At 35.4% G+C, this 67,599-nt stretch overlaps 4 protein-coding genes across 4 annotated transcripts; 2 read left to right on the forward strand and 2 right to left on the reverse strand.

Annotated features, from left to right (window-relative positions):
* Positions 1–4,857: 4,857 nt before the first annotated feature.
* LOC125491961 (uncharacterized) lies at positions 4,858–8,970 on the reverse strand. The gene has a single exon (XM_057390818.1). It carries the CDS (start codon positions 8,968–8,970, stop codon positions 4,858–4,860), a length of 4,113 nt encoding a protein of 1,370 aa, XP_057246801.1.
* Positions 8,971–42,787: 33,817 nt separating this feature from the next.
* Positions 42,788–46,497, reverse strand: LOC104899436 (hypothetical protein). Its single transcript, XM_010686630.4, has 3 exons — positions 46,096–46,497; positions 43,481–43,635; positions 42,788–43,193 (listed from the first exon to the last, which is right to left on the reverse strand). Exons 1-3 carry the CDS (start codon positions 46,304–46,306, stop codon positions 42,933–42,935), a joined length of 627 nt encoding a protein of 208 aa, XP_010684932.2. The 5' UTR covers positions 46,307–46,497; the 3' UTR covers positions 42,788–42,932.
* A 4,095-nt stretch (positions 46,498–50,592) lies between these two features.
* LOC125491962 (glutathione S-transferase T2-like) lies at positions 50,593–51,276 on the forward strand. Its single transcript, XM_048634043.1, has one exon. It carries the CDS (start codon positions 50,593–50,595, stop codon positions 51,274–51,276), a length of 684 nt encoding a protein of 227 aa, XP_048490000.1.
* Positions 51,277–57,555: 6,279 nt separating this feature from the next.
* Positions 57,556–60,114, forward strand: LOC104899468 (uncharacterized). The gene is made up of 2 exons (XM_010686666.2): positions 57,556–58,126; positions 59,969–60,114. The coding sequence occupies exons 1-2, from the start codon at positions 57,556–57,558 to the stop codon at positions 60,112–60,114; spliced, it is 717 nt and encodes a 238-aa protein (XP_010684968.2).
* Positions 60,115–67,599: the final 7,485 nt, after the last annotated feature.

Consider the following 67,599-nt stretch of genomic DNA (forward strand, 5'->3'; position numbering starts at 1 on the left):
ATGCAAAATAACAGAACTTAGGCTATTAGATGAGATGCCTAAGATAGTGAAGTAATCTGTAATCAAATTTGAACTTGGGATAGAATAAGGATCCAGATAGTAATCTGTAATTAAATTTGAACTCGGGATAAAATAAGGATCCTTAATATATAATTAAAAAAAATTACTTACTCATAAATCCCTAAAAAAAATTACTTACTCATAAATCCCTAAAAAAATTACTTATTCATAAATCCCTAAAAAAATTACTTACTCATAAACTCCTACAAAAAATTACTTACGCATAAACCCCTTAGAAAAATTTACTTATTCAATACACCTAAAATTATATATTACCTCTAACATTTTATTTTAAATATTTGTTCATTTGAGAGTAAATGTGACAATAAATGTATTTGACTGCACATAGTTTTAGGTGCTTCAAATAGCAACTAAATATTTGCATCATAGTATCGAGTGGAACAACCTAATTCAGTACACCTAAAATTATGTGTTACCTCTAACATTTTATTTTAAATATTTGTTCATTTGAGAAAAAATGTGACAATAAATGTATTTGACAGCACATAGTTTTAGGTGCTTCAATAGCAACTAAATATTTGCATCATAATATCGAGTGTAACAACCTGACCCTATATGTGCTATTAATAAAAACATCGGGTTTTTCACCAAATACCCCCGACAAATCAAGAAATTCACCATATACCCTCAATGTTTCAGAAATGCACCGTATACCCTTGAGTTTCGAAAATTGTGCACCAGATACCCTTTTCCTAACTGTCGTTAACCTACCATTAGATTTATTTACGATTTTACCACCATTAAACCCTAATCCTAATTAAACCTAATCCTAATCCTACCCCTAAACCCTCCCCCTTACACTAACCCTACCCCTTGGCAGCCCCACCCCTCCCTCCACCCCACCCGCCCTACCCTCCCCCTCCCCCCGCCTATGTGTGTGCCGGCCTCCCCCACCCCACCGCGGTTGCTTTTGCCGGCCTCCCCCACCCCCACCGACGTTGCACGTGCCGTTCATCGTCGACCATCCCCTGCGCGTCCGTTCATCGCCGACCACCCCTCACATTTCCCTTCGAACACCAAACCCCACCACTCCCCTTCGAACACCGGCTCCCCTGCGAGTGTGACGCAATAAGAACTCAACCACGAACAGAGGAGAGAGAAAGCGAGTGCGACGCACAGCTCCGGCGAGCAGAAGTGCATGGTGCGTGGTGATTTGCGAGCAGGAGAAAGGGGTTCCGCAACGAAAACAGAGGGGGGAGTTGCGTGACAAAAACAGAGAGGGGACAGGGTGGGGGTCGGCGAGTGAGGGGAGGGGGTGGAGTTGCGCGACGAAAACAGAGAGGGGAGGGGGTGGGAGTTGTGCGACGAAAACAGAGAGGGGATGGGGTGGGAGTTGCAGCAGAGGGAGGGGAGGGTGGGGTTGCAGCAGAGGGGGGGGGGGCGGGAGTTGCGACGGAAGGAGGGGAGGGTTGGGGGCTGCGGCGGGGGGTGGGGGTTGCAGCAGAGGGAGGCGTGGGGGGATGGTGAAGGGGGAGGGGGAAGGGGAGGGGTTGGGCTGGGTTGGGCTTAGGGTTAAGGATTAGGGTTTAGATTTTAGGGTTAGTATTTAGATTAGGTTTAGGGATTAGGTTTAGATTTTAGGGTTAGGAGTTAATTATGGCAAAATCGTAAATAAAGTTAACGGTGAGTTAACGGCAATTAAAAAAAGGGTATTTGGTGCACAAAAATGAAAAGTCAGGGGTATATGGTGAATTGTTGAAACATTGAGGGCATATTGTGAATTTGTTGATTTGTCGGGGGTATTTGGTGAAATAACTGTAAAAACATAATCAACATATATAAACCAAAACTAGTTATTAGTCCCGGGCTATTCCCCGGGTAAGAAAAAATTTCATTTATTTATATAATACTTTATGATAATAACACAAAATATAACTTAGCCTATTGGTTAAAACTTTAGTATATGTACTTGAGATATCGGGATCAAATCCTATACTATGCAATTTCTTAATTTTTTTATTGTACATGGATTACATGAACTAAAACTCCCTAGAAAGAGCGTCACGTCGCACTGTTTCTTACTCTCGTACGTCTTTTAATATATTTGTATAGATTAGCTAAAATTGTTATCTTGGGCCTATGGTTGAGGGCCTACAATATAATAATGATCTAGAACAGCCTTGTTATTGACAACTCAATTTCTAAATCACAATACAATAAATACAAAAAAAAAAAAAAAACACGAGGTCTATCATTGACTAAAATCATTATATACCCTCTAAATCCAAAATAACAATTTTAAAAGCTTAATCAATCTACTTTCGACTTCGAGCTCTCAAAAGAATCGCACGGATCACAAATGAGAAATACAAATTATTATTCGTATAGACTTATTCAATTAGTTGACGTGGGAGCTTATTTTAATTTTATTTTTGGTATATCTTACTATTTTGTAATTTCTAAGGTTTCTCGTTCCTAAAAATAAAAATAACATTGAAATATTAAAGAAAGTCAATAACTTTTTCAATCTTTTAAAAAAATTAATTTAGTTATTAAAAATATGAGATCGTATCCACATAAGGCCCATGTTCAATGCTTGACAGAGGCCCAAAAATTGTTCGAGACGGTTCTAATTCCTACAATAATCAATATTGGACAAATAAAATTGGCGGTTCAATTATATAGAGATCTTAAATTGTGCATGTCGTAGTCTTTTGTAAGGGGTATCGTATCCCGGGTCATGCACCATTTGCCGAGTATGGGTTAATAGTTTTCACAACTAGCGAGGGCTTGCTGCACTGTGGAGAGAGCAGCGCAATCAATTCTTTTTAACTACTCTATGTACTTTTTATTTTCATATGTCATAGCTTATTATAGTTTTATGTTTTGTATATCTTATTTACTATTTTGTAATTTATAAGGTGTCTCATTCCTAAAAATAAAAATAACTTTGAAGTATTAATAATTATTTTTTTCATCTTTTGAAAAAAAAATTAAGTTAGTTATTAAAAATATGAGATCGTATCCCCATAAGGCCCATGTTCAATGCTTGACACAGGGTACAAAAATTGTCCGAGGCGGCTCTCATATTAAAAATATGAGATTGTATCGCCATAAGGCCCATGTCTATGACCCAAAAGTTGTCTGAGACGGCTTTGATTCCGCCAATTATGAAAAATTGGAAAAATAAAAATGGGGTTCAATTAGATAGAGATCTTTGTACTTTTTTATTTTCATATGTTATAGCTTATTTTAAGTTTTATGTTTGGTATATCTTATTATTTTGTAATTTCTAAGGTGTCTCGTTTCTAAAATAACATAGAATTATTTAAGAAAGTTAATAATTTTTCAACTTTTTTAAAAAAATTAATTCAGTTATTAACATTATGATATTGTACCCAATAAGGCCCAATGAAGAGAGCACAACAGTCAATTCTTTGCCCCTATTCTATATACTTTTTATTTTCATATGTGATAAGTTATTTTAATTTTATTTTTGGTATATCTTACTATTTTGTAATTTTTAAGGTTTCTCGTTCCTAAAAAAAAAAAAAAAATTGAAGTATTAAAGAAAGTTAATAATTTTTTCAACCTTTCAAAAAAAAAAATTAATTTAGTTATTAAAAATATACGATCGTATCCACATAAGGCCCATGTTCAGTGCCTGACAGAGGCCCAAAAATTGTCCTAGACGGTTCTAATTCCTACAATTATGAATATTAGACAAATAAAATTGGCGGTTCAATTAGATAGAGATCTTGAAGTGTGCATGTCGTGGTCTTTTGTAGGGGTTGTCGTATCCCAGGTAATGCACACCATTTGCCGAGTATGGGTTGATAGTTTTCACAACCAACGAGGGCTTTCTGCTCTGTGAAGAGAGCAGAGCAGTCAATTCTTTTTAACTACTCTATTTACTTTTTATTTTCATATGTTATAGCTTATTTTTGTTTTTGTATATCTTACTATTTTGTAATTTATATAATGTCTTGTTCCTAAAAATAAAAATAACTTTGAAGTATTTAAGAAAGTTAATAATTTTTTCATCTTTTGAAAAAAAGTAAGTTAGTCATTAAAAATATGAGATCATATCCCCATAAGGCCCATGTTTAATGGTTGACACAGGGTCCAAAAATTGTCTGAGACGGTTCTGATATTAAAAATATGAGATTATATCGCCATAAGGCCCGTGTCTATGGCCCAAAAGTTGTCTGAGACAGTTTTGATTCCTTCAACTATAAATAATCGAACAAATAAAAATAGGTTCCAATTAGATAGAGATCTTTGTACTTTTTATTTTCATATGTTATAGCTTATTTTAATTTTATGTTTGATATATCTTACTAATTCCTCCATTTTTTAAAAATCTTCCCTTTTTTACTTTATTTCTTATTTGAAATTTTTTTCCCCTTTTTACCCTTTTATGTTCATATCATATGATCCGCTATTACATTATTAATTCAAATTTACTCCCTTTCTCTCTTTTATTTCAACCCCACATAAATGAATTCTTCTTAATATCTATAAAAACAGTAACAAAGAAGATATCTAAAAAAACGGATGAAGTATTTTGCAATTTTTAAGGTGTCTCGTTTCTAAAAATAACATAGAATTATTTAAGAAAGTTAATAATTTTTCAACTTTTTAAAATCAGTTATTAACATTATGGAAAATTATCCGAAATTCCTTCAATTGTGAATAATCAAACAACTAAGTAAAAAATGATGGTTCAATTAGATAGAGATTTTATTTTTTTTTTTTTATTTTTTTTTTTTTTTTTTTTTTGGACATCAAGAAAACGTACAAAAGTTAAACAAGAGAGCAAAACTAGTAAAGGAATTACAGAGGGACAATTGCAAGTTGTCCCTGTCTGGCCCGAATAGCCAGATCATGTGCCAGCTGGACCTGCGAGCGATTGACCTTCATGATCCGACACCATTGAAAGTTGTGGCCAATTAAACGAATGTCACTGAGTGTCCATGTAATAGCTATCGGCTGTGTCCGTGGATTACGTAAGCTTTGGACAACAACCTCAGAATCAGTATGAACTGCAACTCGTTGATAGCCCTTGCCATGTGCCCAAATTAAGGCCTCCAAACAAGCCATAGCTTCCGTAAGCAGTGCAGAATCAGCATGGATGCAAATGCCTTGCCCTTCCTGAGTCTGATTATGAACAGTCTGAGCCACCCAGGCTATACCTGCTAAAGGAGAATTATTAGTCCAAGAACCATCTACTTGGATATGTAGTTGAGGAACTCCGGAAAAAGAAGACCCAAAATGCGCCATGAGGAATCCCGGTGGCCCTGGACCTTCTGCCAGAGTCTTAGAACATGTGAAAGGTCTGGCAAGAAAGGTTATATGTTGGTGCAGAACTTGTTGCAGCATGGTGTGTAGGATATCACCATCAGGGATGATATTGTTGAAAACAAAATTATTCCGACATTGCCAGATAGTCCATAATGTGGCAATAAATTTAGGTAAACGTTCCCCAGAGTAGCCATCCAGACTGTAAAAGTATAATATCCATGTAATAAGCCAATCCTGGAAGGAACCATACGGAACTGAGTTGGAAATGATACCCAGCTGGCTTGTCTGCCAAGCCAAAGTAGCCAAAGGACACAATCTGAAGAGATGTTGGCAAGTTTCAGGTTCCAAAGCACAGCTTGGACAATCACCCGAAATGGATATACCGCGAGCCTCAAGATTAGCAGTCGTAGCTAAACTGTTGTGCCACAGCTTCCATAAGAAAATTTTCCATTTAGGCATGATGCGCAAACCCCATAGAATGCGAAAAACTTTCGAAACCAGAGGGGGTGTCATGCTACAGATGTCAGTTTGTCGAGATAAAAGATAGTAACCAGATTTTGTTGTATATCTGCCAGAGGTTGTAAGAGGCCAAAAAGGAATATCGGAAGGAGTATCGATTTGGGGCAACTCTAATCGTCTAATAGCACGAACCGTTGGAGTAGTAAAGAGAGAGGCTAATCGGGAAATATTCCAACCTTGTTTATGAGGTAACATGAGAGAACCGATAGTGACCGTAGCCGCAGTATGAAGGTTGATTTGATCGCGGAATTCCGGCACCGTACCATTAACCCAGCGGTTATTACCAGCACGAAGGGAAGAGTTACAACCAATCTTCCAAGCATAGTTAGTAAGAAGAACCTTTTCAGCCTGATATAGACTCCGCGCCCCCCAAGAGCTTTGACCTCGTAAAGGACGAAGGTTACAAAGAGTTGGCGAAGTGGAATGGGAACCGGATGCAAAAACCTTGCTGATAAGGAGATCAGAATTTCGATGGATCCGCCAGACCTTATTAATCAATAAGGCACGGTTATGAACCATAATACTACGTAAACCGAGTCCCCCAGTGCCTTTTGGCTTATGCAAAAATTCCTGCCGTCTCCAGGCAATCCCTTTACCGGAATTACTAGTCCAGAAGAACCTAGCTATCATGGCATCTACCTTGTGAGCAATGGTTACCGGTAGCAAGAAGATGGATAGAATGTGAGCAATTGACGCAATTAAGACAGAGTTGATAAGTATTATCTTCCCAGATTGGGAAATTGGAGAATGACTCCATGCAGTAATCCTGTGAGCTATGCTATCCAGTAGGTAATGAAAATGCTGAGACTTTTTCCCCTGAATGTCTACTGGTGCCCCAAGATATGATCCCAAAGAACATTTAGCATCCAAATGCAGAATGCTCTTATAGGTGTCGATCATGGTCTCAGACAGATTTGGGCTGAATTTAACATAGGACTTGCGCAAGCTTATCATTTGCCCCGAAATATTACAAAACCGAGCCAGGAGCTTGGATATTGCCGTACAAGAAGTAACAGAAGCTTTGAAGAACAGAACAGCATCATCAGCAAAAAAAAGATGAGAAATAGAAGGTGCGTACCTGTGTGCTTTAATTCCGTCAAAGCGCCGAATATCCGTAGCAAGTGTTAACATGCGAGACAGAATATCCATACAGAACAGAAACAAGTAAGGGGAAATAGGATCACCCTGCCGAAGTCCACATGTAGGAACGAACGGTTCAGATACATTCCCATTGATAAGGATACGATATGTGACAGTGGAAATACATTGATGAATCAACCTTATCCAAGGATCAGGGAACCCGTAAACCTTGAGAACTTTTAAAAGAAAAATCCAATTAACACGATCATATGCTTTAGTCATATCAATTTTTAGGGCAGCAAGATGAACATTGCCACGCCGATGTTTATTGATAACATGAGTCATTTCATGACTGATCAAGATATTGTCCTCCATATGCCGTCCCGGAATGAAGGCACTTTGATATTCGCTGATTAGATCGGGAAGCAATGGTCTTAGCCGATTCACTAAACATTTGGACGCACATTTGTAGATCGTGTTACATAGGCTAATTGGCCGAAAATGAGCAACCTCTTCAGGATTGGAATTTTTAGGTAACAAGACAATGAGCGTTTGGTTCCATTCACGTAGAATAAATCCCGTAGTGAGGAAGCGATTAACAGCTTGAAACACAGGCAACCCTAGTAGATCCCAGTGAGTTTTAAAAAATTCAGCTGTGGAACCATCTAACCCAGGGGACTTGGCATTCCCAATGCCAAACATTGCCTCCTGAATCTCTGCTTCTGAAAAAGGAAGAAGAAGTTGTCGTTGTTGGCTATTAGAAAGGTGCGGAAGATTCATTTCCCGGAATAGTAGATCAATATTTTGCTCATAATCCGGATCATTGGTCGTTGTGGTGGAAGTAGTAGCGTAGGCAGTTTTGAAGTGATTAAGGATAATATCGAAAATGACATTAACATCATCCGTCCATTCACCTTCCACATTTTTTAGGAGATAGATATAGGTAGCCCGTTGTTTCTGTTTCATTTTGTTAAAGAAAAATTTGGTAGGTAATGCACCATCCTGAATGAACTTATCTTTAGAGCGTTGAGACCAATAGGAGTGGGCCAGCGAAGCGTTGTTTAAGAGTTGCTGGCGTTGGCTTATGAACGCATTTCCTAAAGGAAGAGTATCAATATTAGCAGCAGAGGCAGATAACTGAACAGAAAGCTCCTTCCAATCAATACCCCAAATCACCTTATGATCCAAACACCAACGTTTAAGCTGCCGTCGGAGTAACGAGAGATGTTTGGTGAAACAATACATGGTAGAACCCACAATGGGCATTCGCCAGACAGACTGTATTAAGCTAGTTATGTCTGGATGCCCAAGGCACCAGTTTTCGAACTGATAGGGTCGCTTTCTCAGAAGTTGGGGTGGCTCTGTTTGATAAAATATTGCTGAGTGGTCCGAATGGAGAATCGGAAAGTGTTTGACATAGCTTAGTGGGTATTTGTCCAACCATTCTGGTGATGCATAAGCACGATCAAGACGTTCCATAATTAACTCTGAGTCATCCATGTTATTAGTCCAAGTAAACCGAGGCCCAACAAAAGGCACATCCTGTAAATGAAGGTCATGTTTCCAATTATTAAACTCCTCCCACCCTCGAATAATAGTAGCCCCTCCTAATTTGTCTTCATAATGGTCAAGTTGGTTGATGTCCCCAATAATGAGGAAATCTGGATAAGGGGATAATAATTGAAGGAGGTGATCCCATAGGTTTTGCCATAGCTGATGACTTGGTTCTCCATACAAGAACAAAACGTACCAGTTCATTCCATTATTAGCTGAGATTTTACAAAAAACATAATTACACATAGAACTAAGTACAACAACATCAAAAGGCGCCCAACAAAAAACAACCACGCCTCCGCTAGAACCTACAGCGTCCACCCCAACTACAGTAGTTGGCCTAGTACTACGAAGTAAACCCTGTACATGCTGAACAATAGATTTTGTTTCTTGCAAACACAAAAACATCGGACGCACTGTAGCTGTTAACCAGAGTATGTTTGGAATTATCGGAGCGTCTCTGGAGTTCAAGCCCCGACAATTTAGCGACATGATATTCATGGAACCTGCGGTGACTGATCTGGGTCAGTCACTACCCTAGTAGCCTCGTCCGACACTTTAACCGTCAAAGTGAAATGCAGATCCATGTTATCAGCCGCAGTGTGATGTTGTTTAGAATCATCGTCATTACTACGCATACGCTTGAAAATCCATTTCCCTGCTGGAATAGGAGGTGAAGTTGCTGCACGTCGCTTCCTTGAAATATGAGACATAATTTCTTCACCCGGTTCCACGCCCATAGCTCGAGCCATGGAAGGATCCGTTAGGGCCTTAGCCCTATGCTTCGCAACCGTAGCCGAATCAATACCAAAGGCACCTCTTGCCTCCCTTTGGTGAATGCATGGCTTTTTCCCGCATGTAGGCGCACCATTTGACTCACGAATATAGTCTTCGAAGGCATCGAGGGAATAGCTGCGATTTAAGGTTTGCGAACGTCGCTTCATCCCTGCAAAAATTATGTTAGAGTCTGAAGGCTTGTCCAAGAAACGAGGTGGCCGAAGACGTAGCCACTGCTGGGCCCTGATTCATGAGACTCCGGAGCCTACTTCGAGTCCAACCTTGTTGGACTAATGCTTCGAGAGTGCCAGCATGGTTATGTGGAATCCTAATAACAGAAGGCTCAGTGATAAGAGGAGAAGTAGCACCCATGGCTTCCTCACTAGGTGTATGCTCAGAGCTATTTTCCTCCATTCCCAATACTGCACGAAAGTTACTAGGGCCTCGTGTGGTAATTCCCAGGTGCCGAAAAATAGGTCGAGTCCCGGATCCCAGCGCAGCAGCATTCGACTGGACCGGCTGAGGATCCGCACCATCCTCCGACTGTAACCCATTTGCATGAAGTTGCCCATACGTTACGTCGTCCAAACCAAAACGTCGACCCGGCCTTGAAATCACTTCATTAGAAAAAGCATTTTGATTAACACTATCCACTGACCCCCTGGAATAAGTAAAGGGAGGATTGGTGTGAGCATCTGATTCATGGGGTGATGGGTTGTTGGGTTGAGAGGGAAGATTAGGTGGTTCATCCATTCCTTGAGAAACGGGAAAGTTAGCAGGCTCTTCGTCAGAACTTGATTCTACCACATGCACCTCGACATTCCTATCATCGAAATTATAGGGATCATGGGCTGGTATAAATCGAGTTAAGTTGACAAGAGCATTCCGGTAAATAAACCGATCCGGCAAACCGCGGAGATATTTGTATAAAGTGGAGTTTCGATAGGGCCAAACTTCAAACTAAGCCCCTCATGCTCAAATTCAGAAAACCGGCGATGGATTAAGTGATGAGCATCATATGCAGACATGGGACAACGAGCAGTACGGTGCCCTACACACCCACATTGCTTGCAAAATTTAAACACCCCTTCATACCTAAAATAAACCCACACCAGTTGGCCATCTTCTAACGGCAAAAAACATCCCGGGATAAGAGGCCGCGTTAGATCCATAACTAACTTGGCTCGAAGAAAAGTTTCAGCAGGTAAACCGGGCCCACTCTCGTCCACAAACTCAACCAATCCCACGTGTGATAAAATTCGAGCAGTCCAATCATGTTCAAGAAATTGCCATGGCAAGTTATGAACGCAAACCCAGATAGTAGCTAGACTAAAATTTATACTAGAGGGAACCTGGTTTGCAGAACTAGAACGAAAGGTAATAGGCTTACCGTCAATAACACAAGTGTGACGGTCAAGGAGAGCGTCACGGTCGCGCGGGTCTTGGCATTCAAAAATGAAATAGTCACCCGTACGAAGGACCCGAATAGAGCCTCTAGTAACCCAGTGGTTATTAATTATATTAGTAACAAAGTTAACGGTGGGAGGTGCAAAATCAAAAAACCGACCAACAACGGAGTGGCTCCATTCGATATTTGGCAGGCGTGGAGGTTGAGAAGAGGGTTTTGGGATGAAAACACCCATTCGATTGTGAATAGCACGAATAGGAAGGTTTTCAGTATTAGTGGTTTGGGTAGGAGATGAACTCATTTTGAAGTATTTATAGATTTGGGAGAAGAAATTAACGATAGTAATAAGTGTGTGGAGCAGTGAATTGAGAGATTGTAGTAAAACTAAGCCACAAATTACTGCTAGAATATAAATACCAAACAAAATAGTGAGAGGAACGAGTTTACCAAAGGATGCCGGCAGCCAAGCGGTGCTCATGCACACGGACAGGTGTCGAGTTCCGGCGCCAAAAGTTGGAAATTGAGGCGGCAAGTAAATGAAAGAGACCCGTTGTGAAAGATTACTTGACAGGTGGAAAGCTCACGTTGTAAGTGAGAAACACTCTCGGTTTCTAGTGAGAGAAAGATAAGGACGAAAATTTTTGTGTGTGGTTCATGCTATTCTAGATAGAGATTTTAGATGGTACATGTCGAGGTTTTTCTGTGGGGGTTAGGTCATGCGCGCATCATCTGCCAAGTGTGGCTAGCTAGAGGGCCTGCTGCTCTGGAGCAGAGAGCAGTCAATTCCCCCATGTGATGGCGGCTTTCCTAGTTGAAACCCCAAACCAGCGAGCAACATACATCTGTATACACTTATCAAGTTTATTGTTCCACCATTTTGATGCTCCTACTTAGGTCACAAGCTTGCGTGACCAAGCTCAGCGATATAAAAGTGATGTAACCTAAATATGAATGTGCATGAACTTGATTATTTATTCCATGTGGGACAGTGGGAGGTTTGGGAGAAAGCCTTGGTAACCAACTGTTTGAGTCCAAAAAAGACTCAAACACTCAAAAAGTTACACATTGGTACCATTATAACCTGGTATTGGTATCACATTGTTATCAGGATTGGTACCAAGCAACCTTACTTTGGTATCAAAATTTTCGGACAATGGTACCAATCTAACCTAGCATTGGTACTAAACAACACGCGTGTGAAATTTCCAAGGCTTAAAATGACCAAAATGCCCCTGTTTGAGTCTCCTAAGAGACTCAAACGGTTGGTTGCCTAGACAAACTCGGAGGTTTGGTATAAGTTTTGACTCGCTTAAACAGTGCTTTTGCTGGGCCAATCAGCATTTCTCCTGTATCTATACATATGAGTAATAGTGTCCTCTTTTGAAATGCCTATTTTGTCCCCCTTCCTTTTCTAAATTACAAAAGGAATGTCAAAATTAAAATTTAATTGGCAATCAAAATAAACTAACGAAAATTAATTTACAACACTCACTCATAAATCACTCACAAATCACTTAAAAGAAAAATCACGTTATAAAAATCACGCAAATCACGCAAATAATTAAGAAACTTTATTTAAACTTCAAATTAACATACAAATTAAAACTAATAACCTAGAACGTCAATACAGACAAAGAATTTACTTACAAATCACTATTCTCAAGAATCATTCAATATTAATGGTGGGTCATGATAAAAAATAGAGATGTATTTGTAGTGAAATTAGAATTTAGAAGTTAGACAAGGAAACAAATTATTTACTTTTTTATAGTGTTTCCTATATATAATGAAACTTTTACATATATTTGGACCTATCTTTTTCTATTATATAATAGCGATTAATTATCAAGGTAAAAAGGTTTATGTAAAATATCATTCAAGAATTAAAGTACAACATGTCTCTACTATATAAGGGAAGGGGGGAGCTATGGTGTCCCCAAATGAAGAGACTATGTTACCCCCTTCCCATTCTAAATTACAAATTCACTTACAAATCAAAGGGGGTTTCAAACAAAAATACCAAAAATATAATTATAACAATCACTCACAAGTCAACTAAAATCATAAAATTGCATAATTTATGTTATGCAAATCACTAAAATGAGAAAACATTACAAAAATTTAAAAATTCACTTACAAACTACAACCTATGAAAAAATTGACTTGTGTTGAACCCTAGTTTTGATAATGACAAAGAAACAAAGGAACAAACTAAGTAGTGAACTAATGAATTATTTAAGTGTATGGTGTCTAAGGTATCAATGCAAGGAACTGGGAGAATACAAAGTCAATGAAGAAGTCAAGAGAGGATTTCAAAGGCTAAGTAAAGAAGTTTCTATGTTGATACTGGAGCAAGCATTGGATCAAGAATAATAGAAGCTAGGCGTTTTATTTTCTAGTTCCAATGTAAAGGAACAAAGAAAGAATGGTAAGGAACTGTGGCAGAATATTTGAGAATGAAGCGTTTGTTCCTTTGTAAGGAACAAACTCAGTGGCACTTAGTAAATATGTTAAAGGAACTGAACTAATATAAGGAACTAGACTTAGGCGTGTAACGGTTAAAATGATAATGGAGTAAGTCATGCCTAGATTATAGGAAATTAGTTATTTCTAATTTCAAATGATAAAATCAGTTTTATAAAAAGAAAATCTGTTTTGGAAAAGATATTATTTTTCGGAAAATAAGAAAATAAATTATCCGGTTGTTAGAAAGATTTTATTTCAAAGATATTATTTTCTTAAAGTTAGAAATTCAGATTTAAAGATAAAAAGAGTTTATAAAAACTGATTTTCGGATAATGTTGAAGGAACTCCTATTATTTAGGAGTAATGGCTGCATTTTATCCACGTCATTTATAGTTCATGGGATCATGGGACATGATGTAAACGTGTTCCTTAGGGGAAGGAACATCATGGGTAAATGGATTAAAACGTGTACTCAACATTATCCCACGTTCTTCATGATTACACTATAAATATAGAAGTCTAGATAAGTTCCAAATTGTGTCTGACTAAGTAATTAAGTGAGTTTAACTTATTAAGTGTCAGTGCCTTCATTCTCTCATAATAGCCATTTGTTCTTTGCCTTCTTACTCTAATTCCACTAAGCTTATTTCGATCAATTGTATTTTGGTTTTTGGGGTAAGGGAACTTTGAGTGAAGTTCTGTAAGAGAAAGGCTTTGAGTGAAGCTTGTATGTGTGAGAAAACTTCGAGTGAAGTTGAGAGGTTAAGGGAACAGTGGTTCAGGAACTTGAGTTTAGGAACTCAAGGTAGGGCTCGAGTTAGAATTAGGTTGTAACAGAGTTGTTTGGCCTAATTAGTGAAAGTGTTGAGTTTAAAATCCCTAGTGGTCGAGGTTGTTTCTTCTTGTTGGGCCCAAGAAGTTTTTCCTCGTAAAAATCCCTTGTGTTCCTTTAGCTTGTTTATTCGTTTAAGTTTTAATTTCCGCAAAAAGTTACGTTTATTTCTACACCTACAATTCACCCCCCTCTTGTAGTGTTCCTAGGGAAATAACAATTGGTATCAGAGCAGAACTCACGTAAGATAGGAAACCCTATTGAGGAAAAGATCCAAGGAACAATGAATACCACCGAGAAACTTGAAGAAGGTTATTCCACTCAAAGGCCTCCTATGTTCAATGGGAAGTACTACAACTATTGGAAGAACCGCATGGAGATATTCATCAAGGCTGAAAACTATCAGGTATGGAGAGTCATTGAAGTTGGTAATCTATCAAGGCTGAAAACATAATCTATTAAGCATTTCTCAATTCTGTGACAAAGGAAATACAGTAAAATTTGATAAAGAAAAATGCTTAATCATCAACATTAAAACTAAGAAGGTTATGTTGGAAGGAACAAGGAAAGGGAACACATACATTGTGGATCTAGACCTTGTTCCTCAAATCAATTTAACTTGTCTTAGTGTTATTGAAGATGATTCACTTCTATGGCACAAGCGTCTAGGACATGCTAGCTTTTCATTACTTGAGAAACTTAGATCAAAAGATCTTGTTTTAGGATTACCATCCATAAAATTTCATATTGATCAAGTATGTGATGCATGTGCACGAGGTAAACAAGTAAGATCCTCTTTCAAATCTAAAACGATTGTAAGCACCACTAAACCATTAGAGTTAATTCATATGGACTTATGTGGACCTATGAGAATTCAAAGCAGAAGTGGAAAGAGATATGTACTTGTGATTGTAGATGACTATTCTAGGTACACTTGGGTTATTTTTCTCTCTAGTAAAGATGAAACTTATGATGAGTTCCTCGTCTTTGCTAAAAGAGTTCAAAACCTAAGTGGACATAAAATAATGCACATTAGATCAGATCATGGCAAGGAATTCGAAAATTATAAATTTGATGACCTAAGCAGAGATAATGGCCTAGATCATAATTTTTCTGCCCCTAGAACACCACAACAAAATGGTGTTGTAGAAAGGAAAAATAGAACTTTGGAGGAAATGTCTAGAACCATGTTAATTGCTAGTGAACTTCCAAGGAACTTTTGGGCTGAAGCTGTTAATACTGCTTGTCACATAATTAATCGTGCCATGATGAGACCTATCATTAATAAAACTCCTTATGAACTTTACTTTGGAAAGAAACCAAAAATCACCTATTTTAGAACATTTGGATGCAAATGTTATGTGCATAATAATGGAAAAGATAATCTTGGAAAATTTGATGCAAGGAGTGATGAAGCAACATTTTTAGGATACTCCTCACATAGTAAAGCTTATAGAGTATATAACAAAGAACTATGTGTGTTGAAGAAAGATTCATGTAATCTTTGATGAATCTGACAAACATAATCCAAGCATACAGGTTGATGACTATGAGATAGGGTTAGCGCAACCTAGTCAAGGAACACAGATTCACAAGAAGAAGAAGAAGTGAAAGAGGAAAGGAACGAGGAATTCAAAATAATGAGATCAATGAATTCCTGTTCCTCAAGGAGGAGAAGATCTCCTGTTCCTCTAAATGAAGGAACTGAGTCCACCGAGGCTAACAGAGGAACAACTGAGCAGAGTTCCTCATCCACTCAAGGAACTCATGAGGAACAACATGTTCCTATAAGAGAGTTTCAACCAAAACCTTGGAGATTACAAAAGTCACATCCTGTGGAACTCATAATCAGCGACATATCCAAAGGTACGCAAACTAGATCTCAGTTAAGGAACTTTTGTGCATTTCATGCGTTCCTATCAATGATGGAACCAAGAAATCATGAAGAAGCCTTAACTGACTCTGATTGGATTATTGCAATGCAAGCTGAATTAAATGAGTTTGAAAGAAACAAGGTATGGCATCTAGTTCCTTCATCTAAACAACAAAAAGTAATTGGCTTAAAATGGGTGTTTAGAAACAAACTAGATGAATATGGAACCATTGAAGAAACAAAGCTAGACTTGTAGTAAAAGGTTATAACCAACAAGAAGGAATTGATTATGAAGAAACCTTTGCTCCTGTAGCTAGATTAGAAGCCATTAGAATTTAATTGCATTTGCTGCTTACATGGGATTTAAATTATATCAAATGGATGTTAAGTGTGCATTTTTAAATGGCTATCTAAACGAAGATGTATATGTTGAACAACCCCCTGGTTTGAAAATAAAATCTCCCAAATCATGTCTACAAGCTTGATAAAGCTCTTTATGGGTTAAAACAAGCACCTAGATCATGGTATGAGAGATTATCAAGTTCCTTTTAGAAAAAACTTTAAAAGAGGAAAGGTTGATAAAACCTTGTTCCTAAAATCTAAAGGAACTGATATTTTGCTTGTTCAAATATATGTTGATGACATCATATTCGGAGCTACTAATGAAACATTGTGCAAAGAATTCTCAAGTCTCATGAGCAATGAATTTGAAATGAGTATGATGGGGGAGTTAAATTTCTTTCTTGGACTACAAATCAAACAAACTGAAAAAGGTATAATTGTTCACCAACAAAAATACATAAAGGAACTATTAAAGAAATATGGCCTCGAAAATTCAAAGATAAATCACACTCCTATGGGAACTTCAACTAGATTAGATGAAGACTCCATAGGAACAAGTGTTGATCAAACAAAATATAGAGGAATGATTGGTTCACTTTGTATCTAACTGCTAGTCGTCGAGACATAGCTTTCAGTGTTGGTTTGTGTGCTAGATTTCAAGCAAATCCAAAGGAGTCTCACCTCACTGCTGTGAAGAGAATTCTTAGATACTTAAAGGAACAGATGATCTTGGACTCTACTATCCAAGAAGTGATACATTCGAACTAAAAGGATATGCAGATGCAGATTATGCTGGAGATCTTGTTAATAGGAAAAGCACCTCAGGTATGGCACAATTCCTTGGTCATAGTTTAGTTTCTTGGAGTACCAAGAAACAAAACACAGTTGCTTTATCCACTGCTGAAGCAGAATATGTAGCTGCTGCTGCATGTTGCTCTCAAATGCTTTGGATAAAACAACAACTTAGTGACTATGGAATAAACTTTGAATGTGTTCCTATTTATTGTGACAATACAAGTGCTATAAGTATATCTAAAGATCCAGTGCATCATTCTAGAGTAAAGCATATACATATTAGACATCACTTTTTAAGAGAAAATGTGAAAAAGGTTTGATTAAACTTGAGTTTTGTCAAACTGATTATCAGATTGCTGATATTCTAACTAAGCCTTTGCAAAGAGATAGATATGAAAAATTAAGGCTTGAGTTAGGCTTAATAAAAATTAAGTGATTGTTCCTATGTCAATTCCCCCATGTTTGAATCAATTTGAGTGACTTTGTGTGCTAAAAATAATTGTGTTTAATTGCCTAAGACCATTGCAAATTGGAATGTTGAAAACATAAACATGAAGTCAAAGAAATAAACAACTCACAAATGTCACATAATACTCCCCTTACTGTTCCTAAGGTCAAGAAACATGCATAGTATGAAGGATATTGATATGTAGCATTAGTTGTTCCTATAGCACAAGTTCCTTAGCATTTATTTTCTTTCAAAAATTAAAATTCATAAAAATCCGAAAAATCCGATAAAATCCCAAAAATAAGGGGAACCAGTTTAATTAAATCTTGGTTCTTTTATCTTTTCGTTTTCTTCTTATTTTATTTTTATTTTTCTTTTGCTTTATTTCTTTCCCGCGTGTCATAATTACTATTACATGCAAAACTTCCTCTTCAATTCATCTAAGAAACCGTGTTCCTCTCAACGCTTCATCTTCACCAAATCCGAAACCTCATCACACCCTTTGATACTCCATAAAAACCTCCAAACCTTCATCAATCATGGCAAAAACTTCAAGAAACTCACCTTTTCCAACACCAAAAACAACCGACACTTCAAAAATGGAAATTTCTTCATCTCCAACTAAAACCCTTGAAACCGACATAATTCAAGAAAACCCCATAGAGGAACAGCAATTAGAATCTCCTAGAAGGAGCATGAAGAAGAAAATTGATTGGGGAAGATGATGAAGAAGAAACCCCGGAACAATCTCAGGGGGAAGAAGAAGAAATTGCACCTGTTCCTTCCAAAGGAACTGTTTCTTCGTCTTCCAAGAAAAGGGTTGAACGAAGTGAATCTAGGTATGTCTTGGGTTTTTGCGTCGATTTAGAATGGGCAAATAAAATTGAATTTCTAGAATTAACACCATTCTAAAGGAACAAGGCATGGAATTCTTGTTTGAATTCGCCTTTAATAATGCTCTTGTTCCTCTAGCTATGGATGAGTTTTGTGCAAATTTGTTAATACTAATGGAACTTGCACAACTGAGTTAGAGGAAGAAAATAAGGTTTAATCAAGCAACTTTAAGCAAAGTATGGGAAGTTCCTTGCAAAGGAACTGATTTGTATTTAAAAGGAAAGGAACTGTTTCCTTTCCGAATTTTCCTCAAGACAAAATCTTAGAATATTTTGGAGGAACAGCTGGCCAAAACAAATTAACCATAACCTACTCTCTCCCCTTCACAAAGTACTGTTTAACTTGGTTTGGAGAGCACTCATTCCTCGAACTGAAAAGAGGAATGAAGTGGGTCTCTTGGATATGTGTTACATGTTTTGCTTGGACCACCACATACAAATCAATTCCCTTCCCTCTTCATTCAACATTTAACTCACTGTATTGAAAACATTGTGTATTGGTACGGTGCCTTGATAACTTCTTACTTCATCACTTTGAAGTAAGACTTACGGTTGGACCACCATAGGATCAAACAAGGGAACATCTTGAATGAGAAGACCCTAAATGGACTTGGCTTGTCTGTCCAAGAAGGTGTTCTCATTCAAGGAAAATGGTTCCAGTTCCTCAGGAAAAAGAAAACTGCTCCAACTGATTAGAAGAGAAATGATGTAATTTGGATAACTGTCCTGTTCCTAACCGGAGGAACCAAACCTAAGAGGCGCAAACACATTGCCACTAAGCCTAAACCCTCTGTTCCTTGAGAGTGAGAAAGAGCACTCGTCGAAAAATTGCTCCTGTTCCTGTTCCTTCCAAGAGGACTCTCCTTTAGTCCTTTCGGATAATGAGGAACAGGTACCCTCACTCTCAAGGAACACTACCTCCACCATCTCCCAAACTCTCTGTTCCTTTCACAAAATACCCTCCATTTCACCTTCGTCCTTCTCTGTTCCTTCCAGTTTTGAGCAGTTGAAGGATGAAATAAAAGGACCAAATCCTTTTGCTTCCACCTCCACAACTCTTCCACCCACACCACCATTTCTTCCTCCCATTTATCACCCTTCACCTTCTGTTTCCATTCCTGGAACAGATGAGCCTTCCACTCAAACCTCCCCAGTTCCTTCACAACATCCCCATCTGCCTCTAGTTCCAAGGGTAAGGAACAGGAAATCCGGATGACACTAACTGGGTTAATGAAGTCTGCCTTCCTGCACAACATATGATAAAATTTTACAATCATCTTCATTGGACTTTGGATGCCAAAACTGATACTATGATAAGTCTTATGAAGAAATTGAGTGATACGTGGTTGCACAGCAAAAGAAGATGGACCTATGGCTCGTACTCTTGGAGGAGCTGAAGGAACAGGTTGAACTACATCATGGGGTGGTGATGAAAAAGTTGGAGGATGTGGTTGAAGAAGAAGTTGTAGAGGAACACCATTCCCCTTCCCTTTCTTATTTCTTTTTTGTTGTTGTTGTTCCTGTTTCTTTCATCAAGGAACACAACTTTTGTTTCTTCTTTTTCTTTTCTTTCTTTGTTTTGTTATGGAACAAGTGCTATATAATCAATGACTTTTGCTATATTTCTATGTTTCTAAATGCTTTGCATAATTTCTTCCTTGGAATGGCTAGTATTATGTGATTGATGTTTGAGCAAGTTTACTCTTTGATTTTCTAACTTAACCACAATGGTGCTTGCATATTGGTCTTAAGGTGTTAAATCAATTCATCAATTCATGCAGAGTCTATTCTTTTTGAGGATGACAAAGGGGGAAAAGGATTTAAGGAACAAACTGTACATAAACTTAAAAAAATAAAAGTTGAAAAAATTAAAAAATGGATAAGGTAAATGAAAAATCAAAAATAGGTTAAGGTAAATGAAAAATCAAACTTCAGTTACTCATAATTGTGTTTTATTTTTCATTTTCTTCTTTATTTTTTATTATTTCATTCACTTATTTATTTGTTATTTTCCTTAGTTTGTACCTTTGTTGTCATCATCAAAAAGGGGGAAATTGTTGAACCCTAGTTTTGATAATGACAAAGAAACAAAGGAACAAACTAAGTAGTGAACTAATGAATTATTTAAGTGTATGGTGTTAAGGTATCAATGCAAGGAACTGGGAGAATACAAGTCAATGAAGAAGTCAAGAGAGGATTTCAAAGGCTAAGTAAAGAAGTTTCTATGTTGATACTGGAGCAAGCATTGGATCAAGAATAATAGAAGCTAGGCGTTTTATTTTCTAGTTCCAATGTAAAGGAACAAAGAAAGAATGGTAAGGAACGTGGCAGAATATTTGAGAATGAAGCGTTTGTTCCTTTGTAAGGAACAAACTAAGTGGCACTTAGAAATATGTTAAAGGAACTGAACTAATATAAGGAACTAGACTTAGGCGTTGTAACGGTTAAAATGATAATGGAGTAAGTCATGCCTAGATTATAGGAAATTAGTTATTTCTAATTTCAAATGATAAAATCAGTTTTAAAAAGAAAATCTGTTTTGAAAAAGATTTTATTTTTCGGAAAATAAGAAAATAAATATCCGGTTGTTAGAAAGATTTTATTTCAAAGATATTATTTTCTTAAAGATTAGAATTCAGATTTAAAGATAAAAAGATTTATAAAAACTGATTTTCGGATAATGCTCAAGGAACTCCTATTATTTAGGAGTAATGGCTGCATTTATCCACGTTCATTTTAGTTCATGGGATCATGGGACATGATGTAAACGTGTTCCTTAGGGGAAGGAACATCATGGGTAAATGGATTAAAACGTGTACTCAACATTAATCCCACGTTCTTCATGATTAACACTATAAATATAGAAGTCTAGATAAGTTCCAAATTGTGTCTGACTAAGTAATTAAGTGAGTTTAACTTATTAAGTGTCAGTGCCTTCATTCTCTCATAATAGCCATTTGTTCTTTGCCTTCTTACTCTAATTCCACTAAGCTTATTTCGATCAATTGTATTTTGGTTTTTGGGGTAAGGGAACTTTGAGTGAAGTTCTGTAAGAGAAAGGCTTTGAGTGAAGCTTGTATGTGTGAGAAAACTTCGAGTGAAGTTGAGAGGAACTGCTGTTAAGGGAACAGTGGTTCAGGAACTTGAGTTTAGGAACTCAAGGTGGGCTCGAGTTAGAATTAGGTTGTAACAGAGTTGTTTGGCCTAATTAGTGAAAGTGTTGAGTTTAAAATCCCTAGTGGTCGAGGTTGTTTCTTCTTGTTGGGCCCAAGAAGTTTTTCCTCGTAAAAATCCCTTGTGTTCCTTTAGCTTGTTTATTCGTTTAAGTTTTAATTTCCGCAAAAAGTTACGTTTATTTCTACACCTACAATTCACCCCCCCTCTTGTAGTGTTCCTAGGGAAATAACAACTTGAAATCAAAGTGTCCACTTTCTTTACAATTTATGAAGTACTGTACTTAATTCAAAAATCAACTAAAAAATCATAATATTAGAAATCAGAAATAAATTCAATAATATTTCTATTTTGTCGATAAAATTTAACTTTGAAAAGTAAAAAAAAAAATGGTGAGAGACTTAAGTGACAGAAACTAAACCTGGGCCAAAAATAGGGGATATAATAAAAATGGTTGGATTTGAATCTCTTCTTCGTTATATTTCATTTAAGCCTTTTTTAAAAAAGAAAATCAGGTATTTCTTCACTATAATGAAAGAATTGAATTTGAGGTAAAGAACTAAACCAACATGCAAAAAGATAATTTAGTAATCTTCAACCTCCAACGGATAAATAGAGAAAAGTCTTGAAAAAGGGGTTTGAAAATCTAATATGTGTTAAACATTGAGGGATCTAGAATGTTACCACTAATGTAATGTACAAGGAAGTAATTTAGAATGTGTAATCAATAATCATAGTATTAATCTACTTGACTATTTAATTTATTTTGTTACATGATCATTCACACTCTAATTCATCTACTAATCTGTGTTGTTTATCAAATTTGATTAGTTTGCTCTTATTGTAGATGAATTGATCTTTTGTTTATATGCATTGCATCATCTCATAATGTTTTAAATTTTGTATTACTTTTGATTTTATTAAAAAAATCTGTAATGAAATTACGATTTGGCTAATCATATCAGCATTTCTGTTGTCATTCTAATAGAATATTGTGTTTCATATAAAAATTGAAATATTTATGTAATAGAAATTTAATCTAATTATCTCTCATAATGTCAAACAAACTATATTATAGAAAAAATAACTCTAAGATCCGAAAAGAATACGTCATATAATGATTAAGAAATATAGAGCAAATCATGACAAAATATCGCAATATCCATTTGATTTTTATGAGCAAAATGGTTATTTAGATATATATTTCAACCTAAAATTCTGAGATACACCTCATTCACGGGTGTGATGCAATGTAAATATAGAGGTTTGAGATTGTTCTTCAATTTTCTAAGAATCGAAAAGAATATGGTAAGGAATAGGTCATATGGTGATTAAGAAATAGAAAGAAAATTACGACACAATATGTCATATTTAATTATAAGATTTTCTTAGTGATTGTCTACTTAAATTAATATTTTTACTTAGAGATTTAAATTTACACCTCATTCACTGTTGTGATGAAATCATTCTATTTAAAATTTGATATTAATACAATTCGGCTAATCATATAAAAAATAAAAATATGTAATAAGATAGTTTAATAAGATAGAGGGATTAAAGGGGACTGCAAAACGGGGGAGCTGAAGTGGTAGCATGATTGAGTACAAGTAGTTGTGTGAATTGTGGCTATATATATGAGCGTGTGAATGAAGCAATGGGTAGGGTGAAAGCTCCTAGAACCATTTCACGAAGTATATGTCAGGATAACCCAAAGTGTTGATAGTTAGCTCTCGGTTTCCCCTATTTTTAACAATAGGGCATGAAGACTTTTTGGTTCATCTAAAAAAAAGTTGCGGGTCACATGTTCCATCATGACATTAGCTACATGAGTCACTGAACGCACGAGTCATAAGTCAGTTTTGAAATATTTCTTAATACACAACGATATGATTATAAGAACTTTAAATCACGAGCTAATGTTCAAACCATGATTTTATGATAAACATCCTAAAATCTTAAATTTATAAAACAAAAAACTCCTGTGCATTTTGATGTGTTATTTGTTTCATCATATTCATAAATTTAAATATCACAATCCTAAGATTTTCAAACTTTAAAATATTGTAACAAAGGATTTTTATATATCGTGTATTATAATTATACATTTTATATTATTTCGACTTTAAATGCATGAATTATAATAGTTATGGATTCAATAAATTTGGAATAAAACAACTGCTTAATAAACAAAACATTTTCCGTGCATTATGTACGGGTACAAATCATATCCACATAAAACCTCCCGTGCATTTTTGCACGGGTTAAAAACTAGTTATTATGATAAACTGAAAACAATAAGAAGAAAGTTAATTTAGGAGACAGTCAAATCAGAAGCGGAGACAGAATTTTTAGTTAAGGATAGCATAAAAAAGCTACCAAATAGCGGTAATAATACTGAAATATAATTCACATTTAACACTTATAATCCTTTTTTTCTTTCAAAAATACGGTATGATATTAGTAAAGGAAAATATCTTCGATGACTATTTAATTTTTCAATTGTACTTGAAAATTTGGGCTATTCGAAAGGGATATTTGGTGCTAATTTTTTTCTATTCATATGAATTATACAATTTGTAAGTATGCAAAATATCAACTTCTCATTATATTGTTAGCATAACTATCATAAACTATTTATTAATAAGGGTTAATTTTTGTTAACTAATGTCATTAGCAGGGGGAAACACTACCATGCCCCTATTTAAACAATTCCTTCCATGACTTCCCTTTTTTTTTTATAGTACTAAATAGTAATGTGAATTTCCCTTAAGATAAAATTTGTTGTAATATACTACTTAGATTTTACACTTTGATGAAGATGGAAAAGATAAAAGGAAAAAAAAGGGAGAAAGGAAAAAAAAGGGAGAAACAAAAAAGAACAACCACAATTATTATACTAGGCGGGAATCGAACTTGGGGAAATGGGACATCATAAATGTATGTTGACAAATCTAGCATGAACCAACCATTGTGACACGCATACAATACGGCCATCATATATTGCTGGTTTATTTTATGTGTATTGTTTCTACTCCTTTCTTTTTTCAGCTAATTTTTTAAAAAAATTTTTAGGGGTAGCATCCCCTTGTTACTTAATAGATTCGTCCCTGAGTCAAATACTTACAAGGGTCAGTACATATTGCTCATACCAGTAGATAGTTGTTTCCTTTATCCTCCTGAAATAGAAGTACATCTTAACATTTCAATCCCTGTCATTGTATCATACATGTCCCAAAATCTGTATAAGCACATAGATATTTATAATATTTTCATGTGCTTAATTCTAAAGAAGATTATGAATGTATCAGCTAAAAGTTGAGTTGTTACCTTGAGAATGTATTCAGTGACTAGACTCGCGCTCTACCCTCGATTGATGTTGTTTAATAGACATAATAAAACCACTTTGATAAACTGAATCGAAAAATCACTAATCACTGGTCACTAGTCATTTAGTCAATTTCCAATTTATACTCTTACTAGTTATTATACCCCTGCATTGCACGGAAGTTTTATGTAGATATGTATTGGTATATATATATTTTTTATCAAATCAAACAATACAGATTTGCAAACGTTGAAACAATGCAATGCATATAAACGAAGATCAATTCTTCTATATAAGAGTGAATATAATCACATTGAATAAACAATGCATATAAATAAATGAATTAGATTATGAATGACAATGTACTAAACTTAATTAAATAGTCAAGTAGATACATATTATTAGATACATATTATGAGTATTGATTATACATCCATCCCGAAATACTTCCTTGTATATATACTACATTAGTAGTAATTGATATTTCAGTCTCGAGATTCATCGATCTTTATCACAAAATTAAAAATTGCAGACCGCTTTTGTTGGTAACCCTTGATATAGCCATATAAAATTGTCCGTGGCTGAAAACTAAATAAGGGATATACAAGCCAACATGAGATAAAGACTATACTTGGCTCTTACTGATCGTCGTTGCACATCACACAACCAAGAGGAATAGTCTTTTCTAGAACGTGATGGGAAATCTTGTTCCATCTGATGAGGTCAGTGAGCATTCGCCGAATAAGAACATTATCGCCCACATTACTTCCAAATACTACAATAGCTTCAACAATGTGATTGTCGAGATGCTTACAACCCAGAAATGTGGTTGATATTCCTAAGAGCATCACCAGTTCCCTACCTTGCTTCAATATTATACTATGATTTGTAAACCCCTCCCATTTAATTAGGAATTCGGTAGAGCAGAACTCATGAACTCCAAAGTTTCTTTCCTCCATTGAAATTGCATCTGAAGTCGAGTAAGTTATTGATCTTCTCCTGGCATTTGGGACAACGCATGATCATTGACCATTTCAACAATCTCATTAGTTGTTGGAGCACGAATAACTCTTTCTTGGAAATTAGTTGGTTCCATAAGTGATCCCCTAGGTGAGGATATGTGATTTCAAGTTTCAAGTATAGCCACAATAAGTTCATTTCCCCCATCTACCAATGTTTCATCAAGAACTTGTACATCGACTCCCTTCTCCCTCCAATCATTCGGCTCTCTCATTTTGTCGTCTCCAACACTCAATATCCACGCACTATGAAAATTCTCTAATTTCATCAAAATTTGAGTTGCATGAGCTAGTTTTGAGACGCATATTTTGGGTTAGTTTGATCACACGACAAAAGTCCATAAGTAAGAATTTGTTTATTGTTGAAACGAACGCATTTTATTAGCTTCATTTTGGAAGAAACATGCTATATTTGTTTTGAGTCACCAACAATGACAACAATCTCGCACCAAATGGGATATGTAGATCTGTTGGATTCACATACTGCATAACATCCTTTAAACTTCTACCAAGAGCTTCAAACACTATAAATAGTAACAGCTTATGCAACCTTTTCAAAGCAAATGTGTAACTTAATTAATTGCAGTAGACTTAAACTTTGTACCATGTGGTCTAATAGTCCAGCATGTATCTGTGTACCATGTGGTATGTAGGCATGTTTTTATTGCCTACACGGGATAAACGCGTATTTGATTACATCATTGTAACAATTTTACTGAAAAATATTTTGAAATAGAAGAAGTTGTCAACAAAGTCTTTAAATGTAGACTCATAATAAACCTAATTGGATATTTGGTAGTCGTTGGGACGACTTATGGACTTATGCAATTAAACAACAACTAAGTAATATGTTAATGCAATCTAAAATTAATCTATATTAGTTTATTAAACATGCAAAAGATTAACTTTTTGTGACATGCTATTTAAGCAATCAAATTATTGAAAACCTAATTCAATTGTCCAAATTATCTAATTTTAGCGTTGGAATATTTATTTAGGTATTTGTCTATTTGATTAGACATAATAAACATGTTAGATGATGAAAAACAATAAATGCAGTCAAGTCTGTAACTCCCCAACGGTAGTTCCACACAATCCCGCAATCATCTTCCTGCTTCTTCCTCCTCTCCCCTCTTCCTCTACTCCCTTTCATTCTCTGCATAATCCCCATTTTCCCATTCCTTACCTACAAAATCTTTGAGCTCGTTTGGTTTACTATATTTAGGGTCCAAGAAACGGAATCAATTACCGATTCCCTTACTTCATGTTTGGTCCAACACTCCAACCCTTCACCATTCCATTACCCCAATTTGTTACCTCCTCTTCCCCTCAAGTAACAAAATTCATTAGTTGGTGGTAATGGTTATCATTCCATGGCTTGAACCAAACACCCAATAAATGTAATTGTTTTTATTACCATTTTCCTCCTTTATTTGTTTCCATTCACTTTCATTCCATATATTGAACCAAACGAACCCTTTATGTGAGACTAGGTAATTACAAAATTGGTGTGTTATTCTCAATCCTTATACAATAGAGATTGTATAACTACTCCAACCATGTGATAAAGAAGAGGACCGCAAAGGACAGTCTCAAGTTCAACTAAGATAGCAGACAAAAAAGGTATTTCTATCAAATATCGTAATTGAGCCAAGTAAACAACGAGATAAAAAATAAGTTTGAAAAATCCCTGAACAAATTGAGTTTTTCTAAGAAATGTCTGATTTATAACTATGAGTTTTTCTCTTTTCGATAAAATAATGTTGAATGTAGAAATATATGGGATAATTTCAAAAAAAAAAAACGACATTAACTACAATAATCAAGCAAGCCAACCCGAAATTGATTCACTTGCACTGAAAATTGCAACTAAAACCACAAATTTTCCCTAAAATCTTTCACATGCAAAAAGAAAATGCTTCAGTTTAAACTCACCTATAAACAAAATTGAAGTTGGTAGTGTTCAACAACTCAAAATTGGTACGAGCGAGAAAGAAACAATTGCGAGGGAAAAAGAGAGTATGGATATATTATACCATGAGATTCAGTAAGTGAATTTATATAGCACTAAATCTCAATTTTTACTTTTTTTTTCAACAATTGTAGTGGAAGATCAAAGATGGTGGATAACCAAAAACTTTTTGTAAAGAAGTTAGGAATGTGATGATGTTTTTGTTGATTGAGGAGAGGGGAAATGGAGATCTGTTATAACGGATGTGAGAAAGAAACAAATAATGAATGCAAATAAAATCAGACAACAGATTTACGTGGTTCACTAATTTGGCTACATCCACGGCAGAGAAGGAGAGAATATTTTATTATGTGAGGAAAACCAGATTACAGAGAGAATTTAGGCTAATTCGTCGTTTAAAACCTAGGTACAAATAACCTATTTATACTTAGCGCTCAAAAACGCGTTTCTGCGTTATCCGCCGACCCGCCCGGGTGAAATCCGCCCGACCGAGCGGTCCCCAGATCTCCCAGAACAGCTTGCGCGCCCGACCAGGCGAAGACGAAAACAGTTTCGTCAGTTGTTCGTAAAACTGACATAACTTTCTCATTTCTCAGCGGAATTGGGCATATGACCTATCGTTGGAAAGCACTTGGAACAAGCTATCACCTCCACTTTGAATCACATCAAAACCATTTATAGATTGAGAGATATGTGCATTCAAAGTCAGCCTTATGTCATTCCTTCTTCACGCATCCTACCAAACACCTTCAAGGCACCATTCAAGTCACTATTCTTACAAGATCAGTGATTACGGGATTTAGTAAATTAGTAGGGAAGACAGAGTGAGAAAAAAGGAAGAAGAAAAGAGTTCACTAAAAGTATATTTTCTTCGTTTCAAAATAGTTGCACCGTTTGCTTTTTCACGTTTCTCAAGACGTTTTTTTAAACTTTGGTAGGCGTGTTGCGCACCTAACAAAAATAAATAACCTAACTAATCCTCCTAAATATGTAGTAGGGCAAGTCGGAGTCGATCCCACAGAGAGAAAGTTGTTCTATGATTAGCTCTTAAATAATGGTAAGACTAAAGGATATTAATATCAATGATCGTCGAAGTAACTATACTAATCAATATATAAATAAAATACTCTACAGTTAAGTATCCCCACTAGCACGAAGTAATACAAAATAATTTCTACCCCAAACTAATCAATTAAATGGTCACAAGGAAAAGTAACCCTATAAAGTACCATAAACCTCTCCCGAGTATCTATGGCTTCTCTAATATGCATTCAAGCCTACTCCCGTGGAATCATGCAAATTAAAGACATTAAACACGACACTTTAACTTCCTAACAATCCATTCTACCTACTCCGTGGAGAACTTCATGTCCTTAATTGAAATACTCAAATCCGTCAAAATCCAACTCCCGTTGTGATCAAGACAATGGAATCATAACAATACTAGTTATCCCTAATCTAGTATTGGCATATGCACAATCAATTAAGCAAGAACAATTAAATAATTAATATGAGAATTTAAAGAAACAATCATGAATTAAATCATACTAGGGTTCAACTTAACCATAGATAAAAGAACTACTCTATCATGAAATAAATAATGAAATCTAAAACTATAAAAGAAAACATAATTAAATAAATCAATGAAAGAAACTAATAGAACTCATGAATTAATGAAAAAGAATGAAAACTAGGATTTACACTAAAAACTAGAGAGAAAGAGGAAGAGAGAAAACTAAAACCTAAAACCTAAAAAATAACGTGAGAGGGAGGAGAAGAGAAAGAATGAAAACCTATCTAAATATATATACAATGACCTAATATGACTTGGAAAGTAATTTACAAGATAAGGAAAGTATTAAATAAGTCATTAATAGGCGGATTAGTGATCCGCGTGTACACGTGGCAGATTCCAGCAGAAACAGTGCAATCTTCCGAAAGGCATAACTCCTTGACTAGAAGTCTCCTCGGGGCGTGCCACCTATCGTTGGAAAGCTCTTCAAGTCTAGTTTCCAAATATTCTGGAATTACTCGATTCTAAGGATCACATCAAAAGTTATGATCAGAAGAGTAGACGTGACCCTTTTTCACATTTCTTCTAATGATTTTCCGCTTCGTTTTTGCTCAAACTCGTACTATGACATATCCATACGATCCTTATTCATTGTATCTTCTGTCCACGTGCTCCTAATCCTCAAGTTTAGCTAATCATACTCCAAATATGTCCTCAATGCCTGAAATTCATCAAAAACAAGAAAACATACCGAATAGGAGTAGAAAAGTATAACTTAAGAATATTATGCATCAATGAACCTAAATATGAAACTAAATGCTCTAAAATGCAACCTAAATGCACCTAAAAACTATGTATAAATATGACTTATCAAACCTTAATATCTCTAATTGCTGTAAAAATTATAAAAAGTTGATATTTGAAATCCTTGTATTAAGACGAATTTAACAAGATCCCACCTGACTATGTTTTTTCTTATATAGTGATGAAAAAAAGCTTATTAAAGTTGGCTGATGAATAGTGATAAAATGTCAAATGGTGCAACTATTTTGAAACAGATGAAATATAATACCATGTTTAAGTTAGTTTGTAGTTAGTTTGTGAAAAGAAGGCAAAAATGGATTAATCAGTCATATTATTCATATATACATAAGAAATATTGTACACAATGAAAAATGGAACAAACCAATCAAACAACAAATATTTAAAAGAAAACATACCCCAATCTCAACTAAAACTAAACCATGAAAGGCAAATAAAAATATACTCAATACCTAACTTTTTATGCAATAGGTTATTAAACAAGTAAAATTCCCTTGAAAAAATACCGACACTTATTAATCTTTGTAAAAAATAAAGGAATTAAGACTTTTAATGTTGGCTACTCACAATTTTTTTACAATAAATTCAGATTTGCAACTAACTCCATATTAGTTCACTATCTCCTTTTATAGAATAGAGATATGTAGGCATGTAGCTATGAAACTCTTAGAGAACTGAATTGATATTGATAAGTTACATATATTCCAAATGCAGGAGGATTGAACTTTAAATAAATTTATTAAATCGTCTCTTTTTAGATAGCTAATAATGAGCTTACTATCATTGTTAGTTACACTGTCTTTGCCTTTATATGTTATTCCCTCTAGTCTTTATTAGTTTACCCGTATTCGTTTTTGGATAATGTCTCTTATTAGTTTACTCCTTTCTTTTGTTTCTATTTTTAGAATGGGACCACTAAGGGCCTGTTCTCACCAAATTATTTTCAATTTAGTTCGGCTCAGTTCGGTTCAGTTCAGCTCCATTGTTTTATAACCATTTTGTTAAATATTATTATTATGTTGGTCTAATTTATTTTACTAATTACTCTTATTATTATTATCTATTTTTATATCATTATTATTAAGTATTGTTATTATTATTATTATTATTATTATATATTATTATATATTATTTTGTTTATTATAGCTTTACTCATTATTATTACTATTATTATTATTAGAAGGAACATGGTTTAGGTCAAAAGAACAAATAAACCAACGTTTTTAGCCCATAAACCAATCAAATCGCGTCAAAACGGTTTATGATGCAATTTTGCGCTTTTGATAAGAGGTTTTTAGTGTGTCGTTAAGATACCAAAAATCACTTTCCAAACAATATTTATAAATCCTAACAAGCAATTACTAAGAAAATAGTAAAGGCAAGTCAAGGCTCGATCCACAGGGAAAATGAGATTAATAAAAGTCTATCAAGTCTAAATTACCTAATTGAAGGGTATTTGGGGGTTTGAAAGGATTTGGTACAACTATGACTAGCTAAAAACTAGAACTAGCAAATAAAATGAGTTAATTTATCAAATAGGAAAACACTGGTGTTAAGGTTACTAGTATGAATAAGAATGGACAATGAATGCTAATGCGATTGTGATGTACGGAGATGATTATGCAAGGTTTAGTTTCCCTCTAAAATACTTGAGTCCTCTTTCGAATGGTCCTCATAAATAATTACTTAATCAATCAAATAAATCCTCTCTCGAATAGTCTTTAGTCAATTGTTAAAAGATTCAATAAATTCTAAAAACCCCAAATATAGGATCCCTTTAATTTCTACCCAATATTTTGGCCTAGAAATTAAGTTGACTTTTGTGGATGATAAAAGAGTTCAAAATTCGATTCAAGAATATTTGAATTCAAAATACCTAAGTATAAATGTGATCAATATCTATCCTAAGGTCTCAAAACACCAAGATCAATGCATAAACTTCTTTAAAATATCACAATCACATCAACAAAACATTTAAAACCCTAATTCATACTTTCACCCTAACCCTAGATATGAAACTACTCACTAATCATGGATTCTAAGCAATTAAACATAAAATCTATGACTAATCTAAGGCTAAACATGATTAAGAGATAATTAAACTAATAGAAATCACAATTATGAGACTATGAGAATGAAGATCTAAGAATAACTAAGAACAAGAACAAACACGAAAAAAATGAAATAAAACTGAAATTTCAAATTAAATTGAATGAAAAGTACCTTGAATGTTGTCGGAATCACAAACTATGATTAACAATTCTCAAATCTCAATATACCTCACGTTTTTATCTTTCTAGTATGAACCCTAAAAATCTCTCTAAAAACTAGAATAAAAGCATAAGTTCAAACTAAAAACAAAACTATCGTTTTTAATGAAGGCTCGATTTTTTTTTCTTTCCGGAAATGAAGGGTGCGGGCGCACCAAGCAGAGGTGCGAGTGCACCAAGCAGAGGTGCGGGCACACCAATAAGCAGAGGTGCCGGCGCACCTCACCCTTCTGCCTCAAACTTCACTAGGGGAAAAAAACGGAAGGGCTGCGTTTTTCTAAAAACGCAGCCCTTAATAGTGAAGGGTTGCGGTTAGCCCAAAATCCGCATCCCTTCATAACCGAAGGGTTGCGGTTAGTCGAAAACCGCAACCCTATAAGTAATAAAGGGTTGCGGTTTTTTAAAACGCAGCCCTTTAAGTAATAAAGGGCTACATTTTTTAAAAAAAACGCAGCCTTTTAAGTAATAAAGGGTTGCGTTTTTTAAAAAACCGCAGCCCTTTATGGGCTTTTATTTTTAAAAAAAATGACTTTAATTTAAAAGAAATTACAAGGCTTTAGGGTTTTTTTATTTGAGATTGGCCTCTCTTCTCTCTCTCCTCTCATCCTCACGCCTCTCTTCTCTCTCTCCTCTCATCCTCACGCCTCTCTTCTCTCTCTCCTCTCATCCTCTCATCTTCACGCCTTTCTGCTTTTGTCAACCTTTGAACGCCTTTCTCGTCTCATCTCCTCCTCTCCTCTCATCTTCGTTTCGGTACTAACAACACCAACAACACCACCAGCAACGGCCGCGAGAGCCGCGAGAGAACGGTGTCGACACACTATCGTCGGCGCTTGAAGTATAGGTCGGATGGATTTTGTTTTTCAGATCTGGAATTTTTGTTTATTTTTTGCGATTTATCAAATTTGAGATGAAATATTAGTTTCTTGCTAGGTTATATTTTTTGTGAAATATTAGAGATGAAATGTTGATTTTGTAATTTTTAAGAGTTGGAATTTTTGTTTTTTTATCTTTTTTGTATTTCGTGTTTATTGAGTTCCTGGTTAAAATAATATATTCCGACAGCAACAGCAACGGCCGCGAGAGCGATAGAGAGCGAAAACACTTGATTGTAATTTTTGAGTTTCTTTTTTCAGATCTAGGTTTGAGTTTGAGTTTTGTTTAATTTTCATTTTCGTTTTTGTTCCTTTTTTTCATTTTCTATCATTCTGAATTGTGTGTTTGTAATTTTTGAGTTTAATTTTCATTTTCGTTTGAGTATTATGCATTTCTGTCATTCTAAATTTGTGTGTTTGATTATTTTTTTTAATTTTCATTCCTTTTTTTTTCATTTTCTGTTTCGTTTTTTTCCATTTTGGTTCATTTTCGTTATTTTTTTGGTTTCCGTTCCTTTTTTTCATTTTTGTTATTTTTTTTCATTTTAAGATCTATAAATTTCGACTGTTAAAAAATATATAAAAAAAAATTAAATTATTTTATGGGTCGAAAGGGCTGCGTTTTTGGGCCTCAACCGCAGCCCTTCAGAATGAAGGGCTGCGGTTTAAAAACTCAGCCCTTCACTTTTAGTGAAGGGCTGCTGGCCAAAAACGCGGCCTTTAGGGTTGTTTTAACCGCAGCCCTTCCATTTTTTTCCACTAGTGCTTGGACAGTTCAACTTAAAATGAGCATAATTTCTTCGTTTTATATCCAATTCAAGCTTATGACCAGTCTTTGGAAAGATATCGAAGCGAGCTTTCACCTCCAACTGGAATTACCTTCGTCCGATTTGTGGTTTGAAAGTTATATCCGTTTGAATTTCTTTGTTCAAGATTCTATTGTGCAATGTGCTCCTTCGTGCGAGCGGACATGGGAATGGTGCAAGCGCACCATTTATCAATGTGTGCTTTATTTTCATTGCTATCTTTTCCAACTTTACAAATCGTAGCCGTCTTAGTAGTTTCACCTATATCAAGAACATGGCAAAACAAGGTGAAAGCAAATGTACTGGAAATTTGGTCAAAAATGACTAAAAATCTAATAAAATGTCACTATGATCAAGTATGACCAAGTGAATGAAATATAAGGGGAAAGGGAGACGAAAGAGGGAAGAAAGGGGAGAAAGAGGATCAAAATAAGCTAAAAGGAGTCCATAAAGTACGTTTGAATCACGCTTATCAAACTCCCCCAAGCTTAGCATTTTACTATGCAATCACGTAATAAGTGTATTGATTGACAGTTACCTAAAATATGAATTTCATAATTTTTTTACACCTAAATTCTCATTGATGATAAATGGAAATATGGAAAGATTTTTCAAATCCACTAGAGGGCTAAGATAAGGGGATCCAATTTCCCCCTTGGTATTTGTTCTCTGTATGGAGTATCTTGCTAGGATACCGAAGGTGGGGGAATTTGAGCAGTTTCAGTACCATCCCAGGTGTAAGGAAGTGAAGCTTACTCATATGTGTTTTGCTGATGATTTAATCATGTGCAAAGGGGAGTTTGTATCAACTTACCTATTGCTGAGAGCTTTCAAACTCTTCTCTGAAACTACTGGACTACAAACTAATGTTGGGAAATCTGCTATTTATACTTGTGGTATGAATAGTAGAGAACATGAGAGATTGGTAGATGTTTCTGGTTTCAAACTGCACACTTTACCCTTCAAGTATCTGGGGGTGTCCATTTGTGCAAAAAGAATCACCTCTGCTCAATGTGAGGTACTGATTGAAAAAATGATAGCTAAGTAAGAATCTGGAGTACTAGAAACTTATCTTATACAGCCAGGATGCAATTGGTCAACTCAGTTCTTATGAGTTTACATCAATATTGGGCTCAAGTGTTTGTAATTCCACATCAAGTTCTGAAGAGAATCACTCAGATTTGTAGAGCATTCTTATGGAGTGGCCAGTATTTCACTATGAAATCAGGAAATGTGGCTTGGGAAAACATATTATGTAGACGATAGACCCAAGAATGCAAGGGGATTGGGATTTAGAGATGTATTCACATGAAATACAACTTGCCTTGCTAAATATGTGTGGGCAATTGCTACCAAACAAGATAGTGTATGGATGAAATGGGTACACTTAATGTACATTAGGGAGGCTGAATGGTGGGATTTGTTGTATAATATGAGTACTATAAGAGGGGGGGTGAATTATAGTGAGAGAATAAGCTATACTTTTTGCGGAATTAAAAGTAAAGTTGGGAACAAACAATGGGAACACGAGAGATTTTACGAGGAAAAACTTCCTAGGCCTAGTAGGAAGAAACAACCTCGACCACAAGGGATTTTAAACAACTTTCCACTATAATAGGCCAAAACAACTCTGATTACAACCTATTACTTTTCTCTCGATTCTCAACTTAAGTCACTCAACTCAAGTTCCCAACGACAGTTCCCACAACTGACGTTTTCTCTCAAACTTCACTCGAAGTTCCTTTCTCTTTCTCTTTCTCTCTTGCTTCACTCAAAGCTTTCTCACACTTACAAGAGTTCACTCAAACCCTTTTTCTCAAAAATACACTTTATAAAATAATGGAAGAGTAATAAACTCGATTAATGTAAGTATGAATTCTCTTAAGGAAAAGGCACTGACACTTTAGATAACTTAAGACAAATTAACTAAGTCAGACACAATTTGCTCAAATGAATTAGGCGCCTATTTATAGACAATTAAGACAAGACATGTTCTCCACTAATTAGATCATTAACACATGATCTCCATGATGTTTAATTAATTAATTAAATTAAATTAATTATTCCATGTCATGTAAAGCATCCACTAATCCACTACTTCACTTCATAGAAGCAGTAACACATTACGTGGTTTTTGCAAAACTTGGAGATTAATTAAACTTATTTAATTAAATAAATACTTGGAGGATAATTAACTTAAGCCACTAAATCCACTAACTACATAAAACGTGTAGTAGTAGGTTTAGGCGTGCAATCTAGTTTTTAGGAAATAAATAAATAAAATACTTTAGCTAGTTTTTAGGAAAAATATCTTTTTCAAAATCTTTTATAAAACCGGAAAATAATATTTATATTTAAAAAATCCGAAACATTTAAAAACCGGAAATATTAAATTTTCGAAACTAAATCTTTTAAATAAAATATAAAAGATAAAATATAAACTTTAAAAAGATAATATTTGAAAATCAGTTAATTTAAAATCAGAAAATCTTTTTAAAATCTTTTCCTAACAAACTTAAACTAAATTCCTAAAATAGTGGATCTTAGTCAAAATATCCCTAAAAACTCTAACAACTATATTGGGCAACAATTTCACTTAGGCGCACAATATTAGAGTCACTTAGAGTTCCTAAATTAGTTTTAAGTCTTGTTCCCTAATCTTTAAGTCTTGTTCCTTAGCCTTGTTCCTATAGTGCCGGTTGTTCCTTTCATGGGAACAGAACCAAGTTCCTTTGATAATTCACCACGAACTTAATTAAGCTTTTACTCAACCTTAACAAGAAGATTAATAGATACCCTAATGTATTCTAATCTTCATTCCAAGCTTGATTCTTCATCTCTCGAACATCTTTACTTCGATCTTGATTAATTCTCCGCTTTAATCTTCAATCAAGTATTCTCTTAGCTCGAGCATGAATTACCTTGCAACAACAGAAATAAAATATACTATGTCTTTTGTGGTTAGGTCATCTTCAAAACTCAAGGGTCAACAGGATTATGTTCCTGCAGCAAGTTCTAGCTGGTACTGGAGGAAATTATGTTATGTTAAGGAACAATTGAAACAAGCCTACACTCAGGATGAATTCAACAGCATGACTCAATTTTCTGTGAAGGTGGTGTATGAGAAATTGAAGGGGGAACAAGAAAGAGTTGCCTGGGATGACATAGTGTGGAATAGACTAAATCTACCTAAACATAGGTTTATTCTATGGTTAGCTATGCAAGAGAGGTTGCAGACCACTGTAAGACTAGCAACAATTGGAATCAGCAGTAGTGATTTATGTCTTCTGTGTGGACAAGCAAGAGAAGAGCATCAACATCTATTCTTTAGGTGCAAGTTCAGTTCAGAGTGTTTGAAGCACATGGCTGAAATGTTCAGCACAGTTTGAGGACTTACATCAATTGATTAGATGGAATCAACACAACAAGAGAACAAAGTTCCAGAAACAGGTATTATTAGCAGGAGCAGCTGCCATGGTCTATGTGATATGGCAGAGTAGAAATAGGGTGTGATGGGAACAATGTGTACCTACTATTCATGTAAGTTGCAAGCAAGTAGAACAAATTGTTAAAGCAAGAGTGAAGGTTGTTTTACCTCGAAAAATTTCGAGGCAAGACAACAATTAGTTTCATAGTTTGTAATTGATTGATGAGCTTGGAAGTGTGTTTCCTAGCTTTGTACTTGTCTTAGAGTGAGGGAGTCCAACCTAGTTGGTTTGCTTCCCCTTTGATGGGTATTGGTTGTAAATTGTTGCTTCATATATCTAATATCTTACTTGCTTAGCAAAAAAAAAAAAAAGAATTTGATAATTTTGGCAATTTTTGGGAGGACTGATTTGATTAATTTGCTTAATCAAGGAAGGTAATTTAATTACGTGATAAATGGGCATCATTGATTTCAGCCAAATCTCATATGAGATAATGATATTAATTTTCAAATTTACATCCCTAATTAAAGCAAATCACGGTTTACTCACATAACACACAAAATTTCGAAAATAAAAATATTGAAATGTCATGTGAACACCGTATGTGATAGTTTAAAGAATGGTTAGCTTAAAGAATGGTTATTAATATGAAACAAATTAACAAGTATTTAGACTATTAAATTAACAAGTCTTTAGACTATTAGATAATATTTTTAAGGTTCCTAAAGAAAAAATGTTAGTCCAATCAGAAAGATTTTAGACTATGCAATCACGTAATAAGTGTATTGATAAGTTTCATGTAAGCCGCTCCCTTCCCCCTTTTTCTCTTTTTCTCTTTGTCTCTCTAAACCCTAGCCTCCCTTACCCTTTCTTCATCAGTTAGGGGGCTGCCATGGATGTTTTCATCCATGATAAGCCCCTCTCCTTCTTTTATTTTCAATTTTTATTTTTGTTGAATAAATTAGTATCTCTTTATGGGATTTTTTTAGTACTCTCTGTTGTGGAGATCTCCTTCTCCCCTATGGGAGTTGTGAGTATGGTTTTTTTGTTTTTAGGTATGAGAAATTGTTCTCATTGGTTGAAGTTCGAGACTCAACATGAAGGTATTGGAATCTCGGATGCGGTAAACATGGCTCGATCAAGATTGTTCTTCCCAAACTATCTCAGAATGATAGACTTCCTCATCAATAGTTGTTTGATTCAGCAATTACAAGGGGGCTACGCTGTATTGCTCGATCTGGTTCATTGTAGTTTTTTCGAAGACGAATTTGATTTAACCTTGTTTGGTTGTATCTTGTTTTTCTTTAATATCTATTGTAGATGCCGTTTGGCCTTCAATTAATGAAATTTCTCCTTAAAAAAAAAACATAATAAGTGTATTGATTGACAGTTTCATAAAATATGAATTTGATAATTTTGGCATTTTTTTGGAGGATTGATTTGATCAATTTGCTTAATCAAGGAAGGTAATTAACCTGATAAATGGGCATCCTTGATTTCAGCCAAATCTCATATGAGATAATGATATTACTTTTCAAATTTACATCCTTAATTTGCTTAATCACGGTTTATTCACGGTTATTTTCATTTTTTATTTTTGTTGAATAAATTAGTATCTCTTTATGGGATTTTTTTAGTACTCTCTGCTGTGGAGATCTCCTTCTCCCCTATGGGAGTTGTGAGTATGATTTTTTTGTTTTTAGGTATGAGAAATTGTTCTCATTGGTTGAAGTTCGAGACTCAACATGAAAGTATTGGAATCTCGAATGCGGTAAACATGGCTCGATCAAGATTGTTCTTCCCAAACTATCTCAGAATGATAGACTTCCTCATCAATAGTTGTTTGATTCAGCAAATATAAGGGGACTGCGTTGTATTGCTCGATCTGGTTCATTGTAGTTTTTTCGAAGACGAATTTGATTTAACCTTGTTTGATTGTATCTTGTTTTTCTTTAATATCTATTGTAGATGCCGATTGGCCTTCAATTAATGAAATTTCTCCTTAAAAAAAAACGTAATAAGTGTATTGATTGACAGTTACATAAAATATGAATTTGATAATTTTGGCAATTTTTTGGAGGATTGATTTGATTAATTTGCTTAATCAAGAAAGGTAATTAACCTGATAAATGGACATCCTTGATTTCGGCCAAATCTCATATGAGATAATGATATTAATTTTCAAATTTACATCCTTAATTAAAACAAATCACGGTTTATTCACATAACACAAAAAAAATTGAAAATAAAAATATTGAAATGCCACATGAACACCATATGTTATAGCTTAAAGAATGGTTATTAATATGAAACAAATTAACAAGTACTTCCTCTGTTTCTTTTTACTTGCAACAGTTTGACTTTCACGCTTACCAATGTATAATTTCAACCATCAATAAGTTTAATTAGCGATAAATAAAAATTATAAAAAGTATATATTCGGAAAATATACATTCAGACGAATCTAACAAGATCTCACATGAATATGTTTTTCCTTAACTATAAATCACCAAACATAAACTAAGTAGAGTTGGTGAATAGTGTAAAAATCAAACCGTTGCAAGTAAAAAGAAACGGAGGAAGTATTAAACTATTAAATAATACACAAATTATTAAAAGAGACGGCCTAATTTTAATATAAAAGTAGACCTAGTAACTAAATGGATTAAACTAGTGACCGAAATAAACTAACCTAGTCATTATTGGGCTTTAGTATTGGGCTTAGCTTTGCCTAATTTTAATTTAAAAGTAGGCGGTCTCTTACAAGACAAACTATAAATAATATTTTGAAGATTCCTAAAGACAAAATGGTAATCCAATTTAGAAAGATTTTAGACCTATGCATATCGTAAAGGGCCACCCTGGACGTATTACAAATCTCACGTCAAGGCATTGTTGCTCTGTTCCTTTTTTATACAAATCACATACGATAACACTATAAACCAATTTAATTTAATTAAAAAAAAAACCCTAACCCTCTCTTTTTTTTTCTCTCTAAAACCCTAGCCTCCTCTACCCCTTTTTCATCCGTTAGGGGCTGCCATGGATGCTTTCATCCATGGTAAGCCCCTTTTCTTTTCTTTTTTTTTTTTTCTTTTTTTGTTTTGTTGAATAAATTAGTATCTCTTTATGAGATATCTTCAAACCCTGTTATGGGGTTTTTAGTCTCCGTTGTGGAGATCTCCTTCTCCCCTATGGGAGTTGTGAGTGTAGTTTTTTTGTTTTTAGGTATGAGAAATTGTTCTTATTGGTTGAAGTTCGAGACTCAACATGAAGGTATTGGAATCTCGGATACGGTTAACATGGTTCGATCAAGAATGTTCTTCCCAAACTATGTCAGAATGATAGACTTCCTCATCAATAGCTGTTTGATTCAGCAAATACAAGGGGGCTGCGCTGTATTGCTCGATTTGGTTCATTATAGTTTCTTTGAAGACGAATTTGATTTAATCTTGTTTAATTGTATCTTGTTTTTCTTTAATATCTATTGTAGATGCCGTTTGGCCTTCAATTAATGAAATTTCTCTTTCAAAAAAAAAAAATAAACCAATTTAATTGTCCCACACCACTTTAATGCTCCCACTCGAGTAACAAGCCTGCGTTACCACGCTCAGCAATATGAAATAGATTTCTCGCATATATATATGTGTATAAAGTTATTTATACAGTTGATATGGGAACTTTAATTACCTTATTTTTCCAATTTAGCTTCGTTCTTATTGGGGGGTGAATCATGAATATATATAGCTTCTATAGATTGAAAAAAATTATGCAGGAAGATTGTTATTTTAATTAAGGCCTAGTCAAATATCCCACCAAGCTCTGGTGAATTTGTACACCTTATTTCTTCTTAGCTGTTGAAGGGATTACATCTCAAGCCTTAATGAATATCAGTTGGGAAATTTCATCGTAGTTTTCCTATGTGGGACTTGTGGCATTTCCTTTGGCTTTGCCAGAGGTAGATTATGAAAATACATCATCGTTGCTCAAGTATATAGGAGGGAGGGACGTTGTTAATAATGATGCAAAGTAACAATAACTGTAGATTAGATTATATGTGGAAGTCCAATTGGCAAGATTTTAGACTATGCATTGAGTAATAAAAAAATGTGGAAGTCCATTGTTGCTCTGTGCTTAGAAATTGTTCCACATTACTTTGTTAACAAGCGTAACCATATTACACCTCTAAATATCAATTATTGTTCCACCACCTTGATGCTCCTTCGTAGGTTACCAAGCTCAACCCTTTAATACTGTTCAGCAGGAATATTATGCCGTAGTATCGTGTTTATATAGGCGATGTGGGAGTTTTCTGTGGTATTAGTTTTGACCAAAAACTGTAAAAACGTCAAAAATTGAGTACTCTGTGAATTCTAGCCTCACGAGTCACGGCTCATGCGGTGCGTTCCACTTTTTAGGAGTGTGCCTACATGATGCAGACTTTTTGCCCAAGCCATATAACTCAAGATTCGACCCATCACATTTTATATTCTTTTGAGTTGAACTGAACTTAGCTGGTTCTATTTTGACATATACGATCAAAGATATCATTGTCAAAGTTGTGCATTAAGGTAAGAGGAACATAAAATGATTGATTGTTGTCAGGGACAAGTGATTTCAAGAGAAAGAATGAAGTATAGCGGATGAATGATATTAAATGTATTACTACTTCACTTGGGTTAACTAAACAAAGATAACACTAATCCATTGATAAAACAATTGATGGTGGCATGGGCTATCTAGGCAAATCAACAAAAACGTGGAATTAAACAAAGAAACAAGAACATTTTAACACACACTCAAAAAGAATACAAATAATGTTTTATCTAACGAAGGGGGTACATTGACTCTGTTCTTTTCAACTTACTTTTGCTTATCTGAACTTACCTAAACTCATGAGACCTTATCTGAACTTATGAGACATTATTTGTTGGGTGTATCATACCTTATTTGGCGAGTGTGTTAGAACTTATTTTCCTTGAAACTGATATGAACTTATTAGACTTTGTTAGTCCTTATTAGACCTTATTTGAACTTGTCTTTCTTATAAAGAATGAAAATAAGGTGTCCATAATAGGACAACTATTATATTTATAAACACAACGACAAGTCGAGGAAAGAGAGGCAAAACAAAAAAAAAAAAATTACTCCTGGTTTTTATTAGGTTTGCAATTTAGCACAGATTCATAAAATATTTGGAGTTCTCCTCAGGTGGGCTGATGAACCAATAAACAGCCTCGGCTAATTAGAAAGTCAGCAAAAGCATATATATTGAAAAAAAGATTTTCTTTGTATGACCATAAATTCAGGTATCCATAGACCATATATTAAGCTGAGCACAAACAGCTCAACTCTTCTGTTCAATATTTCAAGAACACTTCCGAATATTCTAAAACATTTTTTCTATTGGCAAGGATCATTCATCTATTGATATGTTAGACAGGGCATCTGAATCAAACCGGTCTTCATCTGCACCCGATGCAGGGCCATTTGGATTAACCAAAGGTGTTGGAGCAGTTAAATTCGTGGAGCCAGTGCGTGAAGCCATATCACCCGGACTAACACCATATCTTTCTGCAGCATTCGTGCTAAAGTTGGGGATGAGTCGTCCTTGCTCTTCCAAGGCTTCACGAGCTGCTTTTTCCTTGGCTTTTTTGGCTCTTTCAAGCACATCCTCCTGCAGAGTAAATAAGTGTTCAGGACTGGGCATATAGAAGGTGGAAAATGACAAGGGGAAACCACAGCAATTTCAATGCTATTAGGTACAGTAAAAAAAAACTCAAGGTTTTTTTTTTTCCTTTTTTCTTTCAGAAGATAGAGTTCAAGGAAATCAATCTAGGTAGTCACATGAACAGTTCGACATAGTGCTCCTGAGGCGTGAACTGAATTAACATCCATGAACAGACATGGAAAGGAAATGGTTGTTCTGTATACAGGGTTTTCTGGGTTTAAGTAGCTCCCCACCTGAAATTCCAGAACTTGCTTTTGTTGCTCAGATTGCAACCTGCCAATGGTGCTCAGAAACTCACCCACAGTAGATTCAATTCTTTCGGTTAGTGCTTCACCGAGAGCTTTTCCTAAGAAAAACGCATCGAGGACAGTTTTGCTGTCACTTTCACCTGCAATATATAGTACTTCAGGGATCATATTTATGGCTGAAGAAGGCAACAATAAAACCCCACAATGACTAACATATAATTAACATAATGTAACATTTTAAGTTCCATTACATTCTTACATATATCTTGTCCAAGTATTCTTTTTAATGAAAAAGATGATACACTTCTATTAGAAATTGCTGAACTCACAGCACATGTAGCCAACCATTAAAAATTTTGGGCCCAAGTCTGTGATCTCAAGAATGTCAATGCAAAGTCCGTATTCTTGATGCACAAATATAAAATAGCATATGCAAACTACACCCAACATTCGTAGGACTATTAGGTCTTTAGATGACGTCTGAGTCCTGAAGCAGTACCCCCACAGAATTTGAATGTCTCCTTGAAAAGCAGCCAGCATCAGTTAGACAATAAGATACTTCTCGACCAAGAAAATAAAATTCTCTATCAACCAGGGCTAAGAAGAGGTAGCTGACAAATGGTATAGATCCTGCACTTTTTCACAATTCAATATATGAAATCTATAGCTTGCCTTGGGAGATGTTCTGGCCAACAGATTTTACATTTACCAGAATATGATTTCAACAGTGTCTCATAATTGATGACACTAGTCATGTATCAGACAGATAAAAACATGTCAGCTTGTTGATATGGTAACAGAATCTAGGAAAAATAAGAAAAGAGGATGTATAACTGACTAACCGTGATGCTAGTCTACCAAATAACTTCCATGAATTGAGAAGTCCGTTCAACGAAAATTCAAGCAATTGTATAAAAAACGCTAATCTTACAATCTAAGCACCTAAAACCAATATCCCAACCAAAAGAACGAAGGGGAGCTCAATACGAGAACATGTTCCATACTTACAAGTGTTGAAAAGGTAAACTGGGAATCTGGGATCAATACACTATTTTTCCTTTTGTGGGTGGTGGACTGGTGATTTTCGTAGGGGACTAAAAATTATAAAAATTACAAGAGATGAAAAAGGTGATTTTGTGATACAGCTTTGAATGCGGAAACTAAAGATGAATTCTCAAGCATTCAAGAGGTGCAGATTGCTCCAAAAAAAAGCTAAATGAAACTAAAAGAACTATCACAATATTCCATGATTACTGTCCCTAACCTTCTCTATATAAAGCATTTTTTCTCTAACTCCCTCCCTATCTCCTTCTTCGAGCAATTAATAACCAACTTATAAAGCTACTGCCTAAAACCCTCCCCTTCATTCAATTCAGTTGCAAGAAAAATTCTCACCAATTTGCTCTCAAACCATCCCAGATTAAGACCCTTAACTGCAACATTGGTAGTAACAGCGTGATTGGTGATGCATGAACTGTGCTATATCAAGCAACATCACTACACTCCAGAGACAAATTTACCTTACGCACTGATGTTTAGTTACATTCTTCTCTATGAACAGAAACTATTTTAGTTTCTGTTCAGGCTTCTAGGCACCAGAAAGCTTCCGAGGATCTACTTTCTACAAGCACCAAGGATGCTATCAACTTAATCATAAAACTGTCGGTCTGTCCTCAATTTTAAAAGTTCCGGCACCTGATCTTCTCATTGCCTTTTCTCCAATGACTTAAACTAAACCATATATCTGAAGTTGTGTTGTTATGGCTGAAAATTTTGGAACCAAACGAGCTTTTTAGCAACCACAATAATTCATAGAAGAGAACTACAAATGCAAATTTCAGCAACCTGAATCACAAATTAGAACCTAAGCTACATAGAATTGATATAAGAGAGTTGCCTACATGCTCATCCAAACAAGAAACCGTCACCACCAACATCCTAAGTCCCGTTTCGATCAAAAATCAGCTTTCTCGGTGAGGACGAGTGCATACTTCATGTTCCTACTCAATCCTCTTCTTCTACTACTTCATTTTCCTCTTTCCATACTATATACCTCAAATCCTCAATACCTAATCAACAAGATGATATGAAAAACCTCAAAAAATTTGAAACTCAATATTTTCTACCCAAAAATTCATATGAAAAGCATCTGCAATTCCTTACAGTCTACAAAGAATTGATTAGATGAGCTCGAATAGGACCGAAACTTTTTTATTAATTCAAAAGTTCTCTAGTACTTCTGCTATACCAAGTTCAATGAGTGCATAAACTAAAGTAACAAACAATCTGCCAGCAACTATTTTCAGAACTCAAACAAGTTTCCTTGTTAAAATTTTAACAATTCATTGATCATTTCAAAAAACAAAACTTGCAAGCAGAAATACGCATTGACCCATGATAAGTCATCGTATACAAAGCTCAAATTCCACATCTTTCGGTGAAATTAAATTTACCCATCAACGATTTCACCACAACCACCCAGAATAACTGTGCTCCAACTTGTCAACTTCAGCAGAAAAATCTCAAATTAAAGCACAATCCATCTCAATTAAGACGTCAAAAAGCAAAAATGAAAGCAAAAAAATAAGTGAGAAACTAACCAGAACCAGGAGAAGTGGTGCAGTAAATGGGTTTAGGAGAATGAGAACGAGAGGAGAGAGAAAGGTGATAATTATGAGGGTAATTTGGGATAAAAAGTGACGATAATTGGGAATTTGAAAAGATAGTAGTACGATTTTGAATGAGGGAGTAAAATGATGGGGAAGAAGATTGTGGGGAAAGTGAAGATGATATTACTGCAGAGTTCATCATTTTTAGTGCCAATTTCTCTTTGTTTTCTCTTACCTCTGTTGTATGAATTGATTTCTGATGGATTAGGAGAGTTGGGTGTTGCTCAAGTTTTTCAATGGCAAATGCAAGTTACAGCAATGCTTCAGTTCTACCAACAAAATTTGAGTGTTTGCAAGAGTTTTCTTTGCCACTAGTACGATTGACTTAATTTCCTCCCTTTTTCATAATATGAGTAACTTGGATTTTTTTTATACTTCTAAGGTTATGTTTAGTTCACCTGAAATTTTCTGATCTGAACTTATCTGATCTGATCTGAACTTATTTTTTCTGATCTAATCTGAACTTATTTTTTCTGATCTGATCTGTTCTGATCTGAACTGATCTGATTTACTAGATCTTATCTTTAATAAAATATATTATTACTATTATATTATTAGTTTGTAATTCATTATTATGCAATACATTATAAGATCTTCTTTATAGTATTACTTTTATTATCATTTTATTTCTATTACAACTTTTACACAACTTTTATTAATAATAATAATTATCATTATTATAAGAACAACAATAATAATTAATAATCATAATAATAATAATAATTACTAAAAATAATTATATAACTCAAGACATTAATTTATAAGAGCACTTATACAATGTTTCACACTTTCCCTTAAAAAAAAGTTTCACACTTGAGAAGTCGGCAGACTCAACTCTTTTTTTCCATATAAAATAAAATAAGATATACAAACAACTATGACTTGCGCATAAAAGAAATAGATAGCGTGCAACTTCAAATAGCTAGAGAGATTTGGAATTCGGTAGGAAGAGGTGTACCGAATCTAAATTTACAATTTGTATCTCACACTTAACTTATTTTGAAATGTAATCCGAACTTAGTAGTTTCGTAGTCATGGATTTGAGCTATCATATTATATATATTTCTTATTTTTGCGTCAATCTTATGTTCTTAACACGTGGCTTTTAATTTTCTATTATTTAATAACAACAAAATAACTTAATATAATGATAACAATGACATTTATAATGGTAACAACAAGATTAATAATAATTACCAATATTAATAATTAATTAGTACAACAACGACAATAATAATCCTTTTGAACAAATGGCAAAAATGTACTTTATTAGTAGTTTCGTTGTTATGAATTTGAGCTATCATATTATATATATTTCTTATTTTTGCGTCAATCTTATGTTCTTAGCACGTGGCTTTTAATTTTCTATTATTTAATAACAACAAAATAACTTAATATAATGATAACAATGACATTTATAATGGTAACAACAAGATTAATAATAATTACCAATATTAATAATTAATAAGTACAACAACAACAATAATAATCCTTTTGAACAAATGTACTAGACTACTAGTAAATAATAATACTCCCTTTGTATTTTTCTATCTTTCTCACTTAGAATCTTGACACTATTCACAATTAGAGAGAATCTTTTAGATTTTTCTCAATATATAAGAAAAAATATAGTCATGTGGGGTCTTTTTTTATTCGTCTCAATGAGTATTTTATTAATATTCAATTATTATAATTTTTACTAATATGTAATGAAAGATATTTAATAGTAATAATGAGTTTTTATATATAAGCATGATCTGATCTGATCTGGTCTGATCTGAACTTATTTTTTCTGATCTGATCTGATCTGAACTTATTTTTTCTGATATGATATGATATGATATGATCTGATCTGATTAGATCTGAAATAAGCAAAAACAAAGTGAATTGAACATAGCCCTGGCCTAATATATTAAAAGATGTGTCTAAACAAGGAACGATGTCACGTGGCGCTCTCCCTAAGGACGTTTTACTCCATGTAATTCACAACAATAAAAAAATAGTTAAAAATTGAATAGTATAGGGTTTGATCCCGTGACCTCAAGAACATTTACCGTTATCATCTTAAATTATAATATTAATGAATGAAAATTTTTCTTACCCGGGACGTAGCCCTGGCCTAATAACTAGTTATTATTTTAAAAGGTGTACAATAAGTAATTGTGCCACGTAGGGATGGCAACCCAGTCCGAATCCGACCCTAGTCCGCTCTGATCCAAAAGAAAAAATCTGAGTTGACTCCGACAAAAAAGTAATGCGACTCCGTTTAAAAAATCGGACTCCGAGTGGGATTGGGTCGGAGTCGGTCTCATAAACTAATCCGACATCCGAATCCGACTTCGAGTGTGAGTCAATCAATCCTTTTTTCTTATTTATGTTAATGTATTACCACTAGTAGAAAAACGACGATTTGCGTCGCACCAAGTGCGTCGAATGTAAAGAAAAACGACGCAAAAGAGTAATTTGCGTCGCATGCTATGAGGAGTGCGACGCACGTCATGGGTAAATGAGCACCAGTAAAAGCTATATGCGTCGCATGTACCGTAGGTGCGTTGCAAAAGCCCAATGTGCGTCGGACCACCTGGCACATACGACGCAAATAGTGTCCTTGAAAAAAGAAAATTCCACTATCTGCGTCGCATGCTGACTCAATTTATAGACAAATTCCACTACAATTATTTGTCTCTTTTTATTGGATAAACCAAAATTTGGGAAATTTATAGTTATTTTTTTAATTGGGAGTATAATGGTAAAAGAGGGTGGACACCAGGTCATCCCCTCTTCCAATATATAATAAAGATATACTACCTCTGCTATTTTTAGTTGACTCATTTTCCTTTTTTGAAAAATTTATTAGGATTTTTTAACAAGAATAATACAAACTTTTTCCCATTCTTTGTCAATAATACAAACTTTTGATTATTTTTTAATAATACAAACTTTTTATCAAAATTCCTCCAGTAGGCAATACCAGTTGTTAACTTGTTGTAGGAGGTAACAAGCAAGCTGAGGTGGTTTAGGTGGGTGGAGGGTTGGGGTAGGAGGGAGAAAGAAGAAAGATCATTTTGTAAATTTTTTTTACTTGTTTTACAAGTTACAAGTCAACTTGACCTATTGGAGGAATTTTGATGTAAAGTTTGTATTATTAAAAAATAATCAAAAATTTGAATTATTGCGAGAGAACGAACAAAAGTTTGTATTATTGTTGTTAAAAAATCCAATTTATTATTATTGATCCAATTTCTTTTAGCCACTTAAGAGAGACCCCAGCGGTTGCCCAACAGTGGGTTTTGGAGGAGAGAGGTATAAGAAGTAGTAGTATAATAATAGGAGAGAGAAAACTATGAGCTGAATTTACAATGGCCAGCTCTTCCCCATGAGCCAAAGAGAAAGAGGAGCAAAGAGAAAACTATGGGCACACGTGGAAAGTGATGTTCATTTGTGCCAACAAATCCAAGCATCCAAGGGTCCTTATTTTCTCAATCTAACGGTTGAGAGTTGTGATGCTTTTTTTTTTTTTTTACTATTACACACCTTTTAGCATTGTAACGTTAATAATGCTGTTTTATAATTATTTTTTTTAAAAAAAAGTCTACAACAGCTATTTTTTTTTCTTCTATAAGTGAAGACCAATATTGATATACTTTCATACACCCATTTTTCTATTCTTACTTTCATACACTCCTTTTTCTTCTATTTTAATAATCTACTTAGATTTTGTTTCAAATACAGTTATTATCTCATATTATCTCATAAAAAATGGATCCAAAAAGTGGAAGGAAAAAACCCCTCAAAATCCAAAAAGGCCACACAATCTCAAACTAATCCAAACTATTCTCAATTGGATCTAAATTTTGAAATGCAATCCAACTCAAAATTTTTTGCAGAGTATCAAAATTATGCCATGCATATCTTAGGCTCCCCTAATCAAAATAGCCAATCACATTATCCCCAACACAATTTAAATTTCTCAAATCCAAATTCGTTCACCCAATTTCCTCCAAATTCAACCGAGAAATTCCAATATTCTCAATCTGACTCAGTATTTCCTATGTCCCAACACTTTCAGTCGTCAGTAGGTGGAGAGCCACTTCTAGAATTTGATACTTCATTGCAATCTCGTGCTGCATCAGTAGAAGGTGATGATGATGATGATGAAGAAGACAAGATTGAGGACAATGATGGTGAAGATGGAGACACGCAAGAGAAAAAATGTCTAGACAATTTTGGTCGCACGCTGAAAAAGAAGTCCTGGTAAAATCATGGCTGCAGGTTAGTACAGATAAATATGTTGGTACGAACCAAAAGGAAAATACGTTTTGGGGTAGAGTTACTGATACATTTGACCAAGTTAGACGTTATAGAAACAGATGTTGGGAAGAAAGGGTTCAAGGGATTAGGGAGTCTGATTTATTAAAGGAGAGAGAAATGGAGCCCCTTAGAAGTCGTTGGAAGAGGATTAATGCAAGTGTTTCAAAGTTTGTTGGAGCATATGCTCATGCTGAGGCAAGGAGAACAAGCGGTCAATTTGATGATGATGTTATGAAGACTGTATTTGCCATATACAAGAGTGACTCAAAGAGACATGCAGAGTTTCAAGACAAGCATTGTTGGGAAATTCTAAGGGGGGTAGACCAATGGAAGCCCATAGGGAGTACTGTCAAGAAATGCAAGAAGAAGACGACAACTCAAGAAGGTGGCTCTAAGAGGATTCAAATTAATGAAGATGGTAACTTCTCCACTTCAAATGACCAAAATACAACAACCAGTGGTGATGTAGGTTGTTCCTTCCAGCCTCCTAATGATGGGTCTGTAAAAAATAAAGGTAAGGGTAAGGGAAAAATTATGAACATGCCTCCAGAGGCATTTCAACAATGGGTGGATTCAGTATCTGAGATGAATTTGTCAAGGACAAGTGAAACTGAAATGGAACTTGCTAGGCTAAAACATGATAGAGATATCGAAAGTGAAAGCGTACAGCCAGAGAGAGAGAAGGTATTAGTGAAACAGATTAATTTGGAGTTATTCAAAGTCCTTTCATCAAAGGCATACCTAACAGAAGAAGAAGAAGAGGAATTGAAAAATAATCTTGTTAAGGTATTATTTCCATGATAAGTAATTTGGAAGTTCTATTTGTACTTAAGTTGTTTTAATTAGAGGATATCTATTTATGTAAGCTTTATTTGTACTTAAGTTGTTTTAATTAGAGGCTATCTATTTGTGTATACTTTATTTGTAATCGTAAGTTGGTTTAATTAGAGGCTATCTATTTGTGTAAGCTTTATTTGTACTTAAGTTGTTTTAATTAGACGATATTTATTTATGTAAGCTCTTGTATGAATGCATTATTATTAGTTAATGTTTATGTGTTGAAAAAAAGTGATTCCGAAATTGTTGGTTTTTTACTTCATTAATAAATTTAAGTTGTACATGAAGTGACTATCCATATGCAGTCAAATTTATTGCTTTATTTACAGCAATATGAAGTGACTAATCAACCTTTAAAAAAGAGTACTCAATGTTGGTGATCGATGCAATAATATTCATAACTTGCAAGAAAACAAACAAATGCAGGACTGACTACTCACTGCAAATTTCAGATGCATTATTATGTTACTTTAATGACAAAATCTGATAAAATGACCTTACAATTTTTGAAGCATTATTGTTTTGGTGGATTTTAAAAAAAAATGTCATTATTTCATTGCAATAATGATAGACATCATGTCTATATATAAATTTATTTTGATGCTAAGCTTTACTACACTCATCCTTTCACACAAGAACGTTCATACATACACACTGAAAAATGTCATCTGAATCAAGTTACAACAGCCATATTTCAACTTCCGACTCTTCCAATTCTGATGATGTTGCCAATTCTAATCAAGCAAATTATAGAAGACGTTATGAAAGACGTAGACAAGCAAATCGTCTGATGGATCAGATGATGGATGGCTTCATAATGGCCAGTCCAACTGATACATACGCCGCGGTTAATCAAGTTCCTAGGGCACCAAGGACTCTAGTTCCAAGAGATCGTGAAAGTGGACACGACCGCTTATGGAGGGACTACTTTGCAGATAATCCTGTCTTCCCTCCAAATTATTTCCATCGAAGATTTCGCATGCAAAAACATGTTTTCCACCGTATAGTGGAAGTCTTAATTACTCGTAATGAATTCTTCAAACAAAGGCCAGACGCCACTGGTAGACTTGGTGCTTCAGGATTACAAAAGTGCACAGCAGCTATATGATTGTTAGCATACGGCACATCAGCTGATTCAGTGGACGATTATCTACGAATCAGTGCATCTCTTGCAAGAGATTAGACCTGATCAAAAGTCGGGTCGGGCCTGGCAATCCAAAAACTGCCCATATCAGCGGGCCGGGTCGGGCCTGTCAGCGGGCCTGTTTGCTGTGCACAAAGCCCGGCCCATGCGGGCCATGCGGGCTTTTTCCGGGCCGAACGGGCCTGACTTTTTTTGCTCCATTTTAACTAATTTTGTTACTTTTGTCCACTATTTAGTCTATTTTTCTGAAAATTCGATACAAATATAAAAAAAAAAACATCTAATACAAGTGATTTTTAATTTGTTAAGTAACATCATTAAAGAGTGTAAAAATAAGTCAAATACTCCAAAATCAAGTTTAATACCACTACAATATTACATTTTTCAAACTCCAACCACAAGAGATGAACAAAAGTCTAAACAAAAAAAAAGTCCAAACATTCAAATGTCTAATACAAAAGCAAATAGTAGAGTACTTAGGTGTTACATCTCAAATTACAACAAACTCCAAATCATTAGCCAACAATTTTACATTCTTCATCTAGATTATGATCATCATCATCCTCACATTCTTCATCTTGAGTTGAAAAGAGAGAGTGACCGTACAAAACAAGAGTAAAATATTAGTAAAGAAAGTCAATTTGGAGATTAAATATATATGTATGAATTATGAATAACCAACATAAACTTTTTTATATACAAATTACTAACTTAGAAAGGAAAATAATTACCTAAAGAGAAACCTTTTGCACGTAGCCAATCCTTATAACAAGCAAGAGATTCAATGGTCATTGATGTAAGTGAAGCCCTCCAAGGATTAATCAATTTCTTGCCCATACTAAAAGCGGACTCGGAGGGAACCGATGATATAGGAATTGCTAAAATATCACGAGCCAATGCCGCAAGTTGTGGATGTCGAGGTCCACCATTATTTTTCCACCAATCCAACACATCAAGTTTCAAAGTGTGAGCAACATTTTTTTCTTCCAAATAAAGATCATGTTGTGATTTATCTACAAAGCTTCTTTGCTTATTACTCATCCAAGAACTATAATTTGCCATCCTATCACTACCACTACCACTAGTAAAATTAGTAGCATGGCTTGATGTGCCCTCACCTATCTCACCACTACCACCAACACCCCCACTATCCACACCTCTATACTCTTTAAGCAATTCACACAACATCGATCTAACATTTGCCACTTTCTCTTTAGCATGAGATTCTCCATAAAGAGTGGAGTAACAATACTCAACAAATCCAAGCTTATATCGAGGGTCCAAAACACAAGCACAAGATAACAACAAATTATAATCCGACCAATACTTGTCAAATTTCTTTTGCATTTCTTTAGCCATATCAACTAAGAAAAGATGTGGTCCATTTGCGATTTCAAGTAACATGCATTGAATCTCCCAAACACCCTTGAAATAAATATTTGTGGTGGGAGTCTTATAAGATGAGAATTCATTTGTGATATCATAAAAAACCTTTAAGAAATCATGAATCACATAAACTTTTTGCCACTCCTTATCATCAAGAAGTATTTCACCAAATACCCCTGACAAATCAAAAAATTCACAATATACCCTCAATGTTTCAACAATTCACCATATACCCCTGACATTTCATTTTTGCGCACCAAATACCCTTTTTTTAACGTCCGTTATTTCTCTGTTAGCTTTATTTACGATTTTGCCATTATTAACCCTAAACCCTAATTCTAATCTAACCCTAACCCTAATCTAACCCTTACCCCAAATCCTAACCCTAACCCAGCCTAACACCCCTCCACCCTAGGCCCAACCCCCCAACCTGACCCCTAGCCCCACCCCTTCCCCCTCCACCGCCGCATCCCCCTCCCTCCCACCGTCGGCCCCTCCCCTCACGCCGCCTTTCCGGCTTGCCCCCTCCCCTCCCCCTCCCTCATTCCTTCGCGGTTCTCTTTCCGGCAGCGAATTCAACAGCAGCGAAAACAACAGCAGCAGCGGCGGCCGGCGAGAGTGAGGGAGGGGAAGGGGAGGCGCGACGAAGGGGGAGGGGAGGCGCGACGAAGGGGGAGGGAGGCGCGCGCGATGAAGGGGGAGGGGAGGCGCGCGCGACGAGCGACGAGAGTGAGTGAGGGAGGGGGCTGCCGGAAAGAGGAGCGCGAAGGAAGGAGGGGGAGGGGAGGCGCGAAGAGAGTGAGGGAGGGGGGGCTGCCGGAAAACTTGGCGCGAAGGGGAGGGGGGTTGCCGGCGAGGGGGAGGGGGGCTGGGTAGGGGGGTTGCCGGCGTGGGGGGGGGGGCTGGGTGGGGGTGGGTGGGTTGGTGGGGTGGTTTAGGGGTTAGATTATGATTAGGGATTAGGGTTTAGATTAGGGTTATGAATTAGGTTTCGAAGTTAGGGTTAGGAGTTAATAATGGCAAAATCGTAAATAAAGCTAACGGTGACTTAACGGCGGTTAAAAAAAGGGTATTTGGTGCACAAAAATGAAAAGTCAAGGGTATATGGTGAATTGTTGAAACATTGAGGGTATATTGTGAATTTTTTGATTTGTCGGGGGTATTTGGTGAAAAAACCGTTATTTCATTATCTTTTTCCACCACATGATCAATAGCGACTCGAAAATAAAGAGCACAATTAAGCATCAAATAAGTTGAATTCCACCTTACACAACAATCACCACGAATTCTTTTCTTAGCATCCAAATGATAAGTTTGTTGAGCAATTTGGTAAAATTTTTTCTTTTTGGGAATTGAGTACCTAAAGTTTTTACCAATTGCTCTAATCTTTTCCACAACACCATCAATAAGCTTAAGACCGGCTTGAACAATCAAGTTAATGATATGGCAACAACAACGAATTTGAAAGAATTCACCATTAAACAAAAGCTCCTTTCCATTCCTACAAGTTGTCTCTTAATTTGGTTAGCCATTGTAGTATTATGGATGCATTATCCAATGTAAATGAACCTACATTACCATCAATTTTCCATTTAGCCAAACAAAGAGATATATCTTCAGCAATATTAATCCCATCAAATGGAGGAGTTAATGCACCAAATCTAATAATCCTCTTTTGCAATTTCCAATTAGTATCAATCCAATGAGCGGTCACACAAATATATTCATCTTGTGTACTATCATTTCTCCAATTATCAGAAGTAAAACAAATCCTACTTGATGCATTTTGTAAGGCAAATTCAACAACCTTTTTTTCCTCATCATAGTACTTAAGTGCATCCCTCCTAACTGTATGCCTACTCAAGACTTTGTAGCTAGGACAAGCAACAGAAAGCATGTTCTTAAAAGCGGGTTCTTCAACTAATGAAAAAGAATGAGCTCCAGCAACAACAAACATACAAATAGCTCTCCTAAGTTGATCATGATCAATTTTTGGATTTTTTAAGGCCATAGTTTGTCCTCCAGAAGTGCATTCAGACGCAATCAAAAAGCTTTTAATTGAAGCATTATTTTTAGATATGCACTTATTAAGATGACGTCTTAAAAGAGAAGTTCCACTTGAAGATTTAGCAGTTAAGATACGCTTACAATGCTTACACTCCACTTTTGTCAAGCTCTTGTCATTTTGGGTGATTTTGTTCATATCCTTCCATACACTTGAAGTCCGTGCATCAACCGGTAAATTACTATCTTCTTCATTTTCTTCATCCTCGTCAATGATAGTGATATCCTCGTCATTTGAAAGTGGTCTTTTTTTACTAGAAGATGGTTTTGTCATTACTCTGTGCAATTAGAACAAATTACAACTTTTAAGATACTAATACTCAAACAAACCAAGTTATATAATGAAAAAACAGCAACCTTTAGTAACAAAAAAACATAATAACTTTTGTTTTATAATTTAGATAATCATACACAATTTCATATAAACTTCCAAATAACACATCCATTATTAAAACTGAAAAATAAGAGCATAATTCGTACTAAAGAAAAAAAACAGTATCATTCATGCAAAAAAAAAAACAGCATTGTTAAACTTAAAAAAAACAGTATAATTCGTACTCAAAGAAAAAACAGAATTATTAAAATTGAAAACACTAGTTAATAATATTAGTAGAAGAAAGAAACGGCAGGAAATAAAAAAAACAATAATATTATTAATGAAAAAACAAACAGCAATATTTTCATACAAAAAATAAAAAGAGCAGTATTCATATATTATATAAAAAGCAAGAAAATAAGAAATGAAGAAATTAACATAATACAATTAAAAAAACAAGCAACAAAAATATCCGAAAAATAAAAATTCAGCAACAAATAATCAAAACCGAAAAACAAAAAAAATCAGCAACAAAAAACCGAAAAATAAAAAAATTCAACAAAAAAAAAAATTCGAACAGTTAAAATGAACAAAAAAAATAGCAAAAACTTGAGAAATTAAAATATATATACATACAAACATGCTATAACTCAAAAAGAATTAAAATTTAAGCATTTAACATACCTAAATGAAGATTCAAGAGAAGAACTGAAGAAGACAATAGGATGGAGAAGGGGGAAAAGTAGAAAACGGCTGCCACTCTTTTTTAAAAAAAAAAATTCAGATTTCTTTTCTCTCTCCTAGGTTAGACAATAGAATAATAAATTATTAATTTCTTAGTGTCTAAAAACATTGGCCCAATTACTGAAGCCCAGTTTCTTTTAACATTCCACTATTGAACTATTCCAGCGCCTTTTTTAACATAGCTGTACAGCAAGACGCAACAGTCAACACGCAAGTGACTTACAGCAGCCGGGTCGGGCCGGGCCAAAAAGCGAGCCTGTGAATCAGCCCAGACCCGGCCCGATTTCAGACGGGCCAAAATAAACCAAGCCCGAAGCCCAGTTTCGGGCCATAATTTTCTGCCCAAACCCGGTAATTTTATGGGTCGGGCCGGGCCGGGCCATGTTTGATCAGGTCTACAAGAGATTCATTGCAACATTTTGTTGAAGGGGTTGTCTCCCACTTTGGTGATGAATATCTGAGACGACCTACTGAAACAGATTTAAATAGATTATTATTTGCAGCTGAAAAATGGGGATTTCCAGGCATGATGGGTTGTATTGATTGCATGCACTAGCGGTGGAAAAATTGCCCGACTCAATTTAAAGGAATGTATTCTGGAAGACCTGGTAAGCCGACATTGATTCTAGAAGCCATTGCCTCATATGATTTGTGGATCTGGCATGCTTTCTTCGGAACACCAGGTAGGTATAATGATATTAATGTTCTTGATAGATCTCCATTGTTTAACGATGTTTTTGAAGGTCGTGCCCCTCCAGTTAACTATGTTATAAATGATCACCAATACGATATGGGATACTACCTCACCGACGGTATATATCCTCGGTGGGCAGCTTTCATACCCACAATAAACATTCCACGGAATGAGAAGGAAAGTCGTTTTGCCCAACGTCAAGAGGGTGTACGAAAAGATGTGGAACGTGCATTTGGAGTACTACAAGCTCGATTTGCTATAGTTCGTCAACCTGCTTTAGCTCGTGATAGAGAGATGTTGGGGACAATAAAAATCGCTTGCATTATTATTCATAACATGATAGTTGAAGATGAACGAGATTCATATTCCCTTCATTATGATCCCAATGATTATGAGGAACCTCCACGTCCTAGTTCAAGTCAACAAAATGCGCAAAATTTGAATGAACCATTTAGATATAAAACTAGTGAGAATCGCATTGCAAACTTGCAAACATATATGACTAATAGAGTTCGAGTTCATGACAAGCCCATGCATGACCGCCTAAAGGCAGACCTAGTGGAAAATATTTGGATGAAATTCGGAGAAACCAGGCTTTAATTACGGCGTGGTGTTTTGTTTTATTTTAATAGCTTCGATGTTTATCTATTTAATAATATGTTTTGTCTTTGTTGCTCTTGTTTAATGCATTATTAATTAAACATACATTTTCTACAATGCCATACATTTTCTACAATGTCATACGATTTAAGTGTTAATCATTCGACTTAATTAATTAAATCAAATAAAAAATTTGTCTAAAAAGAATTAATAAATTAATATTATTTTATTACCGTCAAAATTCAGTGGTCTAAGTTCTAACATTAAATTATGCATAAATAATAATATAGTGGAATGGGAGGAGAGAGAAAATATGGTGGGGTATGTTAAAAAGTAGGAGAGAGAAATGTGATGACCACAAATTGGAGGGCAACCATTGGGAGTAAGAAATATATGAGATTGAAATGAGTAGGGTATGAATGAGGTGGAAGAGTGAGGAAGTAATAAAATAATTGATGACCACAAACCATAAGGCAACCATTGTGTATGCTCTAAGAAAAATGACATTTTTGAGGTGGGTCCTTTGACTTTTCCTATACTTTATCTATTTGGTTTGTATTTCTCTCTCCTCTCCTTAATATGTATGCAAAAAGCAAATCAGTCAACTAATAAAAAAGGAAGAAGTATATATAAGCCTATACTCTACTTGAAGAACCTAAGAACTTGAGTTACCAAACTATGATCTCCTTTGAGCACAATTCTTCTCTTGACTTTCTCAATAACAAGACTTAACTCAAGTCTTAGGAATTCACTCAAATCCATCTTACCCCAATTAGAACTCAATAAGAAATGACAATCTAACTTAAACAATTTAGGAACTTTGGACACACTTGATTAACTTGTGAAAATTACTTAGAAGATATTTGTTCTTTGTTGATCGTACTTCAAACTGAAACAATTGATCTCTATTAGTAGGCAGCCAAGTACTTCATAAACTCAACCACTAACACCACTAGCTGATAGTTCCTTAAATATATGACAAATTGCTTCATGTGTTTATTGAGCGTGGCATCCAAGGCAACTAAGTACTGCGCAAGCGAAATAAAGTTTACTAGTAGAATAAATGCTTATTGTTGCAGTCTAAGTGGTCTATTGCGGCGGTTTTGACCGCGCAACAACTAAGGGTGCAACAGTAGGTAATTAATATATTGTTATTTATAATTTTGAAGATTATACTTTGATTTGAACGTTCAGTGGTAAACTCTTATATTATTGAAGATATGTACATATAGGAAACAAGAAAACACTTTTCTACAAATATCTTTTTTCCTAGTTTTTTGTTCCTAGTATTTGGTGCTGATCCCCAGCTGGATTTTAGCCGTTTTCTTGTCCTTTTTGTTTTTGTCTTTATGTACAGCTCACTTAGTCCTTCTAGGTTAGCTAGGTTTTTGCTATAAAAGAGGCACTAGGCATTCTCTGTAGTGTAGCTTTTGTAAGGGAGAGAACCTCCATTTCTTGAGAGTTTTATCAAAAGAAAACTAGAACAAATTTCTAGATTAAAATGAAATTAGAGTCTCTGATTATTTTCATGGTATTAGAGCTGAGGCAATCAAGATCCTTACTCTAAAGTTTCAGAGGCTCAAAATTTCTTGTTTTTAAAATATGGCAAAAGATAAAGGAGAACAAATTGGAAATGAGAACTCCAGTGTAAATCCTTAAAAGGATCCTTTATTTATAGCTGTAAATGATAATGGTTCTACTCCATTAGGAAGCATAATCTTTGATGGAACAAATTTTATGAACTGGAGTAAGAGCATCAGGATAGCTTTGGGAGCCAAGAACAAACTAGGCTTTCTTGGAGGAAAACATCCTAAACCTGCTTCTGGTGAAGAAGAAATGCAGAAGTGGGAGTGATGTGATTATATGGTTAGATCATGGTTGTTGGCTACCATGAAATCAGATGTGGCAGCAAGCTTGGTGAATATGCAATCAACCAAACAGCTTTGGGAAGAGATACTTGAAAGGTATGCACAGACAAATGCACCATAACTTTTCTCTCTCAAGAAGGATCTTTGGGAACTACAACAAAACAACCTTAGTGTCAGTGAATACTACTGCAAGCTGAAGAATGTTTGGGACCAGATTGCAGATCTGGAAGGAATACTAGAATGCACATTTGGAGCAATGTCAAAATGCTCCTGTGACCTTGCAAAAAAATTGATGGAGTTACAAGCTACTGAGAAACTGATAAAGATTGTAATGGGTCTTAACACTGGTTATGACCAGATGAAATCAAATCTTTTAAGCACTGATCCTTGCTAACAGTGAATAAAGCCTATAATTTGGTTCTTCAAATAGAAAAGCAAAAGCAGATTACAGGTGAGATGACAACAGCTTTGGAAGCTAGTACCTTGGCTGTGAACAGGCAAGTTCAAAGCAGAAGCTTGGGACCAGTAAAAAAACTTTCAGAAGAAGGATTACTATAAGCAATTCAAGATAGAGAAGATGGCAAGATCTTGTGACCACTATGGGAAGAAAGGTCACTGCAAGGAAGAAGGTTTCCAGATTGTAGGATATCCAGAATGGTACAAGAAGGGGCCTGAATAATTTAAAAGTGCTGCAAATGTGATGAAGGATATTGAGATTGCAACCAACACAAGATAACCCGGCCCTCTGGATTTCTCAGCTCAGAATGGAGAAGGACATGGAATGAAAAAGGACAACAAGTTCATAAACAACCTGGTCCAAGAGGTCATCAAGGCAATGACAAAAAAGCAAGGAGGAGCAAGTAGCAGTCAAGAAAATTTTGCAGGTAAACTTAGTATTTCAAATGCTGTTGTGAACAAAATTAGTGCAAAATTTAGATCATGGCTCCTAGACTCTGGAGCCAGTGATCACATGACAGGTAACAGAGAGCTACTCTTGAATAAAAGGACCTTGAAAGGTAAGATAAAAGTGGGACTTCCAGATGGAAGTATGAAAATTGTGTGTGAAATAGGAGATATTGTTTTAGATCATGATATTACACTGAAAAATGTTCTTTATATTCATGATTTCAATCATAATTTACTCTATGTTGCTAAGTTGTTAAAAGATAAAGGGTTTCAGATGATTTTTAACAATTATGGATGCATCTTACAGGACCTTTCCATTAGGAGAAATGTTTTTTCTTGGAAAGAAGGAAAATGACCTCTATAAGCTACAAAGAGATGATGGGGAGAAGCATGATGAAGCTTTTTTCAGAACTGCTAATGATGAAACAGTGATGAACTGTAATAATGTAGCTAATCTAGATCTTATTCATGCTAGACTAGGGCATGTTTCACTATCAAAGATGCAACATTTAGATATTTGCTTATGTAAGAATCTTAAAGACTATTTCTGTGATACTTGTTCACTTGCTAAACACCACAAGTTGTCATTTTCCCCTAATAAATCTATTGCTTCTCATGTTTTTGATTTGATTCATGTGGATTTGTGGACCCCGTATAGGATAAAAGCTTTGACAGGGGCTAGTTATTTTCTTACCATTGTGGATGATTACAGTAGAGTCACTTGGACTCAGCTGTTATCTAACAAAGAATAGGTCAAAAGCACATTGTTAAATTTTTTCATTCATGTTGAGAATCATTTTGAAACTAAGGTGAAAACCCTTAGAAGTGACAATGGCACTGAAATCTTCCAAGAAGAGTGTAGACAGATGTTTTGTGAGGGAGGAATCACTCATCAACGGAGTGTTGCAGGAGTTCCTCAACAAAATACAAGAGTAGAGAGGAAGCACATGTTCTTGCTTGAGACAACAAGGGCTTTGAAATTGCATGATGGTATGCCTAATTATTTGTGGGGTGAATGCATTCTTGCAGCCACACACTTAATCAATCTATTACCCAGTTATCAACTGGGATACACCTTACAAGAGGTTAACCAAGAAGGAATCCAATTATAAACATCTCAAAATGATTGGATATCTTTGTTATGCTAGTCCACATCAAAAGCCTAGTGACAAATTTGCTCCCAAGGGTATCAGATGTGTTATGTTGGGCTATCCATATTGTCAAAAGGGTTATAAAGTAATGAACTTAGCCACCAAACAGATTTTTGTGAGCAGAGATGTTGTTTTTAAAGAATTTTTTTTTCTTTTATACACAACAACACTCTTAATTCTACTCTCACTGAAAATACAGAACATCCTTCTAACAAAGATGTTTTTCATTATGATTATTTCACTAACATTCTTCATCCAGTGGATGATGAAAGAGCCAATGAGCATGATTTTGTAGATGCTAAACAGATAGAGCATGAGGTGCTTGATGAAGATCAACCAGTCCATTTAGAGAACAATGAACACACTGATATGACCAGATGGTCTTCCAGACAAGCAGAAATTCCAACTAGATACAAAGATTACATCTATGAGATTCTAGGGAAGAGCAATGCAATGCCTAATGTGACTTCCTCCTATGCAGTTGTAGACCAGATGAGAAAGACAAAAGATTTTTTGAAGAGTATTTGAGCTACATAAATAATGTACTCAGAATCAGGGAGCCTCTACATTATACAGAAGCAGCAAGGGATGAAGGGTGGATTCAAGCTATGCAAGAAGAACTTCATGCTCTTGACACTAATAACACTTGGGAGCTGACTCAGCTTCCTACAGGGAAGAAAGCCATTAATAGCAAGTGGGTATACAAAATCAAATTCACACCAAATGGTGAAATTGATAGGCTGAAGGCCAGGCTTGTGGCCAGGGGTGATAAACAAATTGAAGGGAAGGATTACAAACATACCTTCTCTACTGTTGCTAAGTTTACTTCTGTTAGGACATTAATTGGCTTGGCTACATCCAAGGATGGAACTTACATCATCTGGATATCAATAATGCATTCTTGCATGGATATCTAGATGAAGAAGTATACATGAAACCCCCTAAAGGTTATGTTCAGGCTGTAGAAGGGCAAGTATACAGACTTAAGAAGAGCTTGTATGGGTTAAAGCAAGCTTCCAGACAATGGAACATTGAACTCACCAAATTCTTGCTGGAGCATGGATATACTCAATCCAAGAGAGACTATTCCTTATTCTCCAAGGATGTAATCGGCACCTTGGTGTTTATACTTGTCTATGTTGATGATCTATTGATCATAGGCAATGCTCATCATGAAATTCAAGCCATCAAAGAGGCTTTGGATGCTGCATTCACCATCAAAGATCTGGGGACAATGAAATACTTTCTTGGAATAGAATTGGCAAGAAATGAGAAAGGTCTCATGTTACATCAAAGAAAATTCATATTGGATATCTTGAAAAGCACAGGGACCGAAACTTGTAAACCTGTCAAGTGTCCTTTTCCCAAGGGAATTAAACTCTCAACTGATGAGGGAGAAATTCTTGAAGATCCTGAAATCTATAGAAGTATTATAGGAAAACTCCTCTACTTGAATCTCACAAGGCCTGACATTTCCTATTCAGTGCAGCAACTCAGTCAGTTCATGACAGTTCCTAGAAAACCACACCTTCAAGCTGCCATCCATGTTATCAAGTACTTATCAGGCACAATCAATCAAGGCTTGTTCTACTCAGCTGATTCTCAGCTCAAACTCACAGGCTTCTGTGACTCAGATTGGGATAATTGTGCTTTCAGTGCTAGATCATTAACAGGATACTATGTATTCTTAGGAAATTCTCTCATATCCTAGAAAACAAAGAAGCAAAAAACAGTTTCCAAATCATCTACTAAAGCTGAGTACAGATGCATGTCTTAGACAACAAGTGAATTGGTTTGGTTAGTGATAGGCTAAAGTTGTATCACCTAATCAAAAATAACCTAAGGTCCACTAACTAGTAGTCAGGGAAGTCAGGATCGAATCCACAGGGAGAAGTTATATTATTGTATCTGAACTCTAATATTACACTAACGAAATCAGATGAATTGGTTGTGTTACTAAACTAAGCAGATAGCAGAACTAAATATGAAGGTGTAAATATATTAATAAAGTACTAGAATCATGGATCACTATGCATACAATTCAGGAAATCAGGGATATATAATAACCACCTAGTAAGTCAATGTCTAGGGCACATGTAATTTCTCTCGAACATTACCTCCCTCAAAGATCACCCAGCCGCTCTCGCATAGTCAAGGGTCACTTTGCCTAATAATTGAAAGCCTATACGGTATCTCTCCTCTCGAAGTAGATTCAGTATTGCAACGATAGAAATATAAATCAGGCCTAACTTATAATTCTAGCATGAAGAATCAATCAAAGGAAACAGTTGAAATACAAGATAATCAAACTAATCTATCAATCCCTCATTGCATACATAGATCTCCACAATTCTAGATATAGAACTACTCACTCATAATCATGAAAACAATAACAAAAGTCATATAAAAACTCATACTTTGAAACATGGCAAATAACTAAAAATAATCTAATTAACAATGGAAGAAATAACAAAGAAATAATGAAGAAAGATTACCGAGTTATATTGAACTGTGAATAAGCAAAAGGTTTGATCTTGAATTGAAATCACAAAGCACTAAAATTAAGAAACTTGAAATCCTCTCTAGAGAAAACTAATAATAAAAACCAAGATGATTCTAATAATTCTGATTTTTCTATTTATACAAGCCCTAAAACAATAGCTAAGAGTCTCGAAAAACGGGTCTGTATTCATTAAAAAAAACGCGTGCCGTCAGTCGCCCGATCGGGCCAAAGATGCCCGATGGAATCGAGTTCCAAAATAGAGGAAAGGACCAAAATCCAAAGGCGCCCGATGAGATCGGGCTGACCCGCCCGATGACATCGGGCGGCCTGTTAACATAGTAGTTACGCAGTAGCTGGCAGGGGCGCCCGACGTCGGGCCAGGTCGCCCGATCGGGCGAAAGATCGAATCACGACTGGGCGTTCGACGCCCGATCGGGCCCGCAACAGAAACTTGGAACTTGCTTCTTCGCCCGATCGGGCTGGGTCGCCCGATCCTATCGGGCCGGTCAGATTATGCGCGTTCTTTGTTCTTCCTTTTGCTCGAAGTCCCGGAAAGCATCCTCGGGATCTTGAAACTCAGCGTCCAACCTCTCTTATCCAGTGTGCAATCATATATAGTAGGAAATAGCTCCCCAAAACCTACAATCCAATACATAACACAAACCACAAGTAGATGGAGAGAGTTAGTACCAAATGGCTCCTAAGAGCACCATAACCGTACTTTTAGCATATAAATAGGGGAGAAAAACTCTATATAAAATCGTAACATTAGTTAGAAGGTCTCCTTAGTGACCTTGGTATTAACATACCTAAACCCATAAGCATTGATCTTTTCTGTGACAACAAGTCTGCTATTTATCTTGCTCACAACCCCATTTCTCATGAAAGAACAAAGCACCTCAAAGTAGATTGTCATTATGTACGAGAACATCTCACTACTGGCTTTCTCAATGTTCTACATGTGAAGTCTTTCCTTCAGTTGGCAGGCATCATGACTAAATGTCTAAGTGAACAACAACACAAGCATCTTAGTTTTAAGTTAGGCCTGATTACCACCAGTCCACCTTGAGGGGAGGTGTATTGAAGATATGTACATATAGGAAACAAGGAAACATTTTTCCACAAATATCTTTTTTTCTAGTTTCTTGTTCCTAGTATTTGGTGCTGATCCATAGCTGGATTTTAGCCTTTTTCTTGTCCTTTTTGTTTTTCTCTTTATGTACAGCTCACTTAGTCCTTCAAGGTTAGCTAGGTTTTTTGCTATAAAAGAGGCACTAGGCATTCTCTGTAGCGCATCTTTTGTAAGGGAGAGAACCTCCATTTCTTGAGAGTTTTATCAAAAGAAAACAGGAACATATTTCCAGATTAAAACAAAATTAGAGTCTCTGATTCTTTTCATATATCTGTTGGATAATTTAGAGTATTTGGTTGATTAAGTTCATGTAACGTATAACTTGAATAACTTGGTTATGGTGTCGTTGTTCAAGTTACGTTAATTATTCACGTGGATTGTTTATGGTATAGTAAACAACAAAGAAACACACATTAATCTGGGCAGAATTATTGTCGCGTATCACCACCATTGTCGTGGCTCGCATGGGCAGAAGCTTGGGAGAAGCTTGTGGCTCGCGACAGGCTCAGGACCTCAAGGCTGGACGAAAGCTTGGCAGAAGCATGGTCTCGACTCGCGACCACTGTCGCGACTCGCGACAGGCTCGCTCGCGACTCGCGAGCTCTGTCGCGGCTCGCGACAGGAGCCTGTTTCTTCTCGGTTTTGTGCGCGATGAGCAGTTTATTGCGGTTATTATTTGCGTGTATAATAGTGGTTTTGTACCACAGATGAATATAGAGTTTTCAGAATATTTCTCTCTCTAAAAGCACTCTCTCTCAAAGTTCTTTGATTACATTGATCATCAAACAAAATTCACAAACTTATTCTCATTTTAACAAGATTCATACGAGCGTGACTCTTGTTGTTCTTCTTTGTATCTCGAAATTGAATTCCGTGCAACCCGTGCTTCGTATAGGGTCGGAATATCACTTTTGGGAAAGTGTCTACACACGCCTAGAAGATTCGTATTTCATAGTATTCATCTTCTTCACCCTTTATCTAGTTCTAACAATCCAAAAGTGATATTTCTTGAAGATGGCTACGGTACGTGAAATGACTTCGAATTTTCAGAAAATTGAAAAGTTTGAGGGTGTGGGATTCCGTAGATGGCAAAAGAAGATGCATTTTCTTCTCACTTCTCTTTCGGTGGCATATGTTTTGAGTACTCCAAAACCCGAGTTTGTGGAAGATGAAACTTTGGAGCCTCAAGGAGAAGGAATAAGTGGGAGAATGACGATTATATATGTCGTGGTCACATTTTAAACGGTATGTCTGATACTTTATTTGATGTTTATCAATTTTATGAATCCGCTAAAATGCTTTGGGATGACCTTGAGTCAAAGTACATGGCCGAAGATGCATCTAGTAAGAAGTTCTTAGTTAGTAATTTCAATAACTTTAAGATGAATGAAACAAGGCCTGTGATGGACAATTCCATGAAATTCAAAGGATTTTAGGAAGTTTTAAACAACACAATATTAGTATGGATGAAACTTTTATTGTTTCTTCAATAATAGACAAATTACCACCAAGTTGGAAGGATGTTAGAAATACTCTTAAACATAGGAAAGATGATATAAATGTGGAACAATTGGGTGCTCATCTTCGGATTGAAGAGGGCATTCGGGTTCAAGATGGACAAAAGGAGGTAAATCCTAATTCTTCTACCATTAACATGGTGGAGGATGGAAAGTTCAAAGACCATCCTAAGAAGAGGGCTAATAATTTCACCAAAGGCAACAACTTTAAGAAGCCTAAGAATGGTGGAGGTGTTCAACAACGTGGTTGTTTGGAGTGTGG

Source organism: Beta vulgaris, chromosome 7 (genome assembly GCF_026745355.1).
Source record: "Beta vulgaris subsp. vulgaris cultivar EL10 chromosome 7, EL10.2, whole genome shotgun sequence".
NCBI classification, from domain to species: Eukaryota; Viridiplantae; Streptophyta; class Magnoliopsida; order Caryophyllales; family Amaranthaceae; genus Beta; species Beta vulgaris.

Coding starts and splice junctions, on each gene's coding strand:
- LOC125491961 (XM_057390818.1), bottom strand. CDS start 8,970: ATGTCGCTAAATTGTCGGGGCTTGAACTCCAGAGACGCTCCGATAATT.
- LOC104899468 (XM_010686666.2), top strand. CDS start 57,556: ATGTATTCTGGAAGACCTGGTAAGCCGACATTGATTCTAGAAGCCATT. Junction 58,127..59,968: donor ACCATTTAGATATAAAACTA/GTGAGAATCGCA, acceptor CTACTCCATTAG/GAAGCATAATCTTTGATGGA.
- LOC104899436 (XM_010686630.4), bottom strand. CDS start 46,306: ATGATGAACTCTGCAGTAATATCATCTTCACTTTCCCCACAATCTTCT. Junction 43,636..46,095: donor CACCACTTCTCCTGGTTCTG/GTTAGTTTCTCA, acceptor TATATATTGCAG/GTGAAAGTGACAGCAAAACT. Junction 43,194..43,480: donor AGCAAGTTCTGGAATTTCAG/GTGGGGAGCTAC, acceptor TTTACTCTGCAG/GAGGATGTGCTTGAAAGAGC.
- LOC125491962 (XM_048634043.1), top strand. CDS start 50,593: ATGGAGCCCCTTAGAAGTCGTTGGAAGAGGATTAATGCAAGTGTTTCA.